The following is a 71,881-nucleotide window of genomic DNA, read 5'->3' on the forward strand; positions in this document are numbered from 1 at the left end:
CAATCCTCAGACAGACTAAACACGAGTGAAATAAAGAGCACAAAAGCTTCACGAGGACGTGAAAGGTCGTGGTTTTCTGAGTAAGGAGGCGAACGAGGACACATCAGAGGAAGGTTTGGCACAGAAATAGGACGCAGGAAACCAAAATAGGACGAGCTATTGCAGCGTGATGCAGGTGACCTGCAGCAGGTGTTTTTGTGTGCGTGCGTGCAGACAGGTCTGTGGAGGGGGGCGTGGCTTATAAACTACCTGCAGCAGGTAAGGTTCGGGTTACCTGCAGCGCTCCAGTCTCTGCTCCGCTTTGGAAGAACATAATTCAGTGTTTGCTGATGAGTTTGTTCACTTATCGATCAGCCGTTCAGGAGCCCAGAGTCGCAGAGCGGAGATCATCCACCCGCAGGTGAGTCGGTCGTTACTCACACCTGCGGCCTCTGCACAGCGTCTCCTCACAGCCTGAGCGTCTTCTTTTTTTTATTCTGCCGTTTGTTGGCTGGTTGGTTTCTGGTTGTGTGTTTGTTTGTTTTTTATTGGTTTGTTTGTTTGTTTGTTTGTTTGTGGCTGTCTGTCGCGTGAGAGCAGACTTCAGTAATCACTTCCAGCGAAACTCCATCAACGCTCGTATTGTTTTCAGGAAACATGCGGTTTTAATGCGAGACTGTGACGTGTAATTCATACCTGCGTAAGAACTGGTTTTGTGCACGCGCGTGTTGTTGGATTCAGGGCTGCTGGGAGTGTATCCGGTGTCCGGTGTGCTCTCCCGACACGAGTTTGCAGAGGTGCGTGCGTGAGTGTTTGGTGTGCAAATGGTTCTGTTGCCTTGGTTACAGTGACATCACGCATGCTGCTGGGGTCACTTCAGCTTCACACGCACTTAATTTAAATGTGCATACATATATTTTAAAATCTAGTAAATGCTTTGTTATTGGCGGCGTCTGCAGAGTCCGCTTCACGATCCAGCAGCGCCGTAATGTTTGCGTCACTTAACCTAATATTGACTTAAACTAACACGAACCTGTGCAAACCACCTGAGGACAAAACCAACACTGATACGGGATTTTGAAAACAAACTCTACAAATCCTTAAAACTTGTAAAAACATTGCATATGAACTATACGTATGTTATATTTAGTGGATGGTAATAAGTTTGTGAGCGTCGGGCCACAGCAGATGGTTTGATGTCGAACAGCCGCTCATCGTCTGTTTCTGCGCCGTTTTAACCAAAACTGGAGGTTTTGTTGCCGTTAGCTCGGCTCTGTTTCACGCTTCCTGGACTTTGGATCAAAGGAAAGTTTGGCTATTGGAAGTTTTTTGTGCTGCACGCTTTTATGAGTTTGAGCAAACATAAAGGAGGAAGAACAGAAAATGGAAACGCTCTGATAGATGGTTACACTTGTTCCGCCAACCATTCATTAACCAAGTACATTGTCATTTAAATGTTGCACTGAAAGTACAAAGAACATGAATTTGCTTACTTTATTGCAATAATATGATCGAATTCAGTTGCTGCCGCCCCACCCCAGCTCTTTCATGCTATCTCTAAAAAGGGCCATAAACGAGGTGGACTTTAGAGAGCGTCTGCAGCACTGTGACGTACTGCAAAACAATCTTAAAGAACTTATCACGTCTCAGGAGTAACAGTGGTGACTGAAAATATTCAGATGAATGAATTTAATGTTATGTTCGTCTTAATCTTTCAGCCACTAAAAAAGTCAAACTGATTAAAAACCTCCCAAATCAGAAGATTTACTACATTTTATAGTTTTATATCACTTTGAACTTGTTATCTTTAGCTGACCAAAGCACCCTGGACTCCAGCTTTAAATCCAAACATTAAGCTTTCTCTAAATTTCGATAAGTTGTCTTCTCTCTCCCATGTTTTGCACAGTAAAGTATTATCAACAGGTCTTAATCCAAACATTAGTGTACGTTCAGGCACACCCTCGCCTCCTCCGGTCTGTGTTGACTGGTTCGCTGCAGGAATGTGTGGCTGTGGTTGAACAGCTTCTCCACCCAGCGACAGCAGAAAAATACTCATACCTACCGTGGGCGTCCAACAGCAGGCTGAATCTCCGCCACGCCTGAGCTAAGAAACAATTAGATGCGCGTTTGTGTCGGTCTCTGAATTTTTCCACCAACCGAACAAACAAAAGCCCGTCTGACACCACAGGGCAGCAAACACTAGAGTTTATCTACCCAAAATGAGTACTCAGTTAAAGGAGGTTTGCTTTGTGATTAAAGATTTAATCTTGCAGTCCGGATTTAATGGCTGACATTACGCCTCAAACACTGAGCGTGCCAGCTGGTCTTAGACATGAGTTTAGGCTTAGCTTAATGACTTCAACCCATCTCAAATCTAAAAGTTGGCTTTTCTAGGTTTTCCTCCTTTGCCTGGTTCAGTTTTTTTTTTCTTCCAGGTTTTGTCAGATTACAGCATCTTTATTTTCTAAGTTTTCGAACATTTCATTGTTCAACTGTTTAATCAACAAGTCGTGTAAAAGACTGGTGACCCGTCCAGAGCGTACCCTGCCTCTCGCCTTACGGCAGCTGGGATGTTGACGGCCCAAATCGTAGACGTGGACAGCAGGCAGGATTCAATAATAGGCGAGCTGCTTATTTACAAGAGACAAAACAAAGTCCAAACTAAGGAACCACAAGTTGTACGTGCAGACACTCTGACAAAGACCGACAACTGCACAGAAAAGCAACCAGACACACGGCTGGATGATACTAGAGCAGGGTGGGCAACTCCAGGCCTCGGGGGCCGGTGTCCTGCAGGTTTTAGATGTGTCCTTGATCCATCACAGCTGATTTAAATGACTAAATGACCTCCTCAACATGTCCTGAAGTTCTCCAGAGGCCTGGTAATGAACTAATCATGTGATTCGTGTGTGTTGACCCAGGGTGAGATCTAAAACCTGCAGGACACCAGCACTCGAGGCCTGGAGTTCCTCACCCCTGCTCTAGAGATAAATAACCATCAGAATAAAACAGGAAGTGAGAAATGATAACTAAACGGCGAAACACAAAGACATTTACTTTAGATCAGGGACTCGAGAGGATGGAAAAACTAAACGCTAATACAACCAGGAACAGAGAAATCTAAACTCGATACACTAAAGAAATGCACGAAGCACCAACTCCGGGTCAAAGGCCGAGCACCGTGACTGCTACAACATGACTAATTTGTCCCTTTCTGATTGTTGGTGGATGCTCACAGAACAAGGATTCGCTGTTCTCCAGGTGTCCGCTACAGTTTTCTTTCACCTTGCAGAGTTAAAAATGTTTGACCTGAGGTTTCCCTGTTCAGTAAAGTCTGGCGAGCGTCAGCTGAGCTGCGAGCTCAGACTCCGTCACCACGAGCTAAACCCTTCACGGCTCCGATGATGCCCGGGTGTCTGTTTGGCAATTACTTTGAGTCAATTTGATCGGTTTAAAGTCCGAGATTAAACAAATACCTGGAAGAAATGAGGCGCCACCTGCTCTGCTAATGTGCTGCCAGAGCAGGCATCAGGTCCATACTGCGTCCTTATGCAACCTCGAGCCTGAGCGCGTGCGGCTGTGTCAGGTTTAAGATTTTCAGGTTGTATGTTTTGGTCACATGTTAGTGCCGCTGATTCTTACTGAAGAGCTCTGGCTGGTCTGGATGTTTGTCAGAGGAACATTCAGACTGTCGGCTTTTCTCGTCTTTCTGTAGTTTAAACCTGATGGCTGCAGACTTGCGTTATACGGCTGTCCCATGTATGATGTCATTGATGTCACTGTGGATAAGTAACCAATCCCTCACCTTATTAGATGAGGAGCTAGATCTGACCGTGCAGGCTTAAATTAGCTGTTAAATGTACTTGGTTGGCTCCTGTATGAACTCTGAGGGGAAGGTGACTGTGTCACAGAGCACAGGTGAGGTCACCTGCAGCTTTTAATTGTGTGACAGATCACATGACTGTCTACCGTTTCACTTCAGCCTGAGGTGTTCAACGGTGATTGGACCTGATGGAGTTACTGGAGAGATCCGCCTGACCCTGAAGCTCCAGTGTTTATCGCTATGAAATTTAAAAGTAAAGTTATTTGATCTTTAAAGGAAACTTCTTGTATTTAAAATAATTTTGAAAGCTTGCAAATGTGACTGTCAGCAGAATTTGAAGAGACATTTTTGACTTTATCTCCCAAAACTTCCCAGCAAACACGTTTGAAACGATGCTGCTGTCTCTCAGATAAACTCATCAGGGTGTGATGGCAAAATTCACCCTGTAGACGAAGGTTCACGGTGTTTCCTTGTGGGCCATAACGCAGGTCCAGCGTGTCCCCGTGCACACACCGGTGAATATAAACACGCTCAATTTGCCAACATGTGATTTTTGGATTTGGTGCATGATGAACTCGACTAGTATGGACGGTTGTAACCATGTCAGCGTTGTGATGTCACCCTGTGATGTGAGCAGTTTGTGAGAAATGAGTTTGAGTCGTCTACGCGGAGTATGACGGTTTAGTTTTTTATTCTTCTCTCCATCGAGATTAGTTTGTTTCATTTTGTTCAAAAAGCGCTTAAAATCATTTTTGACTCAAACTTTCTAGCAAGAGGAAGTTTAATGAGCACGTCAAAGCAATGTGTAAGAATGACCCCCAACACACGTGAACTTTCACCTCCAACATCATTCTGAATAAAAACCTGTGAGAGGAGACAGCCTGACAGCAGCTGGTCAGTGCTGAGATGTTTGCTGGGTCTGGGCTGTGTTGACCGCAGTTCTACTGAAGTACTTTTGTACTACAAAAGACCTGGCAGGTCATTTTAGAAGACCGCTGTTCTATTAAAGGCCACACCTGACTTCCTGCATGAGTCAGGTGTGGCAGAGAAATGTGCGGGACAGGTACGAGGACAGTGGTGATGTGTGCAGGAGGAGTGACAGGTGGGTTCATGGTGGGGGTGGGACTACATCAGAGATCTGCTCTGATCCCCTTCTTGTTTGTAATGGTGATGGACAGACTGACAGATGGGGTCAGGCAGGAGTGTCTGTGGAGTTGGCGAGCCGTAGTGAGAGTGGGGAGCAGGTGGGAAAGAGCCTGGAGAGGTGAAGGAATGCTTTGGAGAGAAGAATGGAAGTCAGAAGACCCAAGATAGAGCACGTGTGAGTGAGATGGAGACGTGCAGTGTGATAGTGAAGGTAGACGAGTTTAAATACCTGGATTAACAATGCACGTGAGAGGTGAAGAGATTCCAGGCAGGGTGGAGTGGGTGAAGACGAAACAAAGACGATATGGTGGGTGGTGTCTGAGGAGCTGGAGGCTGAGCTGGAGGCAGCAGAGATGAAGCTCAGGTTGAGTGGTTCTGAGACAAAGTTAAAGAGGTACGGCTGAAACATGTGGACGTGCAGAGGAGAGTGGCTGTGTTGGACAAAGTACTATAGACGTGTAACGGTCTGTACGAGCTAGCAGCCAGCTGTGAAGCTGACGTGAATTCTCCAGAACACAGCCTCTTCTTCCTGTATTTACTTTTGTTGCTCCGCCCCAGACACATCTGGCCAATAAGCAGACTGAACATTGTCACGTGGTTTCAGTGACATTTCGGTTCGCTTGGAGTTTGCTTGAATTTTTCTCAAATCACGAGAAAATGCTACAAGTTTGCAAACTCAGAGTAAATGACCTACAGGCGTGAAAACGCCCCGAGTGACTTCTTACTGCTGCAGAGCTGCTCTGTCATTTTAATCCAGAGGTCTGGATTTAAGAGGAGGGAGTCACTTTGATATTTAAGACAAAAAGCAGCATTTTTCCTCTTTGTGAAGCTGCAGCAAACAGCAGATTTATGTCTTTATGAAATCATTCACCAAACAATCATCTCATGGTTTCAGCTCCAAACAAACACTTCTGGGTCTTCGAGTCGAGTGTTTTGTTTGGAAGAAATGTGTGTGATGATACTGATGATGATACTGATTACCGATGTTTGCTGTCTGGAACAGTCGGTGCATTTCTTTGAGCCCTGAGATCAACCTGCTTAGGAAAAGCCAAAATACTGACAGCTGTGAATCTGAACCTGAACGAGAGGAAAACCACAGGAAGGGTAAACGGAGCAGGCTACGAGTTGATGAGCGTTTTCTAATGTGTTTCATTAGAGCAGCCGAGGCTGCTGGGATTCATTATGACTCAGATAATCTTCACCGTGTCCCGAGGCTCCGCCCACCCCGAGGCGGCAGGCCGCTCTAACTCTCAGCTAGCTAACATCTGCAGGCTAATGTCCCCTCTGATGGCCATAACAACACATAATGTTATTACACCATTAAACAGCCTGTTTCCTTCAGCTTTATGGCTGCTGTTACCTGCAGTCCTCTCACACAAACACACTCAGTCAGCCTGCAGACCCACACGAGCTTCCTTTGCAGTGTTTACTGTCAGGATGTGGCTGAAAATTGCACTGATAGTTCAGTGAGGCAAATGCCTGAATAACAGCAGTGCATCTGCACCTAAGTGCCGCCTGGAGGGATGCGTGTGAGAGCCTCGGTGCTCCACGTTACCGGATGAGGTTGCATCAAAAGTCGAGCCAGGTCCAGACTTTTATTTATTGTAACTGCTGTTTCCCTGCTGTGCAAACTCAGAAGCCTCTTTGAATAAATAGTTTAATCAGGATGTTTGTAAAGCTGATTTAATAGTCGATATATCGGAAACCAGAAAACTGAGCACAATGTAATGGATGAAGTAAAACGTTTGTATTTAAGAACTGCTTAAAAACTTTATTGCCTTCTTTAACTATCAGTTTAAATGTGTGCTGCTTGGAAAAAGAGCTTCTGGGGTTGAAGTACAGCCAAATAAAAGTGTTACACACACCTTGGAAAGCTGGATTTAAGGTGTCGACACCTGTGCTTATGCACTCGGCCTCCAGAGTTCAATGACCTGCTTAAAGAGACTGTAATGCTAATTTACAGCCAGATGTTTGACATTAGAGTAGCTTAGCACGATTCAGAGTTCACATTGATCCTCATTCATCTTACCTGGGCCTTCGTGCAGCCACGTAGTCCATCCTCTGCCTGAAACAAGATGTTTTAGCTCATCTCTCTTTACGCCTTTACTGGGAAATACTGACATGCAGTCTTACACCTCATAGAAAAGCCATTTAGAGATACCTGATCTCTTCATTATGAAGGTGAAGTTTGAAGAAAGGTCACGGGGTCGTAAAAGTCTGATCCAGAAGTCTCCTGATGTGTATAAAAAGTATTATAATGAGACATGTAGAGACCTGCTGCCTGCAGATAACATGGCAGTAACAACGGTCGTTTTTAGGGTCACGTGTGGAAAGACGCTACTCCACTCTGTGATCCTCTCGTCTCAAACGCTCGCTCCTTCCTCTGCCTTTAATTCATCGCGATCCGCCGCCTCGTGACGCCACTTCCAGATGAGTTGGTTTAACATTCAAATCTCCAGAGCAGCATTAGTGTATTTGGGTCATGAGATAAAGATCTATGCAGTAAAAAGAGAGTCCTCCGACACCTTTAGAAAGTCCTTTTTTCTGTTGCCTGAAACCAAACGGGACATAATCACTGAGCCTGAGTTATGAACTCACATCTGTCCGATGTGCTCTTAGAAAACTGAGACTACTGTTTTTGCATTTTAGGAAAAATAATCTGGGGTTCGAGTTGTTCTGTTTTAGTGCCACGGTGTGAGAAATGACGCCTCGGTGTCTTTGCAATACAGCAGCTGGTGTCAGAGTGCCAAATAAAAGCAGGACGCTAACGACTCGCTGGCCTCGACTGAGGAGCTCTCCGGGGCAAATGTAATTATCTTGATTTATAAACGTGTGTTTATCGCCTGCTCCGCTGGCCTCTGTGCTCCATTAAAGGTGTTAGATGCTGGTTTGTAAAATCAACATGTCAGAGCCTCGTTAATTTTTAAGAACTGGCCAAAATGATCACAAAGAAATGTGACTTTCAGCCTCCTGTGGCCTCCACAGAGCGAAATCTGCAGGAAGAAGAGTTTGTGTGTGGAGGGGAGGGGCTTCCTTTTAATTAAGCCTTGCAGAAGACGATAATGGAGATGTCGTTGGACTGATGATTGGACTGAACAGACCACGAGTTTTACTTCGTGGTTCTTTCTAGTCTTCTATCCACATGAGTCACTCGGGTTGGATCAAATGCGTCTAAACGAGACATTCCCGAGACACAGTTTCGCAGTCGTGGGCTCTTCTCCTGGTAGGACACGCCACAACACCGTCACCTAAGAGGCCTCCAGGACCAGAGCCGCCGGGTCCAGGCCAGTGGAGGTCCAACCCCTGTTTGAACGGGCCATGGGTGGCTGCTGATGCCCACGCTGCCTGCTGTACTTCTGGCTTTGTGCAGTTTCTAAGAGGAATCAAACCCGTCAGTATTCGGCTAATTTCATTTAAAAGGATCATTGTTTCCGTCCTTCACAGCAGGCGAGTGCATCCTTTTTGTATTTGTGGGGTTGAATTTTCTTTCTCTTAAAGACTTTAAATCCACACGAGTCGCTCCACATTTAATATAAAACATTTTGGTTGTTTTAAACTCCATTATCTGCTTTTGTCTGAACAGTTTGACAGTTTGAAAATTACACAAAAAAGCTCTGAAGGTTTTAAGTCGTACATTTGCTCTGTCTGGCAGTCAAAACTAGAATTAAAGTGATTGAGACTTAAAGCTCTTATAAACTGGATTTTTTTCAAACCCACGTTTCTCTGCATCACTGCATGTTCACCACAGTCGTGCTCACGGAAACATCTGTTTGCTTTGAGTTTCCTCCTGAGGAGCTCGGTTCATTTCTTAAAACATTCAAGATTCAGCGGAGTCACAAAGTAAAGCTTGAAATGGTCTCTGGAAGCTGTCGGTGCTCAGTGTGAGCCCAAAATGTGTTTCTTGAAAGTTTATCTGAAGACTTTGATCTGTTGTTGTCAGCTTCAGTTTCATCATCGGCCACAATCTGGGTTGAGAACATGAGGGGGATAAAAACGGGGAGAAATTTAAAACTTTAAACTTTAAATTAAGCAAATCTCCAGAGAAGAGCTCTTGCTTTTAGCTTTGTGATGTGCACTTTTGTTTTTTCTCCTTCTTAAATTTGGCAAACGGAGGACGAAACCATCTCACGTTTCACTGAAGCGGCGTTTTCCTGCTTCAGCAGGAGCAGAGGCTCATATTACCTTCCATCTGAAATACTTTACCATCCATTTAAACCGTGTTGCTGCCACAGCAGGACAAACCCGGGTGCATGTGAAAAGTGTGGAACAGAAACCGTGACATTGAAGCCGTTTCCATTCTGCAGGCCTCGCTCTGTAATCCTCTGGTTACTGTTGAACTGCAGCTGAGCTCCTAAGACGGCGCCCGAGCCTCGGGACAAGTTTCTGTACAATAATAACAAAACACGATGAGTCACAGACCCAATAAAGCCAAATGTAGGTCTGAGGACTGCACCTCTGATTCTTCTTGATGAACAGCAGGTGTATTATTTGTCAGGTAGTTTTATTAAAGCTGCTCCAGCATCACAAACAGTCCAGAGGACCAGTTCAGGCTTTTATCTGGTGAAGCTGAGCAGACAGCTAACAGCAAACCTTAAACTTCAGCAGTGTCCAACTCGATGAGTCATAAAATAAATGATCCCCTGCACAGCTGTGTTCGTATCGGGCTGTAAACGTGTTTATTTCTGCTGTAAAGTCGGACATTTTAACGCGGGACTGTTTGACTCGCTGCTGGAGCCTCGTGTGGACATTAGAGGAACAACAGCTTCCTTCTTGGGCTCTGCCCGTCACTTCCTCTGCTGTGAAAGCTTTTCAGAGGAGCTTGATTTGAATATTTGGATAACACGTCAGCTCTGCATGACCACAAACCCACACACTGAAGTTTGTTTTGACTCAGACGGCTTTAAATGAGATTAATCTGCTGCCAAAAAGAGCCAATAACAAATGCACTTTGTTTGCTGAGAGTCACGAAGATGAGCCCATTGTTAGCTGTCCAGAAAAACACACAACACCTCAGTGTTTTGTCCCACGTGGCCCTGTGGCTCTGACTGTATTTTCTCGGTCAGTTATTTTGGAGATGATCGGTAAACTCTACACCGTCCACCTATTCTCACCGTCTCACTTTCCATCATCTCGCATCCTCGTCTACTTCTACATAATCTCTCTTCTCTGCGAGGACGACACAAAGGCTGCTTGTTCCCAGCCTGCCTGCCTTTGTCCAGAACAGACAATGCAGTGACTCCAGGGGACGAAGGGGGGGAGGAGGAGGAGGAAAAAGTGAGTTAGATGGAGAAAAAGGTGACAATAGGAAAAGAGACCAATTTTACCCATGCCTGTGAAAAACACGAGTGTCTATATCAAGTTATTTAAAGTTTTTTTTTTTTTTTTTTTTCTAGTGTATGAAATTTAGGAACATCACAAAATCAGCAGCAAGTTTCTTCCTGTTTATAGTTTATTAAATTTATATTAAATTTACATGTGTTTATTATTGGAGTCCTCTGGAGTAGCTCTGCGTGATTCACAGCTCATAATAATTCATTGTACACGTCATTGTTTTTCCGACTCCTACTTGTCTCCGACCTGCCTTCCCGCGTGATGTCTGTGCTGTGTGTGTGTATGGTTGTGTGTAAAGTGTAAACTTTGCATGTGACAAATAAAAGGCTTCATCTTTCTTCATCTTTGTCTTACTGGGCCTCGAGGAAACCCCTCAGTCCAGAAAATGTCTGAATGGAGCCTTTTTTAGCTCCTCCCCCTTTAAATTCTTCTTTCCTCTGATTGGCAGCCTTGTAAAAACTAAGCAGAGGCCTTCTGCTTACAGTGATTACTGGGTCATTATCCTCTCTTTTTTTATCAGCATGTAATCGAGACTTGGTGTCTCCTAATTTTTGTGTTTGATGAGCAGATCGACCAAAGTGCTCCTCAGTTAAAGGTAAAGTGGACGCTCGTCTCGTGTAAGGTGACTGAAAAGCCCCAAACCAGAAAATTGAGTTATTGCTCAATCTTCTTTCAGCAAACTGCAGCACGACAGCGCAAACACTTTTCAACGCGGTCTAACAAAGCCGAGCTCGTAGTTTGTCGCCTGCTATACTGAGCTTATTGGAAATTTATTTCCTTTTTAAATTCAACTTAAAAGTCTTTAATTAATAAAAATCCGGTTTCACCACTTTTTCCAGCTTTAACAGGAATTTTAAAAGAAATTCTTGAATTTTTCTTAAAAAAAATTTTCTTCAACCCTCAGTGGCCCTAATACAGGTGTAGGGGAACTCCAGGCCTCGAGGGCCGGTGTCCTGCAGGTCTTAGATGTGATCCAACACAGCTGATTTAAATGGATAAATGACCTCCTCAACATGTCTTGAAGTTCTCCAGAGGCCTGGTGATGACCTAATCATCTGATTCAGGTGTGCTGACCCAGGGTGAGATCTAACACCTGCAGGGCACCGGCCCTCGAGGCCTGGAGTTCTCCACCCCTGCCCTGATAGATCTTTGTTAATAATGGTGTGAACACAGACTTTAATGGATTTAAATATTCATGAATGCCTGTGTTTAGTCATTTCAGTGTTTTGCCAAAGTGGATAATGCTGAAAGGCCTTACGGGGAAAGGGCTAAACCAGACGATCAACTGAGGCTCTTCTTTATAAGATAAAGAAGGATTATTTTGAGCTGTGACTCATGCAAAGCTGCTTTCGGGTCTTAGCCCGGCTGCTCTCAGACATGTTTCTGCTCCAGAATCGTCGATTTCCTGCTGAGATGATGTAAAACTGTTGATACAACAAACGATGCTTAATGTGGTCGCCGAGAGGCCACAGAAGCTCAGGTTTCAGGTGTTTGTGTTCTCTGCTGAGGAGCAGGGGGGGATGATTAACTTTGTCTCAGGACACAGACGTTATTTTAATCAGTCTTGGTTCTAATAGTCCTGATTTCCTCTCACCTTCATCATCTCCTCAGCTGAATATCGCTTTCCCTCTAAAGCGGCAGAGCTCTAATAGGAGCCATTCGTCTCTTCTCCTCGCCGCCGAAGCTTCAGCGAGTGATGCATTTCAGAGCTGCGTTTCCAGCGTTTTCCAAACTGCACTCGTTGACTTGCGCTGCTTTGCTTTGCATGCACAATATGCTCGATGCCAGTTTTAAGGTCACAGCCAAATTAAAGTGTCACCTTGACTGGCAGCTATGCACGTGGAAACAAATGGAGAGCCAGATTCCTGCTTCTTGTTTATTTTTAATGGAAACATTTCTTAAACATGGATTTCTTCCTGCATTGTTCATTGGAAATTATGCTGCATCCACAGAAAGGAGGGTGATGGGAAAAGCTCCGGTTCAGCGTATTTTACTGTGAAACTGGTCTAATAGATAAATCGAGGTAATGCAGTTAAAACTTTAAAAAGCTGAGCTGCACTTTATTCTTTAATGATATAATTGCACAGGATACAAGTGGGTTAGATTTGAAAACACCGCATGAATCTGTTTCTGTATTTGGAGCTTTTGACGTGAATAAAATCCAATTTTCCAACGAAGCCGCTGCGTTCAGGGGCAAACGCGTCAAAACAAAAGTCTGGAGCGGTGGTCGTTATGAATTATCCATCACTGCGTGAGCTCAACATTGATTAAAAAGACTGAGACACAGTGATCAGATGATTTTTGGAGTGTTCAGCTATACCCACAGATACGTGCTAATCACAGCTGACCAACATCTGCACGAAATCCCAGAATTTCATCAAATCTGTAGCTCCGCCTTCTTGGATGGTATCTTAGTACAGTAACCTCACAGCAGCCATATTACTGATCAGATAATGTCATTAAAAAGGCTCCAACATCACAAACACAGTCCAGAGGTCCAGTTCAGTTAGCTGAGATGAAGCCTATCAGACAGCTAGCAGCTATGGCCCACTTGGAGGAAGGCCCTCGCAGACCCCTGTTTGTGGCCTGTCTGCTAATTCTGCCAATTCTTATTATATATTCTAGAAACGTGTTTAACGTTTTTTTTAGGGAATGCCACACAGTTAAAGTGTAAATCTGGCTGCATGCAAGCCCCTTCTACCTCAGACACATCCTGCGTATCGCTGGTGCTCTGCTCTGTAGTCTCAGGACAGTGTGGGGCACTGTGGGAGTGTCATCCTGCTCTGAAGCTGTAAACTCGCCTCCTGTCACCTTCACAGCTGCACATTCTGCACATCTAATTGGATAAAACCACCTCAGAGTGCTGTGCTAATAAAGCTATGTAGACGTTAAGCCCCGCCCCTTTATCTTGCTATAATAAAGTGTGGATCAGGGCACAGAGGAAGCAGAATCACCTCTTCCCCTCTCCTCCTCCTCTTCATCTTAATCTCTCCCTCAGTTCGATATCAATATCAGCCTCAACCAGAGCCATTTCCTTAATCTTAATAACTCGAATTCATTTCCTATCTCTGCTGCAGCGCGGTTTACAGCAGAGGAGGTGATAGCCTCCTCATCCCAGCAGGGACGGGTCTTAATAGTAGTGATGAGCTGCCTCCCCTCGTTCCCTCACGCTGCTCCGTCTGCCTGCTTGTGGTTTCATGCAGACAGAACAGAATGGCACGGTGAATAAAATCTTACGTAATCTAAGAGATCTGATAACGCCATCCTCTCCCTCGACTCTGGTCGGGTTGTCAGAGTAGTTAACCTTTAATAAGATGTAAATGAAGCATTATTCAGAAGCAGTGCGACCACAATCACCCTCCGTGTTTCAGGAACATGGAAATAAAGTGGATTCTGCTTCTCCTTACGTCTCGTGGTACATCTCCTGCTCCATCCGTGGGCGTTCACGTTCAACGTTAAAGTTAAAACTTCCAGTAATGGTCAGTGGCTGCTCTCAGACCATCGGTGTTTCCTACTCTTGCAGATGCAGGGGCAGCAAATCGGAAGGGGTTTAAAGGGGGAGGAGCTAAACTAGTCCATTTCAGGTAAACAGAGGTTATAAGATGAATATTTTTGACTCGCAGTGCAAACTAAAGAGTACTCTGAAAAACTGCAGTTCCTCTGATGTCCACTCGAGGCTCCAACAGCGAGTCACACACGTCAGGCTCGATGTTAAAACTGTACAGCAGAAACACCAGAAGGTCAAAGGTAAAACTAAAACTGGTGTTTTATTATTTTTTTTTTAAATGACAGTATGTGATGTCAGCCTGTGATGTCATTGTGACATCATATGGCGTCGTATTGAAAAAATGAAGTGTGCTGCACAGCTCTCTGCCTGCCCTTCACTCGATATTCAAGAAACCATATTTACTGATAGATTTTTATTTTAAGTTTAACTTTGGCTGCAAACGACGAAGGTTAAACCTGAAGATGATCCATTTACTGGTTTTCACATTTGTCACCTAATGACCTTGACCTGGTTTCCACCAAAAATTCAATCAGCTGATTACATCCTGGCGCCCTTCAAGGGGAGAATAAACATGTTTACAGGCGGCTACTGATGAGCTTTCTATGAGTAGTTTAATACGTAATAACTGCGTAACTCTGGTTAAATTATATTAAGGCATAAAGTTTGCATCATTGGGGCGTGGCCTGTTTGACTGACAGGTGGATGGCGACACAGGTGGCTGCAGCTGCTAGCTGTCAGCTAGGTGTCACCTCAGCTACCTGGAGTCCCTGAACTGGACCTTTTGTACCACGTTTGTGCTGTTGGACCTTTTTAATGCAATTATCTGACCAATAATATGGCTGCTGTCTCTGCCAGGTCTGGTTTGTGAAAGATTTTAATTCAGTTTCACTTCCTCAGAAAGAAAATGATGTGAACAAAGACATTTTTAACCACTGCATTAACCTAATCGGGGTGTGTGAAAGTGAAAACTGTGCCAGAAAACAACACACAGCAAGACGCTTGTGGGTTCACACTGTGTCAACTTCTTTTATTCTTCTTTGAATGAAGGGAGGACGGGTCCATCAGTCAAAGTCACATGACATTAAACAAGCCCTATTAAACCCCACTCGTCATAGAAGGGATGAGGAAAAGGAAAAAAGGTGGGATTAAGCATATTAAAGTATTTAGATCAGATTTTTAGCTGAAAGGGCAAACATCGTGTAGTAACCCCCACAGAGCTCCTAAATGTCCCAAGAGTCAGATTTCCTGGTTAATAAAGGTTTAAATGAATCCAGATCTCCCAAAACTGATTGGTTACACTGATTTCTCGGCTCCGGGAGCGAACATTGCTCTCTTTCTGCAGCAGATTGCCCTGATATTGTTTCCTATCTGATGAAATTAGATTCTGCTAGAGGCTGGTAACGTCTGAAAATGCAAGTTCAGGTGTTAAAATAATGAAAAGTGGGCCAATAAAATGAAATAAAGATTTCTGGATCCAGCTGAAAAAGAGAGGAGAATAAGGACAGCTGGTTTTACGCCCTGCTGAGCCTCAGCCTGGCTGTTTGTCCCTGCAGACAGGTGTTACCAGCGTCAATGTCATGGAAGACGCACACACGCACGTGCGCACAGACACGCACAGCTGTCGGGGAATCATATTGGATAACGAAGCATCAATCATTACAGCCAATCAGACTTCACTGCTTGTATTCTCGTCCAATACGATCACAAGATTTTTATTTATTTATTTTTTGCCTCCCTGGTCCTGCTGGTGATGTTTGACATCATAAGTGATGTCATCAGTATGTCAGGTAGTAGACTTGTGTGCATGTGCGTTGCATTCCTGAATGTCCTCTAAGACCTGATGAGACTCTAATGTTTGAGCAGTTCTTCCTGTAATTCAGCCGGGTGGGTGTATCTCATATTCAAATTTTTCCCTGTCATGGAAAATTTCCAGACACCTGCCTGCTGTTGTCCCGAGCTCTGCACCCTGTCCACATTTGAAGGACTGGTTCAGCAGTTCGGGGGAAGCGCACTCATCGTTCTCAGCAATAAGCAAATATGTTTAGATGGCCATGAAACTAATGCCACAAACGGTTAGCCGAGCTTAGCACACAGACAGGGAACTGGGGTTAAAGTGGACCTGTTCTGTTCTTCCTTATTTCCTGTCATGTCTCGTGTTCATATTAATGTTTCAAATAATAAGTAGTGATCCTTTTGTCTCGAGCTCTTCTCTCAAGCATGGAGGTTTTTTTTCCCTGTATAAATATAATGAATATATAATGAGCTTGTCCTCGGTTGGTTGAAATGGTTTCAGCCTTGTGCTGTGAGTCTGTTACACCAGGCTGCTGCATAACGAAGGAAACTGAAGATGGCACATTTGTTCAGTCTGACAGGAAATTCCACACTTTTTTCCCACCCTGTCAAATTTCCAGTCTCTTAGTAACATTTTGTGTTGTTCAAACTCACTTTTAATTTCTGCTGATTGGCGTAACTTACATTTGTTTTTACTGAGAGAAGTGCAGCAGGGATCAGCAGAGTAACAGAAAATAGTTTTGTTTCCCCTTTTTAATCTTTACTTTAAGCATTCTGCATATCTGGAAATGTTTTATTGTTCTTATTGCACTTTCCTTTAGATGCAACACAGGTTAATGAGTTTATTTTATCTGTGGAGTCGGATGTTGTTCACTGGTTCAATTCCAAACGCTGTTATGAATCAACTTACAGAGAAAAGATGTGAAAGAGTCAAAGTTAGATCTGCTCAGTCGGTTTTCTTCATCTTGTTCTTGGCTGTTCCCTTTAAGGGGCATCACAGCAGATCATCTGCCTCCATCTCCTCCTGTCCCAGCATCCTCCTCTGTCACGCCGACATCTTACACCTGCTGGGTCTAAAATAGACTAATGTTGACTTCCTCCAGGGTCTGAAACTGCACTGACAGCACTAAGAGGACAGCTCGGGACTGAGGGTTCACTCGTGTCTCTGATAAGACTCAATGAGTGCGGGGTGAGGTTGATGCAGTCATTAAATCAGGTGTGTGTGTGTGTGTCTGAACTGCAGGCAGCTGGTGACTCATCAGCAGATAAAGATGCTCGCTTGCTCTCTCTGTGTCTGGTAAATCTACATAGTGAAGCTTAATTCACACTTTGAGCTCAGTGGGAAAACAGCCGTGTGTGTGTGTGTTCAGATGTTAAGCAGATGTTCACGTCTGTTCTGTGGAGACTGAGGTGATAAATGTCACTAAATGAACTGAGATGAACCTGCCTGTCTGCCGCTTTCATACTTCAAATGGTAAATGTCCTGTATTTGTGTAGCGCTTTATTAGTCCCTAAGGACCCCAAAGCGCGTTACACATCCATCCACACACTGGTGATGGCAGCTACATTGTAGCCACAGCCACCCTGGGGCGCACTGACAGAGGCGAGGCTGCTGGACACTGGCGCCACCAGCCCCTCTGACCACCACCAGTAGGCAACGGGTGAGGTGTCTTTGCCCAAGGACACAACGACCGAGACTGTCGGAGGCGGGGCTCGAACCGGCAACCTTCCAATTACAAGACGAACTGCCAACTCTTGAGCCACGATCGCCCACTTCAGGCACAGACTGCACCACAGCGTCGATGTACACGTACAATGGCAATGAACGGCTGTTTTATTCTATCCTATACAAAAGATGGATCTAGATGCCGTGTCGACTCCCTCCCCACCACCGGTGGTTCGGTTCAGGGAGTTCCTCTTTAATCAGTCCTGTGCAGTGAATTACCTGCAGGCAACTAAAACCTGCTGCTCAAACATGATTGGTCAGTAGACGTGACGTTACAAGCTGCTCTTGCTTTACCATCTGACAATCAAACCTGATTAAAACTTTTAAAGGCCTGAAGCCATAAAACTGGTGTGAAGGTAAAGTCCAGGTCAGACACGCACACATGCTTTCGCTGTGTAAGAAATAAATGGTGTGTAATGGTTAAAATATAACTGGACGCAGACTGGAGAGGTGCACACGCTCCGCTGTAGCAGGCAGACAGGTGAGCAGGATCTATGCAGCCTCAGTGGTCCAGGTCTGACGCCTTGGCCTCATAACTCTGTTACACACTCAGTCCCCAGGTGGGAGTCTGGAGGAGGCGGCCTTGGCCTGATAGGACAGGCAGCGCCTGATCTATGAGTCTGGGATACTAAAGCGCTCAGGTGGAAACACAAAGGTGTGTGCGAGCACCTGAGGTGGCTGTCTGACCGGAGAGGGAAGGACGAGGAGCAAACGGACGACACGGTGAAATCTGTTACAGTTATAGACTGTATATAAAAGATGGCCATCATAGCATCACTGAGCAGCAGCCTGAGGGGCTGAAAAGGCCACAAAAACTCTAAAAACAAGCCAGTGCTGAGAGTTTGAAATCCAACATCTGAGACCATAAACTCATCAGGAAACTGTTTACTGGAACTTATCCCAGCTATCATAGGGCGAGAGGCGGGGCACGCCGTGGACAGGTCGCCAAAGCATTTGAATATAAGGGGGCTGCTATGTAGAGTCTTTCTCCAGATGTGGCTTGTATAAAACAGCTGTGCATTACTACACTTACTACACCGCCTCCGTGCACCTTGGGGATTCAGGAAAACATCTTTTGGGATGGCTCGCTGATTTATAGCTCACTGGCAGGAGGACAGACTGTCTCTGTCAGCTTGATGATGTTGTTGTTCTTCCCCCTGGTGGACAAAAACCGGTCAACTAGTAAAGATGTTGACCGATACGTGACCATAAATAATATTTTCTCCTATTTATTTCCTTATCATAAGAGTTAATTATTTAACCTCTTAAGCCCCAACGCCCCCTGATACGGGGGCAAAAAGCAGGAGATCAGGTAGGCTTGGGGCTTAAGCGGTTAAATAAAGGTGCACAGAAAACTAAGTGTTGGAAAGGGAAACCAAGCAGACTGTCTTCAAACACAGAGGACGAGCAGTTTTCTCTTCATTAAACTTGAGTTTGAACTTCAGCTTCACTGAACTGTGAAATCCCTGCAGCACACTTTCTGATGAGACTCTACAGTTTGCGTTTGTCTGAATTTACTGAGCTCAGACTGGCAGATCTGCCATCACCGTTTCCTCTGTGTTCATTTTATCTCAGAGTACACTCCTCCTGCTCCTCCACTAAACGCACAATAGATGGGTATGATTTATGACAGGAAGTGTTTTGAGTTTGTGTGTGTGTGTGTGTGTGTGTGTGTGTGTGTGTGTGTGTGTACACATTCTCTCACGCACGCACAGACTCGTGTTTTCATATTTTTGCGTGGACCTCGTTGACGTAATGCTTTCCCTAACCATCAAAAATCAATGCCAGACCCTGACCTAACATAAGCCTGACATTAAAACCACATTTAGTCTCAACTTTGTGATGATCTATTTACTGGCACTTTGTCCCCATATATACCTCACATAGCTACATAAACATGGACGTGCACTGATTTAAAAAAACTGCTCGAGTGGTGTCGAAAGTGTCCGGATTTTAGTTTCTCTGTTGTGCTGCAACAAGTCGTGAGTTTAATCAATCACCAGATGATTAGGAATGTGATTCAATGAGACGTAGTTATTTATTTGAATAATGTTTCAGCCCGTCATGATTGGATGACCAAACTCTGATGTCAGAGGAGAAAGGTCAGACTCTCTAAGAACAGGAAACTGATCGTGTCTCTGCTGCCCGTTTACGTGATGAAGCGCAGATGGACCAAACGGCTGTCATTTAATATTCCAGCATTAAAAGTTTGAAGCAGTTTTTGGGGCTCAAACTGGTTTTTAGAGTCAGGGTTACAGTTAGGTTATGGTTAGCATTATGTTAATTAGACGTCATCACTAAGATATGAAAGTGTTTTTTCTTTGAGAAGAGCAGCGTATTTAAACGTGTTTAAATTGGGCTGTAACAGCTTTTACAGACGTCTCTCGCCATCATCTGGGGAAGCACAGCTGGCAGATTAGTCAGCAGCACAAGTAACTGGGCTAAATTATAAAATCTCCTATTTACGTACCTTTTATTACATGATCGTCTACTTTAACTTCCACATTGCCAAATCCCCTAAATGCTGTCTGAAAATGTTTTTGAGCATCTTAATTTTGAGACGCTTGGAGGGGAAAATGGCGTTTTATTGTGCAGAGAGCGCTTGGATGTCGGTCACAGGTCCTGAGTGTGTAATCACCTGCTGCGTCTGTAAATTGGGAGATAATTACACACAGACTGTGAGCACCGACTGAATGAAAGGTGCAGTGTAAATTTGTCCTGCTTTTCATAAATCAGACCCGCTCTCTGTCTCCACTCATTGAGAACAGTTCTGGCTCCATCTCAATAAAGAACCCGAGTGGTGTGTGTGTGTGTGTGTGTGTGTGTGTGTCCTAGTGGAAGTGATAATGGTGAATCATGGCTGTGTGTGGTCGTCCTCCTGGCTCGGAGGATTTAAACCACCGACTGGCAGCCTGATTTCTTGTTGTTTGCTTTTCTCCAGGAGCGTCTCAAACGTGTTCGTGTCACCTTGTTAAAGCAGTCGCTTCAACTTCAGGAACAACTAAAGATTGTGGGAATAAAAAGATTCTCCTTATTGCCCACAAACGCTTGGCAAAACTGGGACTTTCGTTTAGTCGTTGAATACAGTAACTCCATATTTGGCTATAGAGTGAGGAAATTATTTGATCCCCCTGCTGAATTTAAGTTTTCTCAGAATAAAATGAATTAATTTTGTTGTAATATTAATGGACAGGGACAGAATATCAACCAAAAATCCAGAAAAACACAAACTGACCCAGAGTTGGATCAGCAGAGCACGGAGGGGTGGTTGGCAGTGGTTAGTGTAACCAATATTGTTGCCGTGTTGTGATAGGCATATGTCTCTGAATTAATGTGAATTCTAATCAGTGGCGTCTTCTCCATCAGGTAAAGGTCACATGATGTTGAAATGCCTGGCATAGACCTGCCCACCTCGGAACGCCACAGCAGCATCACCCCAAACCCTGCAGGAAGTGATGTTGTACCCGGAGATGAAGTGAGTGACACGGAGCACCTCCTGGATCTGTACCAGTGCCGGCTTCCTGTCCACTCGTCTCCAGTGGAGCTAAAGGAGGAAATGCAGCGAGCCGACAGCAGCTGGAGCCAAGATGGAGACCTGCAGGACTGTGGACAGTGAGTCAGCTGCTAATCAGACCTGAGTAATCAGTAAAACAGATGATAGATTTTTAAGAGTTGCTGTGCAGCTACTCTGCAGCATTTTTTCAGCTGAGGTCACTTTTACCTCAAAGTTGGAAATATATACTTTCATGAGCCTAAAAGTACCAACTTTATTTTTCTGAGTGGACAGAAACTATATATTCTAAAAAATGAGTGACCTGCTTGGTAATTTTGAACGATGAATTTGCACTGCTGACTAATAACAGCACAGTTTCTCAGGTTTCTTGTTCAGCTTGAAAACTTCTCACTGTGCATATTTCTGCCAGGTTGGAGAGGAGATGGCTGCTCTGGCATGAGTTTATGAAGGAGTACGACCACTTGGATGCTTGGCTGAGATTGGCCGAGGAGGCCGTCTCTTCCCCAAACTCCGTCCACGTTACCTACCAGACCGCCAAGGAGGAAATGAAGAAGTTTGAGGTGGGGAAACAGAAATAACTTAAACAGAAACTGAAATCTAAACTTGGCTTCAGGTGTTTTAACCTCACAGGGATTACAGCAACCAGCAACCATCTTTCACCTTGGACTGATCTGTATTTTTGTTGGCCATGTTTGTTGAATCTCTTTTGTTGTCTCTCTGTGACAGAATTGATGTTTGAGGTCTGTGTTTGTGTTCAGGCACTCGCACAAATTAAAACCTGGGTCAGAGCAAAGCTGGGCCAAAGTTCAGCACATGGTTAAAGTTGTCATCCAGCCAGGGTGTAAATATCACTCAGCAGCCAGTCGTAAAGCTGAAGCAGGCAGCATCAACACATAAATCTACTCGTGCTGCCGGCTTAAATAACAAGACCACCTCTGACCGAAAAGCTGTAGATTCTTCTTGTTTGCACAAATTAATCCAGGTTCGCACTAATTGTGTCTGCAGCTCCAACAAAATGAGGAAGAGGAGAAACACAATTAGACTGAATTAGAATTTGATGGAAAAGGAGGACAAGGAGAAGGAAGAGAATCGGGAGAATGAGCGTCTTTATGCATCTCTATGATGTCACTGAGGTTTCCTGTCATTAATACGATCCTCTCACAAAGAAAGACGCCCCTAATGTAGTTCACCTACTTCCTGTATTAACCTCCTAAGACCCGAACTCTGTCATGGCATTTTTAATTTCTCTTTGCTATTTGGACTGATTGGGACCTGATGAATGTAAAAACAAAGAATTGCATGATTTTTATTTTATTTATTTTTTTAATCTGATTTTTGTTTCTGAGAAACTTGAGATCCACATATGATGATATGACCTTGGCAGTATATCGTCCTCGTAAGTGGACATCAGGCCCATGTAGAGCAAAATTTAGTATTTTGGTCTAGACAACCCAAAATGTGATGTCCACATATGTGGACGCCAGGTCCTCGGAGGTTAAATACTGGTTTGCAAAATGTTCTGATCAGGTTTGCATCTGCAGGTAAATGAACATCAAATCTCTAAAACGGATTAAAATCTGTTTATACTTTTAGTCTTAAGACCATATGTTGTATATTTATCATCCTTGTGATAAAACCCATGTCAGCCTTTGGTTTATGGACTTTGCATTTTGAAGCTTTAGCATTTGCTTTATTGCTATGTTGGTTTTTGTGAGCCACATTAGGACGAGGGATCAGGATCTGGAGTCGTGCACACTGTAGTTTTATTAAGTGTGTATTTATAAGATTTCTACAACAGATCTAAGTTGTGCCTGAGAACAGGAAAGTCGTCTGCATGGAGAACTTTCATAGCAGGCTTGTACAAAGTGAGGCTTTGTGCTCACATTTGCAGCAAACTCTCGTTTTAATTGTGTCAGCCTGTTTTGATGCACAATTTAGTTGAAATCAGGCAGAAACGGGACTTTTATAGTGTGTTCTTCTGAACTGATTGCATATATAGATTTTATTTGGGTTTCATTCTTTCTGGAAGACAACAGTCGCAGGCTCGTCCAAGTTTTCCAAATATAAGAATATCTCCACCTGATCAAGCCTGGATTTGGGAAACCAAAGAACATCTGCTTCAGATGCACTTTGTGTTTGTGTGTTCAGAGGCTGCGGCAAGAGGCGGGGCCTCGCCTCATCCAGCTGGACAGCCTGACCCGGAGGAATCGAACACTAACTCGGCTCTTCCAGGGTACCATGCAGGCTCGGCTGCTGTCATCGGCGAGGGAGTGCGGCCGCCGCTGGGATGACGTGAGCGCCAAACTGCAGTCCATCACAGGCCAACTGCAGGTACGCGAGTCAGACCTTCTGAGGAGGGTTTCACTTCTCTCTTCTTTATAGTTGACTCTTCCCTCTCTCTCAGCTCTTTGTCTCAGAGTGGGAGGCGTTTGATGCACAAAGGGAGGAGCTTGCAGTTTGGTTGGCTGACATGGATGTCCGCCTGATCGAGGTTGAGCAGCTGACAGGAAACGCCTGTAAAAAACTGAGACAGCTGCAGGTGTGGGCTTGTTTTGAAGTGACACATCAGTTTCTTTCTGCATGTTTTTACTTTGTTATTCATTTAATTTCATCTTTTTTATGCGTAGTCGTTTCAGGAGTGCGTGTGCGAGAATTCGGGGCGTGTGAATGCCCTGCTGCAGCGCGGCGAAGCGTTGATCCAGCACAGTGTGCCTTCTGACGCTCAGCACGTCGAGAGCCAGCTGCTGGAGCTGCTGCAGCATTGCAGCCACGTCTACAACAACATTGGACGAACACACACCCGGCTGCTCAGCATGAGACTGGTACACACACACACACACACACACACACACAGGTAATTAATATAGTGTTTGATTTTTGTGCTTTTGACATTTAAAAACATGTCAGCATCTGAAGTAATCACACTTATCATTCATTTGGTGTTTGTGCATCGTGTCAGCATGAGTCTGGTAACCTGAGGGCACAAAACAGACAAACAGTGTGTCAAACAAATACCTGTTTGAAATGTTGATTTTAAACTCTTGAAAGTAAAATTTAACTTCTCTGCAGCTCCCAATAAAATAGAACAGAATAGAATAGCTCTTTATTGTCATTCTACATGTACAACAATAGCACCACACAAACTGTGCTGGAATAAAATATAAATAGTAGACATCAGGAATAAATGATATGCAGGCGAATTGTGTACAATCAACAGGAATATGTTCGAAAATGATAAAGGCACACATCAGAGAACCAGATGCAAAGTGCTCTGAGGTAGTGCAAAGACCTCACAGGTGAGATCAGCAGAGGTGTGGGGTGGGGGGGAGTGGAGCCGTCTGTGCTTCATGAAGTCCAGGATGAGTTTATGATGTTTGAAGGGACGTTCAGGTTCAGGTTAGTGGGAATATTCAGAACTTGAGGGATGAGGTTTTTTTTGTACTACTTCCTTCCTTCCTTGGGATGATGCCAAGGCATTCCCAGTCTACCCCTTCTCCGTGTCCTGGGTCTGTCCCAGGGTCTTCTCCCAGTGGATGATGCCCAGAACATTTTACACAGGAGTCATCCTGGTCAGATACCCGAACTACTTCAACTGGTTCCTTTCGATGATGAGGATTAGTGGACCGCCTCTTTGCCCCTCCCAGAGTTCCTCATCCCATCCCCGAGGCTGAGCCCAGACACCCTTGGGCAGAATCTCATTTCTCTTGCTTTTATCCACCACCTCATTCTTTCTATCACCACTGAAGGTTTGTGGCCATTTCCCAGTAGACTGGCTTTGCTCTTCAATCTCTTGCTTCACTCACAGAGAAGAACCCAAAATACGTCTCCATTTGTGGGAGCAACTCACTCCTGACACTCCCCTCTTTCCACCTGAGAACTATGCCCTCAGACTTTGAGGCGCCAATTTTCATTCAATCTGCTCCAACCTCGGCCGCCACCTGACGAAGCCGATAAAACCATCATCCCCAAGAAGCGGAGACGAGATCCTGAGACCACTGAACCGGACGCCCACTTAACCCTCGGATTGGTTCCAAGAAGCTTCCTGGTTACTATTTTCATCATGCTGACAATTCAGGGTTAGTTTGCATGCAGGTAACAGGTCTCTGAGGAATAGAGTGAATATACTGGCATCAGTTGTCGTTTTTTATTTTAGCTTCCTATTGTTTGTGAGCAAGGTTTCTTTTCTTTGTCATCATCTAAGCCTCCGTGTTTTGGACTTTCTTATATCAGGCCCCTCTTTGTTTCTTTGGCCCAGATTTACTGGCTGCATCTGAAACATTGGCCATCTTTCCCACAAGCCGTGTCTGCAGGCAGCAGCTCCCAGATTCAGGAATCCTGAATGGACTATCCAGATATTCCAGTCATAGAGATACGTAACAGTAAAAACTTGGGCGTATTAAGGACTTAATGTTGTGGTCTGACATGAGTGCTCCAGTAACTGAGTACTGTGAGCTTCAAAAACATGCACATCAACCAAACCCCAGCACTCATAAATATCCTCTTCCTCCTCCCCATCCTCTTCCTCCAGGTGTTTGAGGACGACTGCATCCTGTCCCAGGCTACAGACTCTGGTTGTCCTTCGGAGAGTCTTTTAGAAGATGAGGGAACAGCTGAAAAGCAAAGTGTGGACCTCCCCGCATCGTCAAACCATCCTAAAGGTAAACCAACATCTCTGACCTGAAGGAGTCGATTTGATCAGTTACTCACAAAAGGCTTAAGATCAAAACGAACCATAAACCTCTCATCTGCCTCCTCCTCAGACCCTCCCTCACCCATTCACCAGCCTCCTCCTCCATCCTCTCCTACCCATGAGCACCTGGGGCTGGAGTGGGACCCGTCAGTTGACATTGGACGCTCTGTCTCCCGTGACGACGCCGACTCATCGTATTTCAGTGCCAGCACAGGTAAGAAGCGACAGAACAGATGCCTCACCTTACACGGGAATACCGCCTTAAGAAATCTAAGGTGGCACCGTGAGAATGCAGATTTGTTCTGTCAACAGGATTTTTTTTTTTCTGCAGGTCTGAAGAGGTGGAGCTACCTGAGTTCCTTTGACTCTCAGTCTGATATCAGCGCCGACATCAGGAACCAGGAGGGAGACTTGGTGAGTTAAAATCTAACATTGATCCATTTCCACAGGTTAGTAGAAAGAAATCTTGATTGTGATCTGCAGTGAACCCCACAGACTTCCTGCTGCACAAACTCTTGGAAATATTCCACTTCTGCCGCCCATTTGTCAGTGTCCTTTTATTTACTTTGAAAGAGAAGCACGGAGTAACAAAGGATGGGAATCGGCCGACTGCGGTGACTTCACTTTAATTTGTTATTGATCAAACTGTTACAGAGTCAATAGTTCATCTATATTTTGGTGATGGAGGATACTGATACAGACAGAATTTCCCAGAGGAACCCACCCGAGGGATTAATAAAGTTTTTTATCTTATCTTATCCTACTGTGATACATTTATTCTATTCCCTCAAACATACCGTAAACTTAAATTTTCTAATTTGACACGCACAAAGTGGCACAAAAGTGGAAGCAGCTCGTCCGTTACCGGCCTCTAAGGATGGACAGGACTGGATTCTGAAGTAAAAATCTGGTTCCAGTTTCCGAGCCCTGGACTGCAGTGATGAGTGGTTTTCTCATTTGAAATCATCATTTGTTGTTTTTGTCACCAGTTAACGAGTTTTAAATCGCAGAGATTGTTTCACTCTAAAAAAACGTTTGCTGTTACGATACCACCAAGATTCTCACAATTAAACAAATGAGTGGTCCTGGAATTGAACCCTGGGGAACACCTTTACTTCCATTATGGTAGAAGTGATTCCTTCTGCCTGCGCACACTCGCATCTGTATGACAGGTGATTGTCAAACCATCCAGCAGTGTTTGATTTGTTCTCCGGTTTAACGCCTTAGCTCGATCGATACGAACCACATTGTTTTTTGTGTGTTTGGTTTTTGTTTTTGTTTTTTGAAAGGATAAAGTCATTTATTTCTCTTGAGGTTCTGAAAAAAGACATCACTTGGTTATTTTAGTCAGTGAAATGGCTACAAAACCTCCCATCTCTCCCTCCATCACTGCTTCCACCAAACTGTAGTCTGGAGCACACCGTGATGATATAAACCAGCAAAACACTGATGTTGGAAAACCTTTTCTTGCAAAACCCTCTGGATGAAATTAAAGCCAGCCTTTGTGGCGTTTGGCCTCCTAATTTTGTTGTTTACTCTCTCCTCTTGGTTGTTCTGCTCTGACCCAGATGCTGCATGGCCCAGAGGCCTGTCTGCCTGCCTCTGTCTCTCTCACACAGTCATTGATGTTCACATACAGCGGCTCTCTAAAAACGTTCCCCATCAGCGGCTGTCGGCTGTATGAGCTGGTTACAGCAGTTCACCTCCTCTTCTGCTGATTTATTGATGATGCCTGCAGAACGTGGCACCTCTGCATGTTGTCGGGTTTCCTTTTTTAGCTTTATTGTGGCGAGACGCTGCAGTGTGCTGAAAAAGCTGCTGTATGAGGCAGGCAGAGGAGGGGAAAAGGGGAAAATAAGATGGGAAACAAAGGCGAGGACAGACGTTGTCAGAGAGTCTGAAGTAATTTGAATGTCCTCCTCTGGCAGCCTGTAGCTTCCTCGTTTTTGTGTATTTCTGTCTCTTTCAGACAGAAACGCACTGTGTCGCACTGTTGTTGAACCCCAAAGCCCAACAGGAAAGAAACAAACGAGAGGCGCACGTAAAACTGAATTAGCATCTGATTACAGCTGCAGGATCATAACAAAGACATCAAAGTTTGTGTCATCTCGCTCTGCTTTCTTATAAGCCCAGCCTCATTATTTACTGGGCTGGCGAAGACGTGATGTCAGCGTGCCATCCCCACGGGCTCGGCTCGGCACCACCTGCCCCGAGGACTCGTGTGGTTGTACTTCATTAAATCTGCGACTGTGTGACCTCGTCTCTGGGGGCTCGCACGCTGCATGAATTCTTAGTGCTACTCAAAAGGTGTGCCTGCAGAGTTTTGTGATCATGCCCACTACAGTCACCAGCGCCGGCTCCCTGTAAAAAGATTTATTTTTTCCATTTCTTGTGATTTGAAAAAGCAGCATGACTGAAAATGTTCCTGGTCATCTTTTTATACAGTTAACTCATTAAAGGTACATTTTGTGAGAGCCCTCTGCAAAGTGTAATGACGACCTGCACCACAAGGTGGCGTCGTCTTAATGAACATGTTTACAGCACAGATAATCTTTGCATCATTTCCCACAATGTTTAAAAAAAATTAAAGAAATAAATGCACACGAGCTGCTATAAGATTAAAATAACAATATCGATATAAACTAAACCTTACAGTTCATGAGGTGACTACTCAAAAATAACTGATAACTTAATTACTTGATACTAAACTACTTTTAGCAAAATTAAGTTACTTAATTACTTGCCAGAATAAAATAATTACACGACTCGTTACAGTACTTGAAGATCTAAAAACACATTTTCACATAATTACCAGTTAATATAAAGTTAATATAAACCTACAGTCCCACACACCAGCATAGACCCTGTCTGCATGAGGACACACAGGATCTTTCATTTAGCTTTTATGTACAAGCGCAAAGCAGAGTTAGTGGTGAGCGGCCTGGATGCACTTTCCACTTCACCATCCTGCTTTTTCCCCTTTTGTGGAACAAAATTAACCTTCTGCTTTTCTTTATTTCATGCTGTCTTCCTGTTTGTTTGCTTTTTCTACTCTAACTCTTGCTAAGCTGCTCCAGCAGATAATAAAACACGGAGGTGGGAATGAGCAGAATAACTGGAAGTTTTGCAAACCTGGATGGATAATAGATTTCTGGGTTTGACTTGGAAAATAAAAAAGAAGTTAAATCATCTCAGTGAGGTTTTAAACTTTTCTATAATGAACTCTGTCTGCAGGAATGGCTTGATCACACTCAGCTGGGCTTCTTCTCGCCTGTCGCAGACCAAAAGGAAGAAGCTCTGGGCTGCAGGGACCAGTGGAAGACCTCGACTCCCGACCGACAGGACGGCGAGCCGGTTGACTTTGACGGAGGCCGCGTGCAGGCGTGGCTGAGAGTCCAGAGCGCCGCTTTGCCAGAGAGGAGCACGTCCTGTTCGAAAGAAGTGCAGACTGATGGGAGGCTGAAGGTACTGTCTTAAAAAATGCTCATGTTCAAGATCCATGGTTATACTTCCTCTGTGGTCCAGATATAACCATGAAAAACAACCGAACAGCGCGCTCGATCACTGAAGTTATCTTTATAGTTTATTCTTTACAAATAACATTCTCCAAGATGCTTAAACAGTTGGTGCTGCTGCGGTTCTCACAAATCTTATGTCATTAGAAGTTCACGAGTGGAGCTGTGCATTCAGAACGGTTTTATTTTCCATTTAAACACTTCCAAAACGAAGCCGGTGCCCACGAGGTCGGCCCTTCATTTGAGAGCGTCTGTTTGTGGGAGAGTGAAGCAGAATGTCAGCAGACGCAGGTCAGGAGGTTTTACACGCAGATGATATTCATGTGCTGAATGTTAATGCTCAACTCCAGGAAAACAGGTTCAGTTTAAAAAAAAAAAAAAAAAAAGGTTGAGGACAGTCGGTTTGGTTTTATTCCAGATGTTCATCACAGACGACACATGAAGACTCCAAATGAAAAGCTCAAAGCGCTGCAGATATAAACAGCACCCGTCACAATAACATGCTCGTGTAAGGTGACCCCTCACATGGAAACTCACCTCTAACAGCCACAGGGCCAAGCAGGAGGAGACGGTTGGAATCAAGTCTCAGTATTTTCACGTCTCCATGAAGTCCTACGGTTTCTCTCACGTTTCTCGAAGCTCTGCTGCTTTTATTGAACTTTGTGGTTGCACACTGCAATTAGACTTAGGTTGCAACTTCACCTTATATGAAAAATAAAACAAAAACATATTAATTAAAAAAAATAAAATATACAATATTAAAGGATGTAGACATGCGTGTGGGGTAAATTGTTTATGGAATCGCTCGGGTTGTGTAATGTTGTGGTTGTACTGCAGGGTCACAGTGAGGTCGTTATAACTGAGAGTCCAAACGGTTCTACCAGGATGACTCTCAGACTGAAAGTGAGGTTGAAGAATGAAAGCCTCTGTGGGGTTTGGTCGGTGGGAGAAGTTCAGGCAGGCGCGTGGGGTCACTGCAGCTGCTGGTGGCTTTCCCGAGGCAGCGTCTGTGCTTTAGAGAGAAGCTAAACCACCGCCAGCTGCCTTCAAACGCCATTGATAAGCTCCTCCTCCTTTCTGCCTGTCGGGGGCGTCAGGAGAAGCCCGGCTGATGGGTTGTGATGACAATAGCACATTTTTAACTCCCGCAAACACAGATTTTCCTCTGTTCCTGTCACCTGGGACAAATTAGTATTACTTCGTTTTACTGCTTTGACTGCATCAAGAGTTCATGTTTGGTTGCATTCAGTAAAAGAAAAATAAAGACCAGATTTGAATGAACTTAATGAATGAAATGAGATGACAATGTCAATAAGAAAAAACATCACCACAAGGTGGCAGCAGTTTACCACAAAGTTTGGCCTAATTTAATGTTTGTACTGTTTTCTATTTAAAAACGACGACGACAGCGGCACAGATTGAGCTCCTGAAGCTACCAAAATAAATCAGCAAAGTGTGGCGTTAACATGAAAGCAGTGGCCTGAAAAAAGAGGTCTTGTGCTGGAGGGTAAATCGAACGCCGCCTTGTGGTTAAAAGCGGAATTACACACTAGTACAGCTCGGCTCTAGTTCAACTTTAGTTGATATCTATGCAGATATCACACGGACATCTGTAATATCTTTTTTTTGATGGATTTAGAAAGTTTTAAATTCTTTTTAAGCAAGTTTGTAGAAATCGAAGCTGTGAGCGACATGTCAGACGCGCAGCTTTAAACCGTTTACGCTCTCCTCGCTGGCTGCCAAAAGTGAGAGTGAGCAGATTTGATAATTGTAAGCAAGAGAAGCTCTGTTGATCTCTCAGATTTAGTTACACAATTTCTTTTGCATGGCTCCAAACAGCTGCTGCATTAATGAGTCTGTCCTCAATCACACACACAAATCCAATTCAGCTCTTACAAATCTGTCCTGCGTGCTCACAGATGTCGAGTTGCGGCCCAACTTTGGAGAGCACAGATTTGTTTAGCGCTCGCTCACGTCCTTATTTTCTACCTTGGTTTGTCCCGAGATGGTAGTCGGGTCCCCGAAGTGTGGGTGAAGAGGCAGATGTGTCCCCAGAAGCTCATTAATACAGGTTTAGACTTTACACAGACGCAGCCGCACAGTCTATATGTTCCAGTTTAAAGTTGCAGCTCACACAACAGATCCCGTCAGCCTTTATTTTCCTCCCAGATTCATCCTCCTGAATAACTGTCCTCTCCCTCCTCTCCAGGCCTCATGTTTCTCTCTCCATTTAGACTTCATTGGCCTCAGCCTTCATTTTCGCTCCCTCGCTCTCATTACTGGGGAATAGCATCTATTTATCCTCCTCTTCCTCCGTCCTGTCTGCTGCTCCTCGGGCCGCCGAATGAATCCATAAAGTCTTGATTTATGCATCGTCTGACTGCATTTTAACTGTCACCATAAACACAGAGAAGCACGCCGACTTCCTCCTTTCCTTCTTCCTTCTTTAGTTTCTCCTTGCCCTCATCTTCCTCCGTCTGACTTACAGCCAGTCCACATAACTGTCCGTGTGCAGGAAATCTATAAAGATGAGGGAGAGAGGGAAGAAAGTTTGTGGATTAGTTTTTAGGGGTCAATTCAGAGGACAAAGTGTTATTGTATCAGATTTCTTTATGTACTTGAATTTGAATTATGCAAATTTGATTGAGCGAGTGTTTGTGCGAAATAGCACTGGGACTTTCTAATGGAGGTTCATTACAGAAAAAACTATCGAGTGAGTGCAAAACAAATTGGAGGAGAAATTAGCTGCAAGTCCAGATCGAGAGCAGCGAAGGAGAAAGTCACAAAGTTTGTCGATGTTTTGCAGCAGCTGCAAACTTGTGATGAAAACAGAACTGTGTGGCGTTTGTTCATGCGACAGGATATAAACTGTATATAAAAGATGGAGACAGTCGTGATGAAAAATGAGTTATAAAACAAAATCTATCCCCCGTACAGCTGTTATGAAGGAGGACATTGGCCCTAGAGACCAAACAGGTGTTTGTAACCACGTGTCTTGGGCGTCTGTGGACTGATTCACTGCTGGTGCTTCTAGTGGACGTTTGAGGAGCTGCGGGTTTTTGGGACTTCCACATTTGCTTAATGCTTCAATCCCGATGTTGCTGCTCTCCGATCTGACGGATAACAATGCGAATATAATCTCTAAGCTCAAAAACACAGCGTCCGTGTCTGAGTTGTCGTCCATCTTTAAACATTGACCGTGATTTGAGGAAGGATGAAGTAAACTCTAACATTTACATTTGTTTACCAAAATCCCCACGTTCAGATGTCGCAGTGCTGCATGGATGAAAACCACGCTGATGCATCCAGCAGCAGCCATGGCTGCTACGATGACACACGCCGGCTTTCTCCTTCACCGTCAGATCACCTGAATTTAAAGGCCAGCTCTGATAGGATGAGGAACCACTATCAGTCACAAGCACGGGTGAGCTGACGGCCTTGGTTTTCAATAACAACTCTTTGTTTTTGTTACTTCAAGGAGAAAATAAGCATCTGGACGTGTTGGTAGATCGTTTTAAATCTATAAAGTTATAAGCTGTTGACACTGGTGTGGATTATTGGAGGCTCTCTGTTCTTTTAGGAGGAAGAGGAGCTGTACTGCTGTGAGGAACCTGAGCGTCTCATCTCTGAACAAAGGTGAGGAAACACAGAAATCCCTCAGAGAGGAACTCAGATGCAACAGGAAACTGTCACATATGTCCTGTTCTAACATTCTAACAGTTTGTTCAGGTCAGCAAATGCAAAAGTAATTATGAGTTCAGATTGCTGTAAATACTATATCAGTGTTTTTTCTACTGTCGGATCTGTATGATGTCACGTGGAGCAGATATGCCTGTTATGATGGTTGATAAGTCTCAGCCCAATATTAACTGATTCATTTTTGAAGTATTAAAAATGAATGAAGCCTGTGTTTTTAAAGAAACTGGGCTTCAAGCTACGCTTCACCTGAAAACATGCAAAAGTAGGATGATAACTGTATTGTTTTTAAAGGCTTGGAGCCATAAAATGGTTAAATATCACTCAATACTTAACTGAGAATATAAACCATGTTGGTAGCTGGTCACATAAATATCTGACCTCTAGATTTATGATATGATTAGACAGTTGGATATAATATTTAATATTAGTATTTAAATATATTCTTTTAACCTTGTTCTGTATATTTTGCTTTGATTCATTTTTACCTGTTAACATTAACGCTTAAATGTAAATAAAGGAAAACCTAAGTTAAGAAAAGAGAGTAAAATAAGATGCAGCCGATGACAGAACAACTAAAATGATGATACTTGATCGTAGAGGAGCAAAGATTCGTTTCTCCGGGAAGCGATTCTTGGATTTGTTACATAAAGTTTGATGTCATGTGTGAAACGATCATAAAGTCAGAACGCCGTGTCGTCCGTGTAGAAATGTGATCGAGTTTGTTTCCTGATGGGAACCTTTTGTGATTTGCTCGTATTTCTGTTCAGTGGAACTAAAGCTTCTGTTTGGCTGATTAAACTGAAAGCTGATCAGCATCAGTGTGCGTCGTGTGTCCCATCAGCACGGCCTGTGAACTAAAGTCCCTGAAATGCTGAGACCAGATGAGGTTTGTGGTGTCGCCTCAGTGTGAGGAGGTTTCTCCGGCTGCTCGCGTTTCTTCTCGAACCACAAAGACGCGTATCTCAGGCTGGTGACTGAGAGGAGATGAAGCGCTCAAGCTGCCTTTATTGATGTGACTGTGTGGATATGGTGTAAAGCTCTGAGAGGTCCGGAAGAGAAGAAAACTGTTACATAAACAGTCAGTTTCCATTTGCACAGCTACTCGCCTTTCTACTCAAACTTCAGATGCCCAAAGCAAATTTCTTAAAATGCTTTAATTATTCAACTTTTCATGTTTTAATTATTGATTTAGTACCTCAATTATATTTTCTGCAGGTTTTATTTAAATGGAGTATTTCCAGGGCAGTTTCTGATGACTTTATAACTTTTTACGTCTGGTGACTGTGAGCACAGTGAAGTCCCATCAGACGATGGGATACTGTTCTCACTGAGGGATGGAGATGATCGGCAACAACGCTCAGGCAGGCTACGGAGTTTAAACAAGAGGCCCAAAGTGTGCCAAGAAAACCTCCCCCAAACTGGTGCATGCATCCATCCTGTCAGTATCACCATCTAAATGTCGCAGCAGAAATTGAGACACATGGGGAAACTTTTTTCCATCTGTTATTGCCCAGTTTTGGTGGGTCTGTGAGCTGTAGCCTCAGCTTTCTGTTCTTAGCTGACAGCAGTGGTACCCGGTGGTCTTCTGCTGCTGTGTCTGCTTTAAGGTTTGAGATGCAGAGATGCTCTTCTACAGTTGGAGTTGGTGTTGCTTCAGCTTAAAGCAGTCTGTCCTCTGACATCATCGTGACACTTTCTCCCAGAGAATTTTTTCTGACCATTATCTGTAAACCTGAGTGTGTAAAATCATCTTTCTTCCTCATTCTGATGCCGAGTTTGAACTTCAGCAGGTTGTCTTAACTGCAGGGCTAAATGTGCAGAATTGCTGCCATGTTATTGGTACCTAATAAAGTGGCCAATGAATCTACATCTTGCTTCCTAATGTTATTGTTGGCAAAATCAGATTACATCAAACATGACAAACCGCAGCCCTGACTCTGTTTATCTGACATCAGCAGGTCTCCTTAAAACCTAATGGTTTGCACTGAGCTCCTTTAAACTCCCCGGGCAGGTAAACCAAACACTAACGCCTCCACCTTCCCCTGCAGTGTTCCCTGTGTGACCTCCAGCAGCAGCAGCGGGGCTGCTTCCTCGCTCTCCCCCACCCTCCTCTGCCTCCTCCTGGCTACAGCACTGGTTCTGCTGGCCTGTCTGGCCTGGGTCTTCGCGGAGCAGCCATGTCACCGCAGCAACACGATGGCCCGTACCTGCCACCTGACACTGAGATACATCAACGGACCCCCGCCTACCTGAGTGCCAGTGGAAACGCTTTCTTGTGGCTCTTCAGGACAGAGGTTTGCAGCTCGCTGTGAGCAGTTCAAACAGCAATAACTTGAAAGAAGACCAGACAAATCTAAAAACAAAACCCACCAAAAATAACAGAAAAAGGAGGAAAAACAATCAGATCTTCTGCTAGAAGATGGAAGAAAGTCTGTATAGAATGATACACAGGATGCACCAAATGTTGGAGATCTTCTCACTCTGAAGTCTGACTTGCAGGGACCTCACATTACGTAAAAACTGTAAAGATTATATGGGAGAGGTTTATATATCCACGATGTGTCCTCAAACTGTGCTAATGTTAAAATGCAGCTTACAAACTGACCTCCCCCCTCACTACATGACTGTATATAATTTTGCCATTTATATCAAATATTTGTAGTATTTTGTACTTCATAGTCCACGTCTGCCCGTGACGGTACTTTCCTAATTCACTTTGTACAGTGTTGCATGTTTTACAGGAAAATGCTTTACTTTGAGTGAACATCAGCGTTTGTGTCCAAGCTCATGACCGAGAGTGACGTTGACATTTTTCTGAACCACTTCAGTCTTTAAAGACTTTAAACGGGGCCGGGTTCTATTTTTTGTGTGTAAGAAGACTTTAAACCAGAAGGTGGCGCACTGAGGTAAAGACGTCCCAAAAATAGCCAAGCTAATCCGACTTATTCTGGATTCGTTAGAGTTAATCCTTCAGAATAGTTAAAAGAAAATACAATTGAAAAGATGACAGTTTGACGGCAACAATGAAACCTTCTGGTCAACGTGCTGCCACCTTGTGGTGGAATATTTTCATTACAATTTACGAAAAAGTACGTTTTGTTATTTCTAAGGTTTCAGACTTCTGTGAGAATCAAACTGTAGAGCCCATCTTTGGCCCTGTTGGTACCTGACATCATCTCTGTTGATTTCCAAGTTCAGAGCTGTTCTCACGCACTGAGACCGCACTAAAACCTGATTACTCAGACCATTTTTGAAGGTGGTCTGGGCGACACCGAAGGACCACCTACACAGCTCACAGCTCTGCTAGTCTACCGAGCTATGTGGGGCCGGGTTGCAAACCAGGACCCGTGCAGGACTCTGGCATCTGGTCTTTGCAAACATAAAGAAAATGTAGGGAGAGACATCCTGGAAGAACTGGTCCCCTCATGTTCTTGGAGCTGTGGATGCACATTAATGAGAGGTGTAAACAGGGCCTGTGGAAGTCAACATGGCGTCTTTTTAAACAGAGAGACGAGCTTTGACTGACCGGCAGTCACGTTCTGCAGAGGTATGTGACGCACTCACACATTAGAAGAAGTGAGCATGTTTTCAGTATGAAGAGCTGTTTGATGCCATGTGTGAGTCTGAGTTCAGCACAGCTTCCTAAATGTTTGAGGGAAAAGTCATTTTCTGTTGCTGCCATGAGCTACATAATTATGAGATTATGTGTTTGTTTTTTGTTTTTTTAAAGCTTTAATGTGTTTGGCAAAATAACTGTAAAACTGACGTTTGTATTGGTCGCCTGCCACCTCATACGTTTCACTTTTTTTTTTTTTTTTTTTTTTTTTTTTTTTTTTTTTATACAAGAATAATTCTTGATGTGTTGTTGAATATTTGAAAAAAGCCTTTTTGTCCAATGAAATGTCTTTTTTATATATATAAATGTGTAAAGATTAATAAAAATTAATTAAATGGAAAAAGTGGTATTTTCTGATCTTTGATCAATGACCTCAGTAATTCCTGATCAGTTTCTGGTCAAAGTCCACGTTACTGTCTGCAGTTTAGCTTTGACTGAATCTAAAGAGCCAAACAGACTTTCCTGAATTTCCTTCCCCCTTTGTAATTCCACTGAAGCTTCTCAATCTTAAATATTCACTGAGGTGGTGTCTGAAATGGTATTTGCTGATTCTCAGAAAGGGGGGGAGGACTGTAATGTGGGAGTTTAGGATTATAAAGTGATGAAGAAAATGTCTCTTTTGGTCACTTTAGTTGGCAGTTAAACGTCTATCTGTCCGTCTAAGCTGTGAGAAAATCACTAGAAGCAGAGATGACCACACTTCCCTCTTAACAGCCACCTTCTTGAGTTCTTCTGAAGGCGATACTGAGGTGTTTCCACGACAGACCTCGGTCTTTCCTCTGGCTTTCCTGCAGTCTCCATCCAAAGAACATCCCAATCATCATGAGCGGTGGATCCCCTCTGAGCTCCTCCTGAATGAATAAGCTCCTCATCTTATTGCTAAAGCTGAACTCAGACACCCTGTGAAGGACTCTGATTGTATCTTTGAGCTTATTCTTTCAGTCCCTGTCTTCAGCTCATTGCCACGAGTGAGACTAGAAAGGAATCAACCAGCAAACTGGGTTTGGAGAAAAAAAAGTTTATTTCATAATCTGTTTTCTTGGATTCAGACAACGTCCATGCTGCAGACCTGAAACGCCCTGAAACATGCTGGTTTTAAAGGGTTGACTGTAAAGAAAAACCTCACACCCACAGTGCACAGTCCATCATTTTCCAGCCAATAATCAGGGACTTGGACTTGGAGGAGCCAGTTTTCCTCCTTGCTGTGTCAGCTACAAACCAGCTCAGCAGGACCTGGATGTCCAGAAGGACCAGAAGACTCCAGGAAGCTTTAACAATTCCAGCTGAACAGCCAGTTTGGTGCAAACCACACTGGAAGGTCAAGTTTGACTGCAGCGTGTCTGCAGGTTGAATTTCTGTGCGATGTTCGAGGCATCATCCAATCTAGAGCTGTGCGTGCGTGAGAGATTTTGCATTGCCCAGATTTGCATGCTGGCTCTCATGCCGCACTCACGTGTCTGCAGAAGGCCGAGTCACAGCGATCAGTGACACTGCTAATACACTTAAAAGGGATCAATGCTGCAGGGCGAGGTGTGTGCATGGAGCTCTGTACCTGACATTCGGCACCACTGGATGTCGCACGAGAACACAGGTGTGACAGCCACACCTCCTCCCCTCCTTTTCCTTCATGTTCTCAGGTGTAGTGAAGCACAGACGAGATAAGGGAAGTTACCTGTTTGTGCTGAGAGACCAGGTAAGCAAGCAAGAAGGAAGATGTTGCGGTCGCCTCTCCTTTCACATATAGAGCTCTACTAATATAAACTAAAGTGGCTGTATGAAGTGCTCAGCTTGACTAGGATCAGTTTCTAAACCAAACAATCATCATTCCTCAACCTGAAGCTCAAACACAACCCAGTCAGGGGCACTGCGCAGTGGGCCATAACTTTGTTCATTTCCTGTAGACTCCTTCAAAGTAAAAGCTGTCTTTAACATCATTAATCTGTGCCAGTCCAGACCTCAGTGACCTCTAGCTGTCGTTGTGATGAGAAGCCAGACTGCCCACGGATTTCCTAGTCCTCGATGTCTGATGTGTGTACACCAGGGGTGCCCAAGACATCGATCGCGATCTACCCGGCGATCGCAAAGGTAGCGTGGGTAGATCGCATGGCATTTAATAAAAAAATTGACATCAGCCAAGTAAGAAGCCAAAAACCTCCCATCTCCATACAGAATGGGAGGAGGACTTTTTTCGTAATGTCACATTCAAAGTGCGTTTGCCCTCATCTGCCAGTCTACCACTGCTATTCCAAAGAAGCGAAGTGTGGAGCGGCAAGTTTGGACTGCTCACTGAAATTTCACCGGTAGATTCTACTGTATCAAATTCTACTGTTCCACCATGATGATGATCATTTGGAAGTGGGCCTGGCAGCAGCTGCTAACTGGACTATCCCACAAGGTTGAAACGCTACATCCAGATGAGCAGAATCAACCTTTTGGGATTTACTTACCTGGATGATTGAGCGTGCATCGAGATATCTGGACTATGCATCCCTGGCTGAGTCCATTCAGTCCAAGTCATCAGAGTAAGGTAATAACCAAAAATGTATTGTGCAATATGGGTTTATACAGTTATGCAAGGTACATCAACATGTATTGTACAAATAAAGAATACTCTGTTTTATAAATGTTTTACATTTTTATAGCAGGTAGATCATTTTCAGTTTCATTTTTATAACTAGCTCTCATGCTGAAAAAGTGCGCACGCCTCTGGTGTAAACCGTTCGATCACAGGCAGGTCAGACAAATATCACAGTAACGTGAATCCTGTACAAACAGTGAGCCGAGATTAGTTCGAGAGGGCAGGTTGAACGCTTCGCTGACTGACTGTACCATCATGGGGCGATCGTGGCTCAAGAGTTGGGCGTTCGTCTTGTAATCGCACGGTTGCCGGTTCGAGCCCCGGCTCCGACAGTCTCTGTCGTTGTGTCCTTGGGCAAGACACTTCACCCGTTGCCTACTGGTGGTGGTCAGAGGGCCCGGTGGCGCCAGTGTCCAGCAGCCTCGCCTCTGTCAGTGCGCCCCAGGGTGGCTGTGGCTACAATGTAGCTGCCATGACCAGTGTGTGAATGTGTGGATGACTGGATGTGTAAAGTGCTTTGGGGTCCTTAGGACCAAGTAAAGCGCTATACAAATACAGGCCATTTACCATCTTGTGGTTAGAAGTAGTATTACTCACAGAGAACCTTATTTGATCTTTAATTGACATCACTCTGTGAGGGCCTGATTACTGATATAGCTTCAATTAAGGCATCCTTAAATTATGTTTTTAAACCAGGAACTATTTGAACACTTATGTTCAGCTATATTTTTGTCACACTCTGCCTGTTTTTGCCTGCACGAGTGTTTCTTCCTCCAGAGACGGATTTTCATCTGTGTGTGTCTGTGTGTGTGGTTTCTTATGAATGACTCCACTGATAATATACTTTTATCTGCGTGACTTTCCAGCTTCTGTGTGTGTGTGTGTGTGTGTGTGTGCGTGCTTTGCTGGTGATCCAGTTAATGAAAGTGCTCCATCTGTTCGGAGCGCCGGCAGGCCTGCAGCTGAGACAATGATGATTATGATATCCGCTCATTAAGAGGAGGGAAAAAGAGAAGAAAATTTTAAACTTCCTTCACTGAAACCACAAGACGACCAAAACAACCACTGCACTGTAGTTAAGTTTCAAATTTAAGCCAAAAGCGCGGGGGACTGAATTTTTTCTTCACACTAAGAACAAACAAATTCCTGGAAGATCTGAGGTTTTACACACTCGCACAAATCTCATTTCTTTAGCTTCTTTGCGAGTAGCAGCAGCATTTTTTTTTTTGAAACCCCATCAATAAGCTGGATTCCCATTTTAAATCTGCACATTGTCTGATAGAGATAGCATGTGTTTGGATGGACAAGGCCTGTTTTTCAGCCTCTGCGCGTGGAAATGGGACGGTGGTTCAGGGAGGCGGAAAGCGTACGAGGGCGGCGAGCAAATGAATGGACACGATTGTTTCCAACAACTGAGAAATCGGCACAAATTCAGTTAGAGGGCAAATAATTTCACATTAGCAGAGGAATTCAACAGTGGACTTTTAACCCGGCAGTTGTGACACACAAAGAGATGGAAAGAGAAGATAAAAGAATAGAATATAATAGCCCTTTATTGCCACTGTACATGTACAACAAAATTACGGGTGCTCCACACCAACAGCGCAGGAATCAAATATAAATAGGAGGAACACAAAATCTACAACAAAGATGGATACATGCAAAACGAGAAAGGCACACATTGAAGAGCAAAGTGTTTGGAAGCAGTGCGAAGGGCTTGGTCTGAGTATAGAGTCCATGTGTGAGTGGCCCGAGTGATGAGGGTTACTCAGACCATGGCTCGGACTGGTGAGGTGAGTGGGGAGGATAGTGTTACATACACGCTTGTGTAAAATGGACATCACAACTGGAAGCTTCAAAATAATTCTGCAAAACATTTGTTGCAGACTGAAGAGTTCGAAAGATGATGTGAGTGAAACTTTCACCACAAACCTAAAAGTGTTGTCACTGTGGGACAGCAGAGACTTTCCCACAGCTTCTCTGCCACTTTGGAGGAATGTCCTACCTTTTTTCTGTGACCTGTACCATAAGGTCAAGTCAAAATGCTGCCTACAGAAAGGACAAACATGTCAGTTTGTGTGTGTGTGTGGGGGGGTAAAAATAAAGATGCATTATTTAAGAGCCTGCCTGACTTCCAGAGAGCACGAACAAATCTACTCTGAATTTATATTTATCTTGGAAAGGGAGTTCTTTTATATGTAAGTCTATATGTTTCCCTTCCAAAGAGCATTAAATAGCAGTGGGTTAATTCTCGGAAGCAGTCCTACTCAAAAACAACTGAAATCCAATCCGAGTTCAGGAAAAGGTCCTGCCGGTTTTATGGACTACCAAAGTTCTTGGAAACCCCTGAGATGCTGCTGTAATTAAGTGATATCTTTCACTGGGCTGTCCTCATTTTTACTGCAGAACACACAAATATGTAAGATGAGATTTTTGTAATCCGTCTTGAGGACATGACAAACCAAAGACCACATTATGGCTCACACTGAAAGTAAAAAAAAAACAGGATGGTAACTAAGAGGAAGAAAAAAAAAATTAAAATCAGTGATCAAGGTTTTTGGTTTTTTTTGGTTTTTTTACTGTCGGATTTTAACCACAGACCAACTTGTTTATGAACCAAGCTGGTGTAAAACAGCAGTATGATAGAGTCAGTCTGCTATCAGATTGCGACTGAATGGGGTCAAGTTGGTCATCTGTTGGTGACGATCCAGTCTTTCAGTGATGATGTATGAATCCTGCTTCTGGGTCCAAACTACTCTGCGTTTATTAAGGCTGTTGTGTTTTTAACATGTTTTAATGCTTTGTATCTTGTTCTATTGAATCTGAACAAGCCCCTAAAAACAGTCACTGATCACTGTCGGCCTCTCTGTTCATTTTAAACCTCAGTTTTTAAACCTTACGGTGTAACTCCAGCCCAGCAGCAGTATATTAATGACTAACCTCGTATTGTGGATGGATTATCTCAGTTGTTCTCCTGACTGAAGTTTGGTCCGTTTACAGCATCCTGCCATGCGATTGCATTTGTCTCTAACCATCGGGAACCCTCACGTTAACTTTTATCGAGTGGGAAAAAGTTAGCGTTCATCCTCCAGCTTCACTGTGCTTATGCTATGCTAACATAGCTGTGTAGCTAGCCACCACGCAGCACATCATTATATACCAGCTACCCCAACTTCAGTAACCCTACAAACGTCACTGCTGTTTAGTTTTCTGTCTTCATTTATGTTGGAAGTGATAGCAGAGCTGTACGTTTTCATTTATCAGTAATCCATCAGTCACAACATGCTATAACATGTTTAGAAGGAAGCTAGCGAGCTAACTTCCTGCTAACTTCCAACTCAGTTACTTCATGAATCCTGTTTTCTTGGATTTTCATGGAATCATCAAAAATCACAAACCTGTTGGCATCTACATACACAGACTATGACAGTTTTTATTTTATTATATGTATAAGAATGTAACCAGAATGCTAACAGCTGGAAAGCAGCTGTCCGCTGTTTGAGAGTTGCGTTGCAGATGAGTTGCACTTGTCAGTTCAGACCGGCTCAGACTGATTGCAACATTTTCAATTTGTAATTATAAATTAGGCAGTCATTGGCAAACTTCACCACTCATCCTGAAAGTTACTGCAGTCAGTCAAATATGCACATATTACATAGTTCTTTATCTGCAAAGTGCATTTCACGGTCACTGGAACCAGAATATCTCCTGCTTTGTGCTACACCTGAGAAATATCCTCACTTTATCCAGAGTTCATGTGTAAAATCACCCTAATTTTCAACAAATACAACTGAGATGCCTTTATTAAGACTTATAAATGTGCAGGCATTCATCTAAACTAGAAACAAACAGCAGTGTGCAAAGGTCTTGAGCCACCCATGCTGTATTTCTGTCTATACTTGCAAATTTCAATAATTCCTGCACATATTTTACAGTTTCTTAGCAAAATATAAAGAATTGAAGGGTGGCTCAAGACTTTTGCACAACATTGTGAACTGCACTAAAGTTAACTCAGCCAAACTGCAGAAACAAACCACAAAAAGGAAAAAGACTGCGATGGATTCCAGTCGCATTGCAGCTGCGTTCAGGAATGTGAGATATTTCAGAGCATGTTTAGGAAGAGCACACAGGCCGTGTTGTTGCATCCACAAACCCTCCTTCAGCCTCCAGGCTATAGATAACTCTGTTTGCAGCTGCTTCCTCGCACTGAGGCCACAGTTTAGCATTTTAACATGCTAACGTTTCTCATTAAAGAATTTTAAACGCCATTCCTTCGGAGCACCAACGGAGCAAATGTAAAGGGAAAAAAAAACAAATTCCTGCACTGATTTGATTTAATTTGAGCTGCGTACGCCAGCTGCTAGCTGCTGTGGCTAATCAGATTTAAAACACACTGAGGTTTTAGTGACGTTTAAAGAAAATTGATGTCAGAGAGAAACATTCCTGATTTAATGGAGATGTAATGGAGTCTATTAAGTGCTTAAAAACACAAAACCAGAAAAATGCAGCTTTCTTTTTAGGCTCGGTGTGTGTGTGTGTGTGTGTGTGTGTGTGTGTGTGTGTGTGTGTGTGTGTGTTGGGAGTGCAGATAACCCAGTGTGGCTCCAGGCTGGACACACACTCTCCCTGATCTCTAAAACTAATGAATCGTCCAAATTACCATCCTGGACAGCCATCTTCTCGAGGTTTCAGGACCCTTAAAAGACTCTCTTATCACTTCTGTCCCAAACACATTCTCTGCATTTCAGCATCACAAATACATCCACACAGACGCAGTTTGTTTTTAGTGTATGGAACGGCAGTGGCTGAAAGCCAATGTTATCATGACTGTGAGAAATATAAACTTTTATCATCTTTTAATTTTTCTACATGAAGAAGAGGAAATGTGAGATTCTTCAGTAATCAAGTCACCTGATCTGAACTCAACAGAGCAGCTGTAAAGACAAACCTGCAGCAAAGGAGAAGCAGAGTATCTGACAACGGGAGGAGCTGCACCAAAGCCCTGTACAAGAAAAGGATTGATGCAAAGCTACTCTACTAGAGTAGCTTTGCATCAAGAATTACAGTGTGGAGCTGGAAGTGAGCAGAAAAAATCTTTTGGTAGGAAAATTTGTGAGAAAGAAATTCAATCAAAAAAACCCCAAAAACCTATGAAATCAAGTAGGAGGACGTCATCCTGACCTCCAGCTCAGGCTGTTGTTTAAAGCGCTGCTAATGTTGGCGAGGTCACGGGTTCGGATCACTAATAACGCTAACCATCATCGCTCTGCTGCGAGCGTTAATGCAGATAAAAGCATCCAAAGGAGGTTAATCGTAGTCCTGAGCCTGTAAACACACCAATTAACACAGCATTACCTGCACCCATCTGTAGGACAGGACAGGTGTGTGTGTGTTAGTACTGCAGTGCAGGAGGAAGTCAGGATGTTCCTCCAGCTAACCGCTTTGGATCAGAGCCTGACAGTGACAGAAGTGACTGACTGACCAACCGGCTGCTGTGGCAAAACATCTGGATCTCTGCCAACTCAACACACACACACACCAGCTGAGGCAGGAAGCTGATGGTGGGAAGCGTGTGTGTGTGTGTGGCAGGAAGCTGATGCTTTTTGGAAATTGAAAGTGACACGCTGGATCCGGAGCATGAAAAGGGGAAGACGTTGGGGTGTTTTTGCTACTTAATTATTTAAAATGAGCCTCTGAAGCGATCGACACCAGAGCAGACTGACTGGAATATTTAAGAAGTTGATGCTGTAAGCTTCATGTAGCTGTTTAAACGCCGTCAATTTCTCAAAAAGTCTTAGAAAAACACAATAATTAAACCAGGTTTACACTGAAAATTCCCTGTGTCTGTGCTGGAGCTTCATCAGATGGTCCGTTAGTACAATTAATACAACTGATCAGAGAAAATCAACCGGTGAAGCTGAGCAGGCAGCTAGCAGCTACCTCCACCTGTCAGTCAAAGAGGCCACGGCCCTAATAATTCAAACTTTATCATCCATACAGGTGAGCTACAAAAAAAAGTCTCAGTGAGCAGTTCGAAACTGCAAAATGAGCTGAATGAATTAAATTAATCAAACATTTATTTGTAATCAGATTTTTGTAACACTACACATGTGTGTCTTTATTATTTAAAGCCAAATATTCAGAGGTTTAAACATCACGGTGGGTGGTCTTCAGTCAGCGTCCCAGGGTTAAAGGTCACTGAGGTTAGAGCCTCAGTAGATTAGTATTGACCTGAGTCAGTGCTCCCTCAGGTCCAATCATCTGTCCGCCTGTTAGAGCCCAGCCCCCCAGTGGAGACGATGGTGGAGTGCTGGATGCTCACCTGTGCAAATACTCAGGTTTTATTTCAGCAATCATCAGTTATGTTCATTTTTAGTTTTGTGTTCTTTATGTGAGCAGTTAAAATTCTGAGGTCAGAATAAAGACGGTCGAGACAGCTGAGCTGTGGCGAGCTGTGCGGCTCCGTCCAGGCGATCTAAGACGTTTGTTCTCCACCTGAGCAGCGATGCCTCGCGGGCTTCCGGCTTTTTATTTTTGAATGACTTGACATTTAAGTGATTTTGTACGGACGTGAGCTCTTTGTGTGTGTGTGTGTGTGTGTTCGCTGTGGAAACACATCACTATCTGCCTCTCTCCATGTCTCTCGTCCCGAGGGTCCACTCAGTACACCAGTCAAACCGCTATGAGTTCACTCAACCACCGCTCCCCTGGGGCATTATGGGTAAACTCACAACATTATGTTCTCTATTGACTAGGTGAGTGTACTCCAGGGACTGTGGACCCAGAGCAGTTACACATGCAACTGAATCATGCAGATGTACACAGGTGCGCTGTGCTACGTGCATCAGGGGATTGATGCTAAACACACACACACACACACACACACACACAGTGAAAACATCCTCACACATGGGGCGTTGTCTGTGCTCGACTATCTGAGTGACAGAAAACAACCACGCCCGCTTCCTCAGTACAGAGTGGTGACACGCTGCGAGTTGTTGAAGACTCGATATGTCTGGACGAAGCCGCCATGACATCACCAGGTGGGTTTGTGAAAAATTAAACACCACGTAGGTTTTTTACTGTAGTTTTTGTATTTAGAAGCAGCATTATTTAGATCGGAGTTATCATCGAATGTTAGCCAGCTCACATAGAAAGCTGAACTGCAGAGACTCGGATAACCTGCAGTCAGACTAATGAACTCCTCGTACTTCTTAGATGATCTGTTAGTTCAACCAACCACACAGCAGGCATAACGGGCTCACTCGTGGTCTGGTGCACCGTTTCCCTTCATTTGTTCAGGTGTGTGCGAAGTGTGAAGTCCCCTTGAACTGACCGTTTTCACTGTCACCATGCTGAGGCTTTGGAACCTACGACGGAGCCTCAGGGCCACATTAGGAAAACATATTATTGATCGCTTTGAGAATAAAATTAAAAATGTGGAGATTCCGGTTACTGCCACGGCTGCTATACCCTCTACAAACTGCGTTAGTGAAAGTGCACTTCATCAGTATGAGGATGTTGAAAAGACAGTGCAGAAAACTGCGTCTGGTCAGAAGGAAGAGTTGGCCTGATCTGTGCGATGTCAAATGGTTTGTGACGGACAGATCTGAAACTCAAAGGTCAAACCTCGGAGCAAACCGAGCAAACTGTTGGCGGCTCACACATCAATGCACAAATGCCAGAGACCACCTGGTGCGTCTGACAAAATGGCATCATGGGGAGGTGGGGAAGGCGCTGACTGTACCCCGAGGCGTGGGGTCAGTAAAGTTTTGGGGCTCACTCCTGCAAGCTCGCAGTGAGTCACAGAGAAAAAACAGAAAGAGGAAAAAACTGTGTTTTTAGGGCAGTCTGGTTAAGATTTGACTGTCCCAGAATATAGAGCTCACACTGTGTGTGTGTGTGTGTGTGTGTGTGCAGTACACTCAGCAGTAGGTCTGCCTCTCTGGGACAGATCTCACTAGGAGCTGGAGCAACACTGTAGAATAAATCTGTAGCAGTGAGCCGGGCTCTGTGTCGCGGCTTCTATCAGAGTACGTGACAGAAACTGTTTCCGATAGATTCAGACGTCCATTTACGAAGTGGATGCAACACAAACGAAGCTCAAATCAGGCCACAGCAGGTGAAGCAGAGGAATTTAACACAGGTTGGTGACTTGTGGTCTAATGGTGAACACAGTTTAGTTTACATGCTTACTTAATAATAATAATGGATTGCATTTATATAGCGCTTTTCGGGACCCCTCAAAGCGCTTTTACAATTCCACTATTCATTCACTCTCACATTCACCCACTGGTGGAGGCAGCTACAGTTGTAGTCACAGCTGCCCTGGGCCAGACTGACAGAGGCAAGGCTGCCATATTGTGCCATCGGCCCCTCTGGCCATCACCAGTAGGCGGTAGGTGAAGTGTCTTGCCCAAGGACACAACGACCGAGACTGTCCAAGCCGGGGCTCGAACCGGCAACCTTCCGATTACAAGACGAACTCCCAACTCTTGAGCCACGATCGCCCCCAATTATTATTGTGAGCTAAAGCGATGCATGAGTGACGACTCTGGGACCTAAAATCTGCTTCATTAATTTAAAGAAATGTGAAAGGCCTGGTCTGTATCAAGCATGTTTCTGCTCATTCAAAGTGATTTATGTAACTTGCCTCATTCACACAGCAGTTTCTTCTACATCTTAGTGCCTTCTAACATATATACCCCAACAGGTGCATCACACAGAAACTTGGGTTCAGTAGTTTGCCCAAGGATATTTGGCAAACTGGAGCAATCAGGGATTGAACCATCAACCTTCTCAATTAGTGGATGACCTGTTGTACCTCCTGAGCCACAGTCACATCATCCATGGGAGACACCAATGAGGAGCACTGATGCTGGAACCTGAAACTGTGACAAGTCCTACAGTCGGCATGGTTTATATCAAAGTATATTTTCTTTAACCCTTTAACATCCACCAGTTCATCACCAGCCCAGCTAGGGTCAAGTGTAGGGTGTGAGTTTGTAAGCATACAGGACAAAGGTAACAAAGCCCTAGCCTGGTCACTGTTGGAGATTAAAAGGGAGCAGATATTTCTCCAAAGGCTGGGTGTTCATATTAAACATGACCAAAATGTGAAGGCTTACTTTGAACGGGAAATGATGCAAAGCTACTCTGATAGAGTCCAACAATAAAGAGCAATAGAACAGGTCCACATTCAGCAGCTGTATCAGATTTTTGTGCTGCATCTTTCTTACACAGATGCTGTTTTTCTCACTGCTATCTAAATATGGAGGTGGTCTATATATCCTGAGCTACAAATAACCTCCTGTCTGTCTTTCTTTATCCTGATAATTCAGTGACTGTACAGTTTCAGTTTAAGGTAAGATGTCTGTGAGCGACAGAATAAAACAAAGATCCTGAACCATCCGTTTGAAGTAATCTAAAATAACTCCAGAGTTCATGTTTTAACCCATTTAGTTTCGTATCCTGTCGTCCTCGCTGTATGAAAAATGTCTTTTTACCTCAGTAAATACTCCCAGTGTCTTTTTTCTGCTGACCACTGCCTGTTCATGTTTTTGTTTCACTTACAGTGTTGTACAGCTGCTGCCGGGCTTAGCGTACTGTCCTGGTTTGACTTGTAAATCTGCCCTGTTGTCCACCCATTGGCCAGTTTCAAACCATGTTTACTGCCACCAGATTAGCCTTTAGCCTGACTGTACAGCTGATTGTTGGCGAGCCAGCAGACTGGTTACGCTGCCCACAACAACAACTTTCCTGCCGGAGCCATCAGGTGTGTCACAGGTGAGGTGAACACCGACCTCTTTGTGCGTATTACATATGCCGCCCTACATTTCCATTTTTTATTTCTCAAGAATTATGGATGTGCTTTTGGTTTGTTTTCTACATGGATTACTGTTTCAGCCAATCAAGTTTGGGTGATTTGGGTCAAATCCTCCAGACAGAATTTACTCCCCTATAAAAGTGCACATATTTTATTTTTCTTTATCTTAAACGTCAAAGTTTAAACGTAATCGCTGCGAGCCAAACCCCTACAGACCGCTCCAAACCCTCAGCTGATTAATATTTTCTCTGCATGTGCAGAAATCTTGTTTTTCCTATTTGATTTAAAAACAGAAAACATTAATTGCTCTGTGACCTTTTAATAGGTCACAGAGCAATGGCAGAAAAATCGAATATACCTGTTTGAAGATTATTTTACATTTCCGACCTGGTGTTTGCTGCTGCTCGCTCTGAATATTAAGGAATAAATCACAAAGAGCAATAAAAGGAAAGATCAGTCGATGAGTGAACATTTGTCCCTCTTCACTTCTTTCTGCTTTTCTTAATCTCTTTCTCCTCCTCGTCTTATCCTTTCCTTCACGCTGAGTTTTCTGACTGACCTTTATTCTGTGTTCGCCTCTGTTATCTTGGACTTCCTGTTACAGACTTTTGTTTCTCTCTTTCATGTTTACATTCTCTGTGCAGTAGAAAAGTATGTTATAAAGCGTTTCTAATATCAGCGGGAGAAGGACCGGCCACGTTATTGCTTTCCCAGACCTCAGTCACCTTTTGTTTCTCTCATTTTTGGTGAATCCTGTCAGGAAAATCATTTGCATCTCTCATCATTCCTCCAATAGAGATGCTGATCATGATTTCTGATACTGATACGTTTCCCCTGCTCAGCTAGTACACGAGCAAGTCATCATCACAGGTGATTGAATCTGGCTACTTTGATAAACTGAATAAACCGGATTAGCAAATCCTGGTTGAGCAACTTTATCTTGGATCTATTTATCCAGTGGGTGAAGTTGTGACAGATGTTTACGTCCATAGACAGTGGTGTTTCAGCGAAAACCATCCGGTCCTCCACAGCTGTGAAAGGTTTAGTTTAGTTTAGTTTCTCCATCCTGCACGAGGCGACAGGCCTGGTCTCACAGTAAATCATGAAATCATGAAAGAGCAGAAAGAAACAAAAGAAATCAGCTTTAAAAGAAGCGACAGCTATTATTTGAACTCAAATTTGAGCTCTTTATAACACATCTCGAGTCAGGCACTTTGAAGGATGTGTGAAAGTCTGTGTCTGATGTGAGCGGTGAAACGATTTGCCCCACCACCAAACCTCCAACCTTCAGATGTGGACTTTTTCACCTTTTTGAAGTAGAAAACATTCTTTTCATGCACACAGACATGAATCCTGTGAGACCCGACAGGAACACGAACCAGTGATTAGATTTTATTTAGACGACATATTTTATCAGGAAAGGACACAGAAGCATTGCTTTCAGTCCGATTCTGTTTTTTGAATTCTCAAACATAAACCAGACGAGATGGGCAAGAAGCACTGCTCAGACATGACAGTCACAGGGTAACAGTGTGTGTCCTGGTAACGTCCTGGCTCTGTGTTTATGGATTTGTTCATTTCTATTCTGGTTTAATTATTATTATTTGACTGAGTATTTATCTGGTTCCGGGTCTCTGAGTTGTTTTCTGCTTGTGTTATGTTTGTATTTTCTAGTCTTTACCTCCCGTGTTCCACGTTTCCATGTTCGGCGTTCCCTTTCTGTCTCCTCAGTCAGTTATGTTCCCATGCCTGTTCTCCCCCCGTTCCCACGCGTCTTAGTCTTTGTCTCCATGGTTATTGTACATCCTGTTTTATTTTGACAGTCTCTCCTGTGTTCAGTGTGTTAGGTTTTGCTTCCCTCTGTCTCTCATGTCTGATTAGTTCCCTCTGTGTTCCCTCGTGTTTCCCATGCTCTTGTTATCCTGTGTGGATTTAATTTTATATGTCATTTCTTCTAGGCGTTCATCATCATTCCTGCAACAAACACCAAACAGAGTCTGATCGTATAAATTTGGTGCCACTTCAACGCAGCACAAAAACCTTTTTTCTAACTCCTGGAAGCAGCACGACTCAAATCTGGATCCTCGTTTCTGCTGCAGCCCGATAAAAACATCCAATATGGCCGCCAGCAGGTGCGTTACATCACCTGAAAATCCTTCTGTTCTTTTCTGTGTAACCCCCACCCCCACCGCTAGCCTTCCTCCCCTCCCCCCAGAGTAGGTTGGGCTACATAATGAGATCATGCCAGCTAATCAGCAGGGAGGCTTCCCATTGGCCGGTCTGGTTCATGGCGGGAGGTTGGCATGACGAGAACACTGATTGACACTGACAGGTCGTTGCTACACATAATGGGATTATGGAGGGACAAGGGGTGGAGGGATGGGAGAGGGAGGCTTTGTTCCCCCCCTCTTTGCTCTGACAGGGTTTGTGTCGCTGTGCGTTGGATCCAAAGTTTATCTGCTGTGCTCCAGCGTTTTCGCATCACAGCTAAAGAGCAACACGACTGCCCCAAAGGTTTGTTGCCATAGTGACGGGAAAGCAGACCCCCACCTGAAAAAAAGCCTCACACCCTCAATAACTGATACAGGTCAGAAACAGCAGTCAGCAGGCCAGCGAGGGCAAGACATCACTCACTAACTGTGTTAATGTAACTCACATATAAGGCAGCAGAAACATGAAGTAGTTGTTCAAAATACAGACGTCTGTAGTCCCAGTAATGCTGAGCTTCCATGATCTTCCAAACAAATTACATTTTTAACGACTACTTCTTAAATTTCCAGCTTCATTTCTTCATTCTTGGACTCTGCTACAGTAGCTTTGTATGATTCAAAGTTGGAATCAGTTATTTTTATTCAGAAAAGAGTAAAACACAAGGTTGAAACAGGATGGAAGACCTGGCTGACAAACCTGCGACATTTAGTCCAACAAGAACTGAGCCAAGGTGTACAGGAGAAGCAAAGGAGTAGTCGTATGAGGCTGACCTCATAATCAATAGCAACAGTGCTAAATAAGTATTTGAGAGGACAATATTTCCTAAGTGTCTCCAGTAACAGAAATAACCGCAGCACTCCTGGCTCATAAACTCAGCGGTTACATCTTCCAAAGCCGTTCACACATGCACAGCAGCCCTGAACTGTTCTACGATGTGAGAACACAAATGTCATCAGTCAGACGTGTCCTTCACTCATCACGTCCGCTTTCAAAACACCAACATCATGTAACTTCATGCTGGATATGGCATTTTCTTCACTGTGTGTAATCGCAGTGGCATCAGGCTAAATACGTTAGCGTGTTCTTCCTTCGTCTAAGCCAGGGGTGGTGGAACTCCAGGCCTCGAGGTGTCCTGCAGGTTTTAGACGTGTCCTTGATCCAACACAGCTGATTCAAATGGCCAAATGACCTCCTCAACATGTCCTGAAGTTCTCCGGAGGCCTGGTAATGAACTAATCATTTGATTCAGGTATTTTGACCCAGGATCTAAAACCTGCAGGACACCGGCTCCTGAGGCCTGGAGTTTCCTACTTGTGGTGTAATCCATTCCCTCCAGCTTATAAACCTCTGTAGTCCGACTCATCATTGGCGCTAACCACAACCCTTAACTATAACAGGCAAAAACAACAATATTATGAGTGGTTTTTTGTTTGAATTAGGTTTTTGTTTGTTTGTTTGTTTCCTGACTGCCAAGATTCAGGAGAAGAATTTAATAAAGAATAAAATGACACATTCTGAGTGCTCAGTGTTAGTTTAGGGTTGGGTCTCACAAGGTTAATGGAGAATATCTTAGAATTATATTTCTAAGATAGAGCGAGCCTTGAATACCCGTACAGATGCGCCTTTAACCTGCTAACAGCAGGCAGGTTCTGACCCGTTCAGGGTTAGCCAAATGCTGAAATGGCAGTTTTTATACAGCTGAAGATGCGACCATTTAAATAAAGTCACGCACAGTAACTTTGGCCTTACAGTTGACTTTAGATTTCAGTGTTTGAAACAGGCAGAAATAATATTAACTTGGTTCAATCCAGAACCTTTCCTGGGTGGCTGTTGGTCAGGTTAAAGGTGAGCTCAGTCATCCATCAAAAGAGGCGTGTCTTCTTTCTTTATTCACAGCTCATGACCAAAGGTAGGGAGTGAAACTGTAGAATTAAATTTCCTTTTTTTGTAATTAGTCCCACTTTCACATCGGGTCAAAGGTCAAGATCTTTGGTAGTAGAAGCCTTCTGATTTCCATTTGTAGTCTGAGTGGAGTCCAAGTCCACCAAAGCAGAGTGGGCTTTCATGTTTGAGTTTGGAGAGCACACGAAGGACTGAGTTACGGCAGATTACCTACATTCATAAACAATAACTGGAACCCGGACTTGAAGTCTTGGTGTGGATCTTTGTCATGTTGCTGCAGGTAAGCAAACACACATACATGATGTTTTTCTTTCATACAAACATGAAATATGAAGTTATTTTCTTCCTTTCTGTTGAAATTATGCTTCTCTATCAGGATAATATACCCAATCTCCAACTGTGAAACAGTCATAACTGTAATGAGATTAAAGTGATAATGCAGCACATTCCTACCAAAATTAAACCCAAGACAAGAACACATCACTATAAAAATTATTGCCAGGTTTCTTAATTCTTCTGCGCAAAACCCAAATATGAGTTTCTGCTATTTTATTATGCTTCCAGCATAAGAATTTTCCAGACAAAACAAGAAAAGGGCAAACTAAATAAACTCAGTTTTTATTTTCTGTCTGCAGCCGTTCTGACCCTGTTTGTCCTCCTGCTGCTGCTGAGGTTTCAGGGCTGTTTGGGAGACAGCAGACAGCACTAGTCAGCACAGATAACACACACACACACACACACGCGCGCGCGGGCTGAGCAGCCAGTAGGACTTGTGTTTGAGTGCTACCAGCCTGACTGTCATGTCAGCCCCTGCAGCTCTGCCATGAATCAGCAACACAGAGACAGACGGAAACAGGCCATCGAGACACAGAGAAGGACAAACGGATGAAGAGATGGAAATACTGCATGTAAACAAATCAATTAAGCGACTTCATCATTTTATCATGCATCTTAAATATGTGCAAAATTACCGCCCACTAAGCACAAAAGCTTCATGGAGGGTAAATTTTGTACCAAATCTGGTATTTAACCCTTCATAAGATTTATTTTCATGTTCAAATTCTATTTAAAAATCCATCCATCCATCTATTCAACCATCATCCATCTATTCATCCATCCATCCATGCATCCATCCATCTATTCAACCATCAATTTATATAGCACTTACAGAAAATTCCCAACTGAAACAGAAAGATCACAAAACATTTTTCAGCCAGTGGAAGCAAGAAATGAGGATGTCAAAGAATCCAGCGTGAATGGGGCTCTGTGAAATGTAGACTTTGTGGGGAAAACACTTTTCTTCTGGAAATTTTCATCATATTTTTGACAGAAGGGGCTGAGATAACAGATATAGTGGAATTTTTAGATTGTTTTCGACTGGTTTCTGCTATAGTAAAATACCTTTCTGTGAGTATCAGGAATGTTTGAGCACCACGAGCCGAAGCATTTGGTGAGCAGCAGAAGATTTTTAGCTGCAGCCTCCTGATGGTATCCTCTCCAACCACCACGACCAGCTGCTTCTACACACATGGAAGCTCCTGCTGGGCTTTAATCGCACCTTAACTTGTTCTCGTTATTAAAGTAAAACCTTACCTGGTCAGTACTTATTTTTCACAAAGTTGTCTAATAATTTTTAACTATGGTTTGTTCAGAAGTTGGCATCAACTCATAAACATATAAAAGATGGATCAATCCACTTTGACATCACCCACTGGTGAGTGAATTCACAATGATCCACCTTTCTAACACAATGGCCAAAATGTATTTTAAAAAAATGCTTCATGTTTCATTCAGTAAGACCTGAAACTCGTGACTGAGACCATGAACCCATCAGGGAGGTGTTGACAGGCGTCATGGTTGTTTGTCACACACACTTCTATAGGACTGGAAATCTTTTGCAGCCACAGCTGGTAGTTTCACTTATTTGATTTTGCAGTTCTATGCTGGATGCTCTTCCTCACACAACCCCAAAGGGGATTTAAAAATGTTTAGTAGACATCAAGATCAAACCTCGCCTTTGTTTCAGAAGGTCAAAATAATACCACATTTGACTGACATCTGGGGAGATACGCCGAAATTCGATGTTCTTGTGATGAGTACACACACACGTATGTAAAACTTTGAACTTTGTGTGTTCACCGTTGGTGTGCTTGTGCTCGTGTCAGTTAGGTAAAAATAGGCCAAACGTTGTGCTGAGCTGCAGACTTGATGTTGAATCAAGTGACACTAATCTCAAACTCACTCCTTTATCCAGGTTAAGGCTTAAGTAGAGGTTATTTGATGCCTCCAGCAAGCAGCTGGTGGCTCCTTACTCCTTTCAGCTCAGCTCCACCTGGACTGAACTTTGGGATTTTTTGTAAAGATGATAGAGCGAACAAACCCAAATTCCAGGATTCACGGCATCCCCTCAGCTTTTCCCTACAGTCTGCAGGATTTAGAGATGTTACAGATAAACAGCTCTTTGCTTCTACTTACAACAGCACAAGCTGATGCATTTATGGAGGCCAATAAGCAGACACTCACATGGAGGATTTTCCTCATCCCTTCGTATTCTCCACTGTTATGGTAAAATAACAGTACAGTCTCACTAAGCTTGGTGTGAGCATCTCTATTCTTCAGCATAGCTTGAAGTCTCTTCTTGTTCTGGTCCCTGTCCGGATGATCCCACACCGCTCCAGTAACGTTGAGGTCCGGGCTCCAGGGACACCGATTCATAACTGATAGTGATCACCTTGTGAAAACTGCCACCTGAGCATACCCGAGACCATTTCTGATGAGGCTTCAGTGAACAGTAGATGGATCAGATGCATCTCTCAGGTCCTGTGTCAGGTCTTTGCTGGATGTTTTCCTGTTTCTTAACGACGTGACTTTCAGATCCTGTTTATCTGCTGCGGATAGTTTTTTAGGCCCTACACTTTGGTCCTCCACTCATCCAGTTTCCTCAGCTCCTGCACACCGCGCTGAGATATGTTTTCAGATAACAGGTCTTTAAGAATGGTGCAGAAACGCTATTTTATGTCTGTCAAACTGTCTTATCCTCGACAAAGGAAATGTGACAGGCCATTAGTAACAAAGCGCCTAAATGTAGGCAATTTGTTAAATGATGTGTTATGTGTAAGTCCCTTTTTCATGCCTGAATGATTCATAGGTCAGTATTAAGTGGCTCAACAAACAAATGACTCCTCTGAAAGCAGTCAGATACAAAGACTGGAGTGAAAAAGCAGCCAATGTCAAAAGAAAAAGGAGAACTGTTGCTCAAGACCACTTTAAAACATCGCAAGAAAGCCTGGCTCCTTTGATTCAAGATCAGTACTAGACTTCAACCAGAACATGGCTTATCAGGTAACTTCCTGCTGACTTATTCAGTTAACCCTCTTGGATGCCCGGCCACACTGATTGGTTATCACAGCTGAAAGAATTTGGACTGTTTTTAACTCTCAGGGGAGCCTGGGCGTTTGTCTGAGGGAGCGTTTGGACCCGGTAATGGATAATGACGTCAGACTTAACGAGCAGATAGGTAGCGCATTGGTTTGTCATTATCATGTTAGCAAGGTGACATTAGTGTTCGACCCAGTGCAGCTTTGTAGAGCTGTGACTGCGGGCTTGTAGTCTTGTTCCTTGTTTCTATCCACCATGAATAATTAAACTCAGTCCTTCCAGGTTCTGTGTGTGAACGGGGCTCCAGAGATTTAGCCAGGAAAAAGAGAAGCTGGAGTTTGTAGAAAAGCGGGAGGAAAAAGGAAGCGAATGACGCAGAAAACAAAACAAGAGAAGATACAAAGAGGGAACGAATGAGTAGGAAAGGTAATGGAGTAAAATTAAGAGAGAAGAGGAGGAAATGTAGAGGAAGAAGAAAAGGAAACAGAAGAGGAAGGCCAAGGAAAAAGATAAGAGGAGGAAAGGAGGTAAAACAAGCTTCGAACCTAATTACACAGATTAATGTGGCGTGGAGAGAGCAGTTACCCAAATGGACTAAAAAGACAGAATGAGAGAGAGAGCGGGTGAGAGAGAGAGACTATTAGACTCCATGATGCTCCAGACTCTAATGTTAATAGATGACTTCCCAGCTCGCTCTCTCTCTCCGCTTCCTATACCTTTCACCCTCTCTCGCTCGTTCTCATTAGACAGCATGTGTCAGCACTATACTTTATAATCTCCCTCACTTTTTCTAATTTCTCCTCTCCCTCTTTGTCATTTCACTTCAATTCGATGGTTTTAGTGAAATAAAGCGCAGTTCAGCGTGTGGCATGGCCGAACAAAATAACACCTCGTGGAAATGACTGAGCCCATCCCGAGTGGGCAGATTTTCAGTGGCTTTTAAGGACAGATTAACACGTTTCCATTACACCGTTTCTGAAACAAATCACTGACATCACCAAGAATTGGAACTAATGAAATTCGAGATCCAGAGAGTCCCGTTTGATGGATTGATGTGTGAGTTTGAAGGCTGCACAGAAACAGTTTTACAACTCCGGAGAGTTATCACAGCTACGGCTGCTTTATCGTCTGTCTCACTGATTCTGAGGTAAACAGTAAATCTGGGAGGTTTCCGCCTCCGCTGCTGCAATTTTCACCATTCTTTTACAATCCCTCAACTTTATGTTTACATAAAGTGCAACATTAAATCATTGCAGAACTTTCTGAAATAACTTTTTCCAGTATTTTCTTATTGTTGACAGACAGCAAACACTGGGGAGGGGCTCCACAGACAGAACAGCTGTTCTGTTCTTTCAACATCAGTAAACGTGTGCACAATATGATCATCTTATTAACCTGTTGGCCTGAACACATCATTTATAGTGCATCAACAGGTTATAGTGCAGAACTGGAAACTGGTTATTTTCTGGCACCTTTCCTAACTATATGGTTAAGGAAAGGTGAAGGCGGTTACCCAGGCAACTTCTATTTCAGGTGGTACATTTGCACTGGGTTAACACCTCATAGAAATAGTCCTGAGTGGGCTGATTTATGGACATATTAACTCACTTCTATTACCCTCTATATTAAGCATTTTTTCTGTTTAAGTTTATTTATATAATGCCAATTTACAACAATATTCACTTTAAAAAAAAAAGGGCTTTATGGTGTGAGGTACAGTATTGGAGAAAACCTCCTTCCAACATTCAGACAACCCCCTGTGGGAAAGCACTTTTAGATGGTGGGAAGGAAAAACTCCCTTTTAACAGGAAGACACCTCTGATAGCACAAAGCTCAGGAGGGGGGAGCATCCATCTGTCATGACCAGCTGGACGTGAGGGGAAATTACAGACATTAACAACTGGAACTAAAACCTCCTCGGTTATGTTTAAGCAACAAAACTATTTGATGAGCTTTAGATCAGTGATGGAATATTCCAGATTACTTTGGTTGTGATGATGTGAATTCATGGTTCTAAAACATCAGGTGGAGTTGTGACCATCATAGCATAAAAAATGTAGCCTGATCTTTTTGAAATCCTATCCGATGAGTCAAAGCCAAACGTCAGGGTGAACCAGAGTGTCTGGGTTAGGGTATGGCAGTCCATTCTCCCCGCAGCACAGACTACACTGCCCATGAGGCTACATTCTTTAGAGCTATGCCTGTAGCATTCTGCCTATTAGCTTAGCACAACAACAACAAAAAGGCGCTCTCTCACCCAGGAAACACACAGTCGCAGAGAGAGTGCGCATCGCCCTGTAACCATGGAAACTGTAACGCTGCCGCCTGGAACAACAACATGGCTGTCAAACAAAACCCAAACGGTCCTGACCCGCGACAATATGAAACAGGAAAATACCGCCGTGTAATCCATTTATTTCAACAAAGTAACTGTATTCTAAATACCACCTTTTAAACGGTAACTGTAACGGAATACAGTTACTCATATTTTGTATTTTAAATACGTAACAGCGGTACATGTATTCCGTTACTCCCCAACACTGCGTATGAACCCTGCTTCCGGGTCCAAACTACTCTGCATTTATTAAGGCTGATGTGTTTTTAACATGTTTTAATGCTTTGTATCTTGTTCTATTTCATCTGAACAAGCCCCTAAAAACAGGCAGTGATCACTGTTGGCCTCTCTCAGTTTTTATTACCACTACTCATTCACAGCACGTTTTAAAGCTCAGTTTTTAAACCTTGTAGCTATGATGTAACTACAGCCCAGCCCATGCAGCAGTATATTAATGACTAACCTCGTATTGTGGATGGATTATCTCAGTTGTTCTTCTGACTGAAGTTTGGTCCGTTTACAGCATCCTGCCATGCGACTGCATTTGTCTCTAACCATCGGGAACCTTCACGTTAACTTTTATCGAGTGGGAAAAAAAAGTTAGCGTTCATCCTCCAGCTTCACTGTGTTTATGTTATGCTAACATAGCTGTGTAGCTAGCCACCATGTAGCACATCATTACATACCAGCTAGCCCAACTTCAGTAACCCTACAAACGTCACTGCTGTTTAGTTTTCTGCTGTTTAGTTTTTCTGTCTTCATTTATGATTTATGATAGCAGAGCTGTACGTTTGAATTTTTCATGAATCCCTCAATCTTTAGATGGAAACTAGCGAGCTAACTTCCTGCTAACTTCTAACGCCGTTAAATGTAATAAATTCTGTTTTCATGGATGCCTGGATGTTAAACTTAATTGTTACACCTGGTAGAGCAGCCACACTGATCATTTTATTAAAGATGAAAGACTTTAGACAGTTTGTAGCTCTCAGACTTTGACTTTGGGACCTGAAGCGGAGTTTGGAACGGAAAACGGCTGATGACATCACACTTAAAGAGCGGACGGTTGCAGCAATTCTCCAGCTCTCTGTGAATGCAGTCATGGTCATTGATGAGTCTTCACTACAGTTTGCATGTTAATGATCATGAAACTGACCTCACAGCTCAAGGTTAGTCAGTGGTGCCAGTTTGGAGTCAACTTTTTGAGACTTTCCTTACCTGGATCATTGAGTGTGATCAAAACACAGACCGACTAAACTTGTTCCATGTTGTGCCGTGAGATGCGGTGAGTCTTAAGTGATAACTCTATAGTGCACGTTGTGTGGAGCTAACAGTTCAAAAACTGGTTTACTGCATTATCAGCAAAAACACTCACACTATACATTTAGCACCTACACATTTGTGCACAGCATTTCACACACAGTTAATGAAGCCTTGAGAAAAATGGTTTTATTTTTCACGGTTTTACTAATATCACAAGTTCACAAAGCCCTCTCCATCTGCTGTTCCAGCCCCCAGCTTCTCATTCATTTCATTTTGCTGCCATTACCTCACCTCTGTGTGAGCGTGTGTGTGTGTGTGATGAGTCATACTTTTATTTTGTGGCGGTCTTTAGTTCCAGCCGATGGCTTGGACCGCTCAGGGTGACAATGACACACACACAACCTTTAATTCATGTGAATGGGGGGGTTGTGGGATATTTGGGGGCGGAGGACGCTGACATGCATCAACGCACAGCCACTGAAAGGAGACCAGCTCCTCCTCATTTTTTTCCTTCGTACCCCCTTCTCTTCTACTCCCGTTCCCATGTCCTCCACCTCTTCCCCCTTCCTGCTTCCCTCTTCTTCTCGCTGTTATGCTACCAGCCAACATTGATTAGATATTGAAGTTAATCTCGGCTAAACTCCTCCACTTACAGCCCGCACGTTTCAACCAGTCAGAGACCACCTTGCTGCTGACTGGAAATCTAAACTGCATCCGTATTGGTCTGCAACAGCTGCATCCTGCTGCACGTGCACACCGCATATCTGAAAATAAGCGAGCATGATAAGCGAGCGGGAAATTAATTTGACGGGTAGCACAAAGAGCTTGATGACACACACACAGCCCAACCCTCGACGTATACATGAGCTCACTCATGAGTGCACAGACATGTAGCCGAGCGTGAAGAGGTGCACAGAGGCCATAGGTTTATAATGTACGCTCTCACCGACAGCTCGGTCTCACAGCTGAAAACCTGTTTGCTCATCTCCACAAACACAAATTAAGTGTAACAATGTTTCCATGACTTTTTCTTAGGGCGCATCACCACACCAAGCCAGAAAATACAAAGGTCTGAAAAGGTTTCTGTTATATTTTCACCTAAACTGTGATCTCTGTCTATCGCTGAACTTAGTTTTGATTGATTAACCTGACCGGGAAGTTTTTATTGTCTAAAGCTTCTTCTTCTTGTTTCGGCTGCTCCCTTTAGGGTTCACTACAGCGGATCATGCTCCTCCATCTCACCCTATCCTTAGCATCCTCTTTGGTCACATCGACCCTTTCCGTGTCCTCCTTCACTACATCCATGACCCTCCTCTGAGGTCTTCCTCTTTTCCTCCTGCCTGGCAGCCCCTCTCCCTCCTCTGCACATGTCCAAACCATCTCAGCCTTGTCCTTCTAACTTTGTCTCCACACCGCTCAGCCTGAGCTGTTCCTCTGGTGTCCTCATCTCTAATCCTGTCCATCACTCAGGGTAAAGATCTTCAGCTCTGGCACCTCCAGCTCAGATTCCTCCCCTTTTGTTGGTTCCTGTTATGGAAATCTGAAATCAATCGATCAATCTCCGTTTAAAAACCATGTAGTCCACGCATAGAAAATCCAGAAAGGGTCAACCCTCTTGTCTGTCAACGGTGTGAGGTTAGAGGCTGGAAAGCCAGCCTTCCAGGACGATCAGTCACCACCATGTAACCTCTCTTCTACCTGCTTCCTGCTCTCACTGGTCAAGCAAATAGTTTATCTGCCTAAACTTAACTAAGTAGTTATTACCTAAAGCTAACCAATAGCTGATATCTATTAATGCAACAAGAACCAGACTGTCTCATGACGTCTCCGTGGTCTTCCTCTTAGTCCCTGTGTTTAAAGTTCCTCCTCTCACTTCCACACTCTGGCGTTCCTTCTCTCTTGTTGCCTCCTAACACACCTTCCTCTTCTCCTCTTCCTTTGTCTTTGGTCATCAGCAGCACAGTTTCCACCCTGCTGGCCACCAGTGAACCCAGGGCGGGTGGTTCTGGAATGGAAATCTCACTCTTGATGATCCACATCATTGAACTGGCAAAGATTTTATGCATTTTGCCCTCTCTGACCCAATCCTAGGATCACCTTGCTTTGTGCCCCCTCTTTTAGTTTGGGACGTGGCGTGTTAGTGCACCTTAAATCTTTTAGATAAACATCAGTGAACAAATCTTGAAACCAAATGTCACTGAAATCACGCCAAAGTTCAGAATTATATCCATCAAAAGATTTGAAGGTTTGGAAGATACTGCATAACTGCTGCTTTTTGCCACCAGTTCAGCTCCGCCCACATGACGTGTCATCGCAGCTTGTGAACATAAAAAAGCTCTACGCCAGAACAGTGTGGTGGGAGGGGCTTATCCAATTACTTTTCCTAACAGTTTGCCATCCCTAGGACCACTGACCGTCCCTAACACCGTTTATCAAGCCTGTCTGTCTCTGTGTCTGTCTGTCTGTCTCTCTGCTGTATCCATTTCTTTCCTGACATCCCAATGACTGTTATTTATTACCCGGCAGTGTCGGCTTTAGCCGAGCATGCCAAGGCTGGTCGCTCTGTCCTCAGGCAAACTCTCTCCCTCTTTCATTACCCATCTTTCTCACTTTATCGATGCCTCCCTCTCTCTCTCCCTCTCTCTCGTTTTATGCCACTGTCTGGCACATTCTGCATCTCATTTCTTCTTCCTCTGTCTTGCCGTCTGTCTGTTGTTATTCGCCTGTCGTGCTCCATCCTCTGTTTGTGTTTTTTTCCCCTCCATCGGCATCACTGTTTGCACACATACAGACACAGACTGCTGTCACCAGAGGCAGGAGGCTCTCTCCAGACACCTCTCTGTCTGGTGACATCCAGACGACATTGGATTGTGTGTGTTTGCTACGGGGGGGTGTTCATCCCCCTCTCTTTATTGAGACAGACAGACAGACAGACAGACAGACAGACAGACAGACAGACAGACAGACAGATAGATAGATAGATAGATAGACAGACAGACAGACAGACAGACAGATAGATAGATAGATAGATAGACAGATAGACAGACAGACAGACAGACAGACAGACAGATAGATAGATAGATAGATAGATAGATAGATAGATAGATAGATAGATAGATAGATAGATAGATAGGAAATAAGGGGTGTTTTCACTCATTAGAGATGGTATGTGGTGATGAAGAAATCAAAGAATGGAGTCAGGAGGTGGTGAGTGAGGGGAAGCGAGATGAAGTTCATGAAAGGGGGGATGAATGTGGAGGTGTGTGTAGAGGGGGGGGGATGAGGGCAAGTAAGAAAGAGAGAGAGACTTGAGAGGGAATTACAGATGAAACCATGTTGGCATGTTTGTCAACTTTACCCTAAAGCTGTGTGTGAGTGTGTGTACAATTACAGCCACTTACAGCTGTGCAGCCCTAATTAGCCCTCAACACACACTCATTAGTCTACAGTGGAAGACCAAAAGAAGGATAATGTGGGCCAAAGTGGGATGGTCCCCTCACAATCACAAGGTCAAAGTGGGAAAGTCTATTCTCCTCTAGAGGGGAACATCCTAACGAATGTAGCTTCAATTAGGAAGACTTTCAGTTATGGTGTGCCAACCAATCCAGACACATCAAACATCATCCAGAGGCTTCAGGCTTGGCCAAAGGGAAGCTGAATTATTAGGATAACACGACACTTTTTCCTAAAATCATCTGTTACAACACCAAAATCAGACAACTGCTTGAGGATGACATGAAAAGGACCAAAAGCATCAGCCTTTCAGCCAAAAACCAAAAACTGGTTTCAGTCATTATGCAAATGTACTGTTTATAAGATTGAAACCTGCAGTCAGCTGAGACTGAAGAAGTCACCTGGATGAGTGACGAAACGTTTCTCCCACAAAACGCTACGTCCAGATGAACAGAATCAACTTTTAGAAAAACTGCAGTTCCTCTAATGTCCACATGAGGCTCCATAAATGTCACTCATCATTGCAAATATTGACTATGTGCACGTTAGCATATGCTACTTCCGGTGCGGAAACTCCAGTGGGGAGCTTTGTTTCCGGTGTCCTATTCGCGCCCTGTTTACGGTCCAAAACAAGTTAAGCAAATGAATGAATCAAGCGGCGATTTACATTTCTATAGATGTCTTGGGCATTTACCCAATATGTCTGTAAATGATGTTCATCGACTTGTCGATATTTTTCCCCTGCGCCTCAGAGCAAAAGAGAAAAGGGATTCAAATGTTATATTTCTCAGCTGTCCCTCGTTTATCGCGGGTGTTATGTTCTAAAAATAACCAGCGATAGGTGAAATCAAGTAGCCAATTTTATTTTTTGACGGTGCAAAACGTTTGGTGGACATCGTGGACATACAGTACTGCACTTCAGAGTCACACTGCTAGCGATCGATGCAGCGATTCTGTACTGTACAGGAGAGACGTCACGGAGGAGATCGTCTGCAGCGATCAGGACACAATGTGACGTAAAAATAAGCATGCAAACTTGCACTAAAAAATCCGCGAAACAGCGAGGTGAAAGGTGAACCGCGTTATAGCGAGGGACCGCTGTAATTTTGAAGGTAAGTCACAACATACCCTTCGTAAATACTAATGTATAGAAACCGTTACCAGCAATCATTCATTTTTTGTGTGGCTTTTTTCACGGTTTGTTAACATGCTGTGTAGGTGTGTACTTGACTAGCTGATCTCGACATAACGGGGGAAACATCTGGTTTGACTATTCTTCACCTGTAGTTTGAATGCTGAACATTTGCCTGTTTAAATCATGAGACCAGTCACTATACAGAGATGTGCTTCTGAATGTGGACGATGTGTCTTCTGCTGCAGTGATGCAGTTCTGCTTGTGTTGAGTGATGTAAACAACTGATCGATCTAAACGCTTTAAACGTCAAAATTGATCATTAGATTTTTTATGACACAACAGTGGTGAGTGTTCCCACCTTCTGCTCTTTGTAACTTAACGCGATCTTTCCGTTTTCGAGTTTTGGACATGATTTTGGAGTATATCTTCGCAGTAGCGATTGACCGCAAAATAAAGCTACCGGAAATGCACAACCCCACATCCGGTCTCAAACCAGGAAGTTAGCATTGTCTCGTGCACATAGTCAATTCACCACAGTTTTAATCTCCGTTTGTAAGTTGCTCTCCTTCCAGCCCACAATAATACAAGCCCAAACCTCAACAAACCAACTTCATTACAAATACATAAACACCTCGGGGACTTTCTTCGCCCTGAAGTCATTTTCTCAAACACAGTGGAGTGCCAGACTGTGTGTCTCCTCCAGCAAGTTCCAATTTAGCTCTCACCTTATTTACTTTTCTTATCGAACCCCTTTATCGATTGATTTGGCTTCTTGGGAGTCAAAGCATGAAACCACCCAAAAATGTTGATTATTTAAAGTCATTATTTAAGAAAAAATCGAATTCTATTTTTTTTTTCTTTTGCTTTGACATACACTTGAAATCTTCCTGCCGCTGCTATAATTGTAAGAACATTACCTGAGCACCAGTGAGCTTGTTGTGATCATAGACATAATGTACTTTACACAGTAAAGGATTCCCTGTTTTTTTTTGTCTATTTAAACACTAATGGAGACCATAACTGAAAACAAAAACATCATGTTGTATTTAATAGGGCTTTAAAATATACATATACCCATGAAGGAAGTGTTTGCTAATGGAATAAATCAGATGAGCTGTTGGGTAATATTTTTTACAGGCTCCTATACATTTTTTTAAAAAAGCAGAGGAGTCGCCCCCTCCTTGACGTTATAAAGAATTCAGATTTAAGCCACTTCATCACCTCAAAATGGTATTTATCTTATTTATGTCCTATATTAAAACTCTTAAGAGTAGTTTTAGTTTACTAGTTTTAATACTTAAACTTAAAACCACAGTAGAAGAAAAGGCAGAGTCAAAAACAAGAGCAATTAAAAATTCAAATAAGTAAAGAGAAGTGGTCCAGGTGAGAGCTTGAATTCATGCGATTGTGAATTCTGCCACCCAACTTATCTTTTAGTGCTGACACTTTTAGATTATTGTTGTTCCTCACAATTAAAAATCAGCGGTAAAAAGACACAAACGCGCTTTTTGAAACCAAAGAAGTCGCCCCCTGCTGACCATTACTGAGAAAGGACGTTAACGGTGCTTCTAGCTTGGCTGCATTTTTCACACCAGAAGCCATCTTAGCCTTTGTACTCAGAGTTTGCTTTTAATGCATATTTTAATTATGAAGGGATGTTTCTGTAGTTTTAGTGTCTAAATGTAACCAGACAGACAGAAAATGAAAAATGGTACGTTATAGCCAAAGGAAGATACGATAAAAGGTTATACAAAAAAGGTGATTAGTGATTAGTTTTACTTTGAAGGTTATGTGACACAACCAGCTCTTAACATGCACCTTGTAGATTTTGTTGTGGCTCACATGGGAAATTAATTAACTTAAATTCAATTTAATTTTATTTATATAGTGCCAAATCACAACAACAGTTGCCTCAACGTGCTTTGTATTGTAAGGTAAAGACAAGCTTAAGGCTCTGCCTCCAGTTGTACTTTTAAAGACCCCGGGAACCACAAGTAAACCTGCAGTCTGAGAGCAGTGCTCTGTTGGGTGATCTATGAGGACTTTCAGATAAAAATGGCCCTGATTATTCAAGATGTTATGAGAAGGATTTTAAATTTGATTCTTGATTTAACAGGAAGCCAATGAGAAGCCAGTATGGGTGAAATCTGCTCTCTTTCTAGTCCCTGTCAGGACTCTTGCTGCAGCATTTTGGATTAACTGAAGGCTTTTCAGGGAGTTTTTAGGACTTCCTGATCATAATGAATTACAGTCGTCCAGCCTGGAAGTAATAAATGCATGAACTAGTTTTTCAGCGTCACTCTGAGACAGGATATTTCTAACTTTAGAGATGTTGCACAAATGGAAGAAAGCAGTCTTACATATTTGTTTAATATGTGCGTTGAAGGACATGTCCTGGTCAAAAATGACTCCAAGGTTCCTCACAGTGTTACTGGAGGCCAAGGTAATGCCATCCAGAGTATGAATCTGGTTAGATACCATATTTCTAAGATGTTCAGGGCCGAGTACAATAACCTCAGTTTTATCTGAATTAAGAAGCAGAAAGTTAGCGGCCATCCAGGTCTTTATGTCTTTAAGACATTCCTGCAGTTTAACTCATTGGTGTGTGTTATCTGGCTTCATGGACAGATAGAGCTGGGTGTCATCAGCATAGCAGTGTAAATGTATGCTATGTCTTCTAATGATGCTGCCTAAGGGAAGCATGTATATTGTAAACAGAATCGGTCCTAGCACTGAACCCTGTGGAACTCCATAATTAACCTCAGTGTGTGAAGAGGACTCTCCATTTACATGAACAAACTGGAGTCTGTAGCCACTTTTCCATAAGTACGTAGTCACCACACTCGAGTTGGATCGACTGGTTTTCCATTACAATCCGGTACTACCTAACATGCGTGATTGTCATCATAGCAACGTGTCCAAGCATCATGCAACGTAATTAATATGCAACATGAACAAAGCAGGTGGATGTCGAAGCAAGAATATACCTGCTGCTCGGTCTGTGGCTTTTCATTACACTCGGGGAAAACAGCGTTGTTTCTTGTTCGCCGGGTTTCAAAATGGCCGTTTTAATTTTCATGAATGAGAAACTCTCATGAGTAGTGAAGCTACTGACCAGCCAGTCAGTGGCATGCAGTCTGGCAACATCACATTTTAGTACCTGCTTGGATCGCCTGAAATCCTGGGCGGGTACTAAAAAAGTACCTGGTACCAGGAACTATGACCTAATGGAAAACTGTGGCCAACTGTGCTGAGTCGATCCGAGTAGGTACTTATGGAAAAGGGGCTTGTTAGACAGATATAATTCTAACCACTGCCGGGCAGTGCCTTTGATACCTACAGGATGTTCAGATCACTGTAATAAAATATTATGGTCGACAGTATCGAACGCTGCACTGAGGTCTAGCAGGACAAGCGCAGAAATTAGTCCACTGTCAGCGGCCACATGTAACCTTCACTGACGCTGCTTCTGTACTGTGATAAGCTAATGCTGAAATCCGACTGAAACTCTTAAAATAAACCTTTTCTCTGCTGATGGTCAGTCGTTTTACAGCTGCTCTTTCAAGAATGTCAGAGATAAACAGAAGTTTGAAGGATATTGGCCTTGTCAGAGCAAGGTCTTTAATCACAAAAGTGTGATTAAAATGGTGGGTTGGTTGAAAGTGCCTTGTTGTTTTTTTTGGTGCCAAAAATGACTATATGTGGACCAATTCAGTTCAATTCAGTTTTATTTATACAGCACCAAATCACAGCAACAGACCCTACAATAATACATACAGAGAAAAACCCAACAATCATATGACCCCCTATGAGCAAGCACTGTGGCGACAGTGGGAAGGAAAAACTCCCTACGGGGGCCTCATTCTGCTTTCTGCTACTACAGGAAGAGTCGCCCCCTGGTTGCCGTCAGACCGACTGCAGATTTCAGTTGCTTGCTTTGCGTTTTACTTCCCCAAACATAAGACACAAAATCTGTCAGCCCGACAGACAGAATCAGACTCTCAGATTTTAAACCAGGTAGACATTTCTGCCGTAAACTGTACACGTATAAGTAGGACCTCCACACTTCAAACGTAACGTGCCGATCCCTCTGCTCTGAGGAATCCCACGGAGCAGCTGTGAATGGAATTACACGCTTACCTGAAAGCATCAGTGCATATTTATGTGTGTGTCAGTGCTCCTGGTCTCAAAGGCTCATTAGGTGAGCATATGGAGTGATGAGTGAAAAAGGTCTGCCGGTGATGGGGAACAGAAACAAGGCTGACTCAGCACTCCGGCTGCTGAATTACAGCTCGACGGTTTTACCTCTCTGCTTTTAATACACCGCGCTGAGTAGAACACACTAAAACTCGCATGACTTACCTTCGAATATCCGAGATTTGTTTTATTGGTCCGCAGAGATTTTATGCAGTCTTTAAAAAGGTACAAAATGATTTTAATTTGCCTTTTAACCTTTTTTTAATATACAGACAGGAAGTGTCCTCTGAGAGGGATGGACCTGTTACTGTGGGTCGCTGTGCAGGAGCAGTCAGGTGAAAATGATTTTTCCTCGGTTCAGTCGGGGATTTCAGCATGCTGTGACCCTGCGGGCAGTCTGAACCACTGGTAATAAAATGGAGACACATTAATTCCTGAAATGTTTCGAGATATCAGAGCGTGCAGTAGAACATCAATATATCATTACCACTTAAATGTCGAGACAGCAGTGTAATTACTGCAGACGAGAAAGCTGCCAGCCTCTATCAGTTCAGGAGATGTTTATATTCCCTCATGAAGATGCAGGATACTGAGAATGTGCTGCACATTTTAACCCCTTAAATCCAGCCACCGCTGATGATACTGAATCTGTTGTAGAGGTTCTGGAGTCCAGATTTGATGCAACAAAAAACAACAATATTGCACACGTTCCAGTCACAGAGTGTGCCTCACAGATTAGCTTTTTTGTTTCCTGTCAGGCTATTTGACCGGTAAACCAACATCACACTAGGGACTTTCTCGTCGGTACACACTAATAAGACAGTGTGTCACTTTGACTGCGAGGTTTATTTCTTGTTAGCTGACATATGAGCCAAAGGAAAAGGCAGCTTACCTAACATGATGAGTTGGCTAAACTTTAAAAATGTCAACCAAACTTGCTACCTCAAAAAAGACCGACTGTGTAGGACTTCAAATGGATACGTTAAATACACTTAATATAATGAAAATATAATATAATGAATACAAAACGTTGCCTGATGAGTCGTGATTTGTCTATCTATCTATCTATCTATCTATCTATCTATCTATCTATCTATCTATCTATCTATCTATCTATCTATCTGTTAACTTATGTAACATTTTTTTAGTAAATAAACTCAGAAATTCACATGATTAAATGTTTTCTATAAACCTAAGCCTGTGAGTCCACAGTATTTAAATTATGTTCTAACTCTCTGTGATCTCACACTTTGCCTCATTCACATGCCCCATAACACCACAGTTACAGAAACACTACTTTTAATTAACATTTAATCATTAACCCTGAACACGAGCACTGACCAGGAGCCATTAACGGGTACGGTCCTGGTGGCCTGTTGCTGCTCTCGCTCCAAAAAAACACTGGAAAGCACTTCTCATCCACTGGAACGACCAGTTAAACACATAAACATGACTAAACTAAGGCAGGTAAATATTCCCATGAGTATTCTGTACTTTGAAAAACCAAGTACGAGTCACTGACTCAATATGAGTATAAATAAAGTTAAAGGTGCTGTGTGCATTTACAGTGTGAGGTCCTGTTTGCTCTGCCGGACTTTATATTGCTCATATTATGGCATGTTTGGCATTGTTAAAAAGACTGTCACGTTTTTTATGGTCAGAAGCTGTGGGCTGAGACATCTGCAGTCATGTTTTAAGTCTCATTGCTGCCAACGTCCAAAAGCTTTGAACATTTTTTAGAACATCTTGTCAAAATGGCCAGATGTGCACCCCAGAAAACGGTGCTAGATCAGATTTTATGAGGGATACAATTCATGTGGAAATGTGCAGTCAAATAATACGTCTTCATCTAGTGACTTTTCTTAAACTATGAAAAAACAAGTTTGATTTCATCCACTAGGATCCTCTGTTGAATCTCCTTTGTTCTCTCCTTGGTACTCCTCCTTTGCCCATCCATTCCTTCCCCATGTCTCCTCTCCTCAGAGGCACAGAGGGGGGATGAGGGCAGAGCAGAGGTAAAGGAGGAGCAGGAGAAAAGGAGGCTGCTGGCTGTCATGTCAAATCATCATCAGCATCAGCATCAGACTGCAGAGTCAACGGCACGCTGAGTGACACATCCCTTTTCTGCTCGCTCACTCTCTCGTGTTCTTCGTGTCTCTTTTGAGATCCTTTAAGGGGTCGGCGTTGGACCGCGCTGTGTCTGCACGTGACAATTAACCCAGTCCCGGATGCTTTAGGCTTCAGAATAAAACAGCTACATTTCTTCTTTGCTCTTTAATGATCTGCAAACGAATGCACTGCAGTGTTGGGCAGTGGAGCAGACGTTTGTTTTTAAACTGGACTTATTTTTCTCATTTCCAGCTCCTCATTTCAGAGTAGCTTTGCATGATCTTCTGTGGAAAGCACCTTACTACTCTTGGATCTGATGCATATCCAAGAGTATAAACAACCCATGTGAAATCTTTTTAGAATGAGCATGAGCATTTCTGGTGGGTCAATAGAAACTCTAAAAATTCATGCAGGGAAATTAAAAATCGTAACTGACACACAGCAGGGTCACTGAGTTGGGATAAATGGGATCAGTTGTAGTCAGTTCCAGCTCTATATTTTCATGCTCTTGCTAATAGATTTGCTTTGCATGATTCACAGTTCAAAATGATCCTTATTTGAATATACTGGGCCTTGGTGCAGCCCCTCAGTTTATCAGCTGTCTGAAATAAACTGTTTTAGCCCCTCCCACTTTAAGCCAACAGCTTTTTTAATTGGCTGTCCCGCATAAACAACAAGTTTAAACAACAGGTGGGTGGAGCTTTGTGAGATGATCAGATTATGGATGGTCTCACTTTGTGACATCATCCAGAGCTAAGAGCAAAAAAACAAATAAAAATAAATCTGTGTTTAGAGCAATGTCCAACAATATTCAGTTATATCTGTTAAGATCCAATGAATGCAGCTTATTGAACAGTTGGCATGGAGTGAATGTTCAGCAGAGACTGTGATTTGGTTTGGTCTGTGCAGAAATTCAGAGTTGTGTTATCAGTTAAGTCTGTGAAGCAGCTTTCTTATGACTCTCCTACATAAAATAAAGCTGGTGTGTCACACTACTGCAGTAGCTACAAGGAGTAAAGTGCAGTTGCTGTTTATTGCTCTGCAAACACACTTGAAATGCTGTAAAACCAACCGTATCATCCGTCACTGCTGGACACTCCCCCAAAATGTCACATCAGGACAGCTTCTTCAGAAACAGAGCGCAGTTAAAGGATGAAGA

At 43.5% G+C, this 71,881-nt stretch overlaps 1 protein-coding gene across 1 annotated transcript; it reads left to right on the forward strand.

Annotated features, from left to right (window-relative positions):
* Window positions 1-240: 240 nt before the first annotated feature.
* LOC146372850 (uncharacterized) lies at window positions 241-36,525 on the forward strand. Its single transcript, XM_084951776.1, has 13 exons — window positions 241-400; window positions 20,671-20,916; window positions 21,228-21,378; window positions 22,967-23,149; window positions 23,223-23,357; window positions 23,446-23,640; window positions 25,347-25,476; window positions 25,579-25,722; window positions 25,840-25,922; window positions 28,743-28,973; window positions 32,289-32,447; window positions 32,604-32,659; window positions 34,771-36,525. Exons 2-13 carry the CDS (start codon window positions 20,693-20,695, stop codon window positions 34,973-34,975), a joined length of 1,896 nt encoding a protein of 631 aa, XP_084807902.1. The 5' UTR covers window positions 241-400; window positions 20,671-20,692; the 3' UTR covers window positions 34,976-36,525.
* Window positions 36,526-71,881: the final 35,356 nt, after the last annotated feature.

Source organism: Perissodus microlepis, chromosome 14, assembly GCF_051167445.1.
Source record: "Perissodus microlepis isolate ML-2025 ecotype Zambia chromosome 14, ASM5116744v1, whole genome shotgun sequence".
In the NCBI taxonomy this organism is placed as follows: Eukaryota; Metazoa; Chordata; class Actinopteri; order Cichliformes; family Cichlidae; genus Perissodus; species Perissodus microlepis.

Bases quoted from the DNA above. Each gene is read 5' to 3' on its own strand.
- LOC146372850 (XM_084951776.1), top strand. From the start codon at position 20,693: ATGCCTGGCATAGACCTGCCCACCTCGGAACGCCACAGCAGCATCACC. The intron at 23,150-23,222 runs GTACGCGAGTCA...CCTCTCTCTCAG, and splicing joins CCATCACAGGCCAACTGCAG to CTCTTTGTCTCAGAGTGGGA. The intron at 25,923-28,742 runs GTGAGTTAAAAT...CTCTGTCTGCAG, and splicing joins GGAACCAGGAGGGAGACTTG to GAATGGCTTGATCACACTCA.